Source organism: Xenopus laevis, chromosome 2L, assembly GCF_017654675.1.
Source record: "Xenopus laevis strain J_2021 chromosome 2L, Xenopus_laevis_v10.1, whole genome shotgun sequence".
Taxonomy (NCBI): domain Eukaryota; kingdom Metazoa; phylum Chordata; class Amphibia; order Anura; family Pipidae; genus Xenopus; species Xenopus laevis.
The window spans coordinates 106590040-106662128 of record NC_054373.1 but is presented as its reverse complement, the minus strand read 5'-3'; the positions used below and the strand labels follow the sequence as shown (position 1 = coordinate 106662128).

The 72089-nt window shown below is 36.3% G+C and overlaps 1 protein-coding gene across 3 annotated transcripts; it reads right to left on the bottom strand.

Moving 5' to 3' along the window:
- Nucleotides 1-22358: 22358 nt before the first annotated feature.
- On the bottom strand, nucleotides 22359-61492 carry alcam.L (activated leukocyte cell adhesion molecule L homeolog). Of its 3 annotated transcripts, none has more exon segments than NM_001092527.1 (16): nucleotides 22359-24603; nucleotides 26488-26603; nucleotides 29291-29396; nucleotides 30003-30041; nucleotides 32798-32930; nucleotides 34233-34366; nucleotides 34652-34781; nucleotides 35167-35279; nucleotides 36248-36377; nucleotides 36724-36851; nucleotides 37774-37956; nucleotides 39226-39313; nucleotides 39404-39468; nucleotides 43061-43280; nucleotides 44159-44259; nucleotides 60430-60848. In NM_001092527.1, coding segments are annotated over 15 exon segments (1722 nt in total). In that variant the 5' UTR covers nucleotides 60494-60848; the 3' UTR covers nucleotides 22359-24603; nucleotides 26488-26515.
- Nucleotides 61493-72089: the final 10597 nt, after the last annotated feature.

Here is a 72089-nt window from a genome sequence, read left to right as displayed (position 1 = left end):
CCTTTTGTCCTATCTGGTAATTTATCTTGTATAAGAGACTCTCGATCCAGCCCCTGCACTCGTGCCACCTCTTGCGTTAACATCTGCCGTGGGTACCCTCTTTGCTTAAATTTTGTGGACATCTCTGTTAAGCGTGTAGAGAGACGTTCCTCCTCCATGACTATGCGTGTAACGCGTAACATCTGTGATCTAGGGAGAGAGGAAATGTTAGCCCTTGGATGTGCACTATCAAACCTCAATAAATTATTGCGGTCGGTGGATTTGACAAACAAATCTGTGTACAGGGATCTGTCCCTGCGATACACAGTAGTGTCCAGAAACGTGACTGATTCCTCACTGTGTGTAAGTGTAAACCCAATAGTGGGAATACAGGAGTCTAAATACACTTTAAACTCCAATAGGGATCCAACGTCACCCCTCCATATAACCAACAAATCATCGATATAACGCCACCATTTCAGGCAATTTTGTTTGTATAGTGCATGGCCATACACATACGTGTTCTCGAAAAAATTCATAAAAATGTTGGCATAGGTAGGGGCGACGTTGGATCCCATGGCAGTCCCCTTGTACCTGGAGAAAGAATTTATCCTGAAATAAGAAATAATTCTTATGCAGAATCAGGTATAGTAATTCCATGAAAAATGGAACTGCATGGATGTACTTTGGCTGAGTATTACCGTCTAAAACGTATACCGAGGGGCCTGAGAGTGCATCTACAGCCTACATTATTCTCTGATAATTTGGAGTATTGTAAGAAATTTGAGGGCATCCTTAACAAATGCTCTTTGGACATTATCACTTTAACTATTGAATATATACAAAAGGAATTACTCACTGTGGCTGAACAGGTGAGCAATTTGGAGACGCAGTTAGCACAGACTGCAAACCAGGAGGAGCTATCGAATACTAAAGCTCGTTTGGAGGAATCCATATTAAGGTTCCGTTTGGAAACAGAAACACGCAAGAGGGAGAAGTTTCTGAGGGACGCCGAGGACTATACGAGTGGACGCATATACAGGTGGACGCCGGGCCGCCCACACGTGACCACACCTTACTTCCGGGGACGGAGGACCCAGGCACAAGCACCGCGTGGTATACGCCGCGCCGGACAGCAGGCGGCCATCAGGAGCAGTTCGGGAGAAACAGCTTCACAGCCAGCCACGGACTCCACCGGATCGTCTTTTTTAGGGGAAGACAGCGCTCCTTCCAGCAGCGGGGAGCGCGAGGCCAACGCTCCAGAGGCAAGCGGCGCAACAGCCGTCCAGACACGACAGATCCGCAACAACAGCAAGACGGCACCGAGAAAGGCACATCGTCAGTGATTAACATCTCCAAAAAGGTACTGTCACCCTCGGAACTTAGTGTTTTACAGAAGGGTCTATCCTTCTGCCCGTCTGCCAAACTAGATACGTTCTCATTGGATATTGACTTGCAGCGTTTTTACAGATTGCTGCGCCTTAAAGTACAGTTTAAAGATAAGGATAAAGATATTGCTGACATGCAGTCACAGGTGGGTGGGTTAACCCCTCAACGCTTTAATTTACATAAAAAAAGCAGATATCTTCCTCCTACCTCTTTTCATCCTGTGGAAACTGTAATAAATTTCATTTCTAGAGACATTAACCAATTCGTACATGATTCTAAAGGACTTAAACATATGCGTTATAATAATAACATGTCTAAAATAGAACGGGAATCTCTCAATGTCTTAATGGGTGATAGAAGTGTAATTTACAAACCTGCTGACAAAGGGGGAGCTTTAGTAATCCTTGATAAGGATTACTATGTCCAAGAGATTTTGGGTCAATTATACAACAGTAGCACATATGTTCCACTAGACAAGGACCCTACAGGTGATATTACAAACCTTATACTTGGAGTCTTAACTCAATACCATGAACAGGGGATTATCGCTGATGGGCTGAAAGAGTATCTAGTGCAGGAATTTCCATGTATACCTGTGTTCTACACACTGCCCAAGGTGCATAAAAATCTCCAATTTCCCCCAGGGCGGCCTATTGTAGCAGGGGTTAACTCTGTACTATCTCCTTTGTCAATTTTTCTGGATAAAGTACTAGCCCCCTTTGTATCGTCAGGAACTTCATATATAAAAGACACCTCACACTTTCTACGATGTATTCAAGGTCTTGATTTAGGCCATGACAGGGTATTATTAGCAGCATTTGATGTCAACAGCTTATATACCTCTATACCCCACGATTTGGGAATGGCAGCAGTCAGACTGACCCTGGAAGAATCAAACTACGACCAGACACAAATTGAATTTTTCATGGAATTACTATACCTGATTCTGCATAAGAATTATTTCTTATTTCAGGATAAATTCTTTCTCCAGGTACAGGGGACTGCCATGGGATCCAACGTCGCCCCTACCTATGCCAACATTTTTATGAATTTTTTCGAGAACACGTATGTGTATGGCCATGCACTATACAAACAAAATTGCCTGAAATGGTGGCGTTATATCGATGATTTGTTGGTTATATGGAGGGGTGACGTTGGATCCCTATTGGAGTTTAAAGTGTATTTAGACTCCTGTATTCCCACTATTGGGTTTACACTTACACACAGTGAGGAATCAGTCACGTTTCTGGACACTACTGTGTATCGCAGGGACAGATCCCTGTACACAGATTTGTTTGTCAAATCCACCGACCGCAATAATTTATTGAGGTTTGATAGTGCACATCCAAGGGCTAACATTTCCTCTCTCCCTAGATCACAGATGTTACGCGTTACACGCATAGTCATGGAGGAGGAACGTCTCTCTACACGCTTAACAGAGATGTCCACAAAATTTAAGCAAAGAGGGTACCCACGGCAGATGTTAACGCAAGAGGTGGCACGAGTGCAGGGGCTGGATCGAGAGTCTCTTATACAAGATAAATTACCAGATAGGACAAAAGGTTCCCGCATACCATTTGTACATTCATACCATCCCTGTAATAGGAAGATACACCATGTGATCTATAAACATTGGCCCTATTGCGTGCAGCATATCCTGATATCCCAGAATTTCAGGAACCTCCATTGCTGTCCTACAAACGACCACGTAACCTCAGAGATAGGCTTGTAAAAGCAGACCTGGGTACCCAAAGGGTTAACACACAAAGAGTCTTAGCACCACTGACTAATGGTATGTACCCATGTGGTAGGTGCAACCAATGTTCAAGTGTTATACGCACTAATGCTTTTACCCATCCACACTCAGGAAAAAAGTTTGAGTTACGTGGCCACTTCACATGTGACACGGATTTTGTAGTCTACATGCTTAAGTGCCCTTGCGGGCTTGCATACATTGGGGAGACGGTCCAACCAATACGGGATCGCATTAGTCAGCATAAATCTACGATCAGAAAGGAGGTATTGAAACTGCCAGTGCCAGCCCATTTCCATTCTGCACGACACTCTGTGGCAACCCTCAGATTTCTTGTATTGGAGTCTATTGCCCCCCCACGTCGGGGGGGCAATAGACTCCTGCAACTCCAAAAAAGAGAAAAATTTTGGATACATACATTGCAAACAATGTCCCCTAAAGGTCTTAACAGAGAATATGACCTGTATGCTTTCATGTGATTAAAAGATATGTTTGTAACACTTTACTAGTGGATTGTTGGGACTAATTGAATATGACATCATGATTACTTATAACTTATTGTACGTAGCTGCATATTGTTACTTTAATCTTTGCATGCTATCATTGCCTTAATAGACACTGTTAGAATACCGAAATTATATGTATACCTATTGGTCGTTTGGTAACACATGACAAACCACATCCCACTTGATGGGTGTGGTCTATACACATGGCTTTAAAAGGATATGATGTCATTGTAATCTGTATTGCTTGATAAAGAAGCGGGAGCTTCGAAACGTTGTACTTAAACGCTTGCTTGATAAAAGTTTTTTCTTGATCACAAAGCAAGTTGTCTGGACTTTTTTGATTGATATATAATTTGTCCTTTGGACTAGGTCACAGACCAGGGTTAATCTCCACTCCATTTTGTTGGATTATATATATATATATATATATATATATATATATATATATATATATATATATAATTCGGACAAAGAAAACTAGCACCAAGGGACTTGAAGTGAGCAAAACTGTATTAAAGCATATGTATCACCGACGTTTCGGTCCCCATTGGGACCTTTCTCAAGGTACAAATACATATAAAAAAGTGCATTAAATAGAAAACACACCTCCCCCATGTGATCGAATCTGTGACATCATGTGCATTGTTAACTCCTTATAGAGCTGTGTAACAGCAGTGCAATATAATCCTGCTAAAAATCTTCTGTAAAAATCAGTAAAAATATTATAAGGTGTAAGGTTTCTAAATTTGGAATAAACCCCATTTAAAACCATGTGTTAACAATTTTAAAACATTAAAAGAGCACTGATGAATATTTTAGACCATTATTATCTCTAATCTATTCTGTAACCACATAAATATAGCCATATTAACTTTAGTTGCAATCTATACATCGTAAACAACGTTGTAACAAATTTTTAAAAAGTTTCTAGAGATAATGTTGTAACACTGTTTCCTCAGTCTTTCAATATGAGGCGTTATCTTTTGTTCAAAAAGCCATTTAGCTGTAGCGTAGAATTCAGTCCTTTAGGGGAAACACATCCTAACTCGAAAGTCCAAAATGCCTCCCTCTGTAGCAGCAATTGGTCTACATCACCTCCCCTGCGCGGTGTTTTCACGCAGTCTATGGGCATACACTTAAATGAAGCAATGGGATGATGTGCATTTAGCCAATGTTGTGCCAAAGGTTGCTTGGAGATATCCTGCTTCATCTTTTTGTTGGCATAGTTGGGATCTAATGCTGCCCGTATAGTAGAACGGTGCATGCTGATTCTATCCTTCAATTTTCTTGTGGTTTTCCCACAGTACAGCATCCCGCATGGACATTTTATAATGTACACCACATTTTGAGATTGACACGTTAGCCTCTGCCGAATAGTATAAGACTTTCCATTATGCGGATGATAAAATTTGTCTCCTACAATAAGTGTATTACACATTACACAATTGCTGCATTTGTACACACCTGGTTTGAGCGGATTGACTCCAGTTGACTGTGTGTATTTACTTGCTGGATCAGCAGGAGACAATAGTTCTTTCAAATTTCTGTTTCTTTTGTGCCCAAAACGTAGTTTCTTATTCACTAGTTTGGACATCTCCGGGTCTGTAGTGATCAAAGGCCAAAACTGTGTGAGAGATTTTTTAATAGATGAGGTACTAGGACCATATGTACACATATAAAACAACTCATTTTTAGCTTCACCCCTAACTTTACCATCTTTCTGGAATAGGGTCGCCCTATCCAAAGAGAGGGCCCATTCCTTGGTCTGGGTTACGAGCTGTTCTGGATAGCCACGTTCTAGGAATCGTTTGGACATTGCTTCAAGTTCATTCCTCCGTTCCCCCATCTCACTAGTTATCCTTACTACCCGTAGCATTTGTGACCTAGGGAGTGAGTGGATTAAATGCCTAGGATGGCTGCTGTTGTATTGAAGTAGTGTATTTCTGTCCGTCAGTTTCTGATAGATTTTAGTTTTTTTTATCCTTTTATCCTTGTACACAGTCACGTCCAGATAATTAATCATTGCTTTGTCGAAATGTACAGTTCATTTAACAGGATTGGGTAACAGATTTAAGTCATTGGTGAACTTAATTAATTCCTCTGAGGACCCATACCAAACGAAGAACAGGTCGTCGATGTAGCGCCTGTAGTATGCGCCATATCGACGAAACATGGGATGACTTAAAATATTATCAGATTCATATTTGTACATGTAACTGTTAGCATACATGGGTGCTACATTCGATCCCATCGCGGTGCCAGTTAATTGAATGTAATATCTATTTTCAAATTTAAAGTAATTATTGTAGAGGATAAATTCCAGTAGGGAAATTAGAAATTCTATCGGTGAACCTTTATGTAACGCAAAATCACTTAAAAGTTGTCTCACTATCTCCAATCCTTGTGTGTGGGGAATGCAGGTATAAAGACTTTTTACGTCCATAGTCACAAAGTAAAAATCCATTTGCTCACAGGATATACTCTCCACCAATTTTAGAAAATCATTTGTATCCCTCAGGTAAGTACTTAGTTCCTGAACCATAGGTTGAAGCCATTCATTTACATACACCGCTATGTATTCTCCCAGCGACCCTCTCGCAGCTATAATCGGTTTACCTGGCGGGTGTGTCAAGTTCCTATGAACTTTAGGTAAAGTATAAAATACTGGCCTTACCGGCTGTTCCACGTATAGATAATCTCTTTCTTGTTCCGTGATCCAGTGATGTAACACAGCCTGGTCCAAAATTCCCTTTAGTTGTAGCTGGAATTTAGAGGTAGGGTCAAACATTAGTAGTTGGTAACAAGACACATCTGAAAGCTGGTGCAAAATTTCCTGGCGATAGTACTTATAATCAAGCACAACCACCGCTCCTCCCTTGTCGGCTGGCTTGATTATGATATCATGATTATTAATTAGATCCTTAAGTACTTCCCTGTCTTCACCAGACAAATTATCCATATATTTTTGCGCAGTTTGTGTTGATTGATCATTAATAATCCTAGTAAAGGTTTTAAGTGAGGCATTATTTGTGACCGGATCAAATGTACTCCTCAATTTAAATTTACTCCTCACTGAGCCAGCGGCCTCTTGTGCCTTTGCATCAGTGGTAGAGAAATGTTCCTTTAGCCGTAATCGGCGTGTAAATACATAATTGTCAACTATGGTGTCAAAGGTCCGACTCTTCGCCATAGGGACGAAGGTGAGCCCTTTAGAGAGAAGTCTTACCTCCCTTGCTGACAGTTCATGTTCCAAAATGTTAATGACTACTTGGTCCTGGCCATCCGCCCCCCCCGGCGAGGAGGCTTGCTTGCCGATACTCCGGTTTTTGTGTTTTCTGCCGCCGCGTCGGTGCCGTGCCCTCCGGGTTCCAACGGCCCGGCATTCTCCTGTTCTAAAAAATTACTCGGCTGTCGCGTCTGCATTAGAGCTCCCTCTGCATCTCCCTCTGAGTCTCCACTGCTCGATTGGTAACCCGCAGGTTTACGTGGTTTCCGGAACGCCGGTCTGCGTCTAGGTGCACCCTGGGTTCCCCCATGTCTCCACCGATATACATTGTTCTCCTTATAATCCTGTTGGACCCGCAGTCGCTTGGATCGTTTGAACGCAAGTATCTCACTTCTATATTGGGAAACCTGGTCATGCAGACGTTTAAGCCAGTCTGTTTCTTTATCGCAGGCTATAGTCGCTTGATTAGTCGTTTTAAAATTGTTAACACATGGTTTTAAATGGGGTTTATTCCAAATTTAGAAACCTTACACCTTATAATATTTTTACTGATTTTTACAGAAGATTTTTAGCAGGATTATATTGCACTGCTGTTACACAGCTCTATAAGGAGTTAACAATGCACATGATGTCACAGATTCGATCACATGGGGGAGGTGTGTTTTTTATTTAATGCACTTTTTTATATGTATTTGTACCTTGAGAAAGGTCCCAATGGGGACCGAAACGTCGGTGATACATATGCTTTAATACAGTTTTGCTCACTTCAAGTCCCTTGGTGCTGGTTTTCTTTGTCCGAATTGTATACTAATTTATTCCGTGCACAGGGGCAGCCATCAAGAGGCTTACCTGACATGTGGTGCTGTCTACCAGGAAAATTTATATATATATATATATATATATATATATATATATATATATATATATATATATATATATATATATATACCATAGAAATGAATGAAGCAGCACTCAATTAATGCAAAAAGTGTATTAAAATTCAGTACATCACAAAGCGACGTTTCGGACAGACAGTGTGCCCTTTCTCAAGCCAAATGAAATGTGATGTACTGAATTTTAATACACTTTTTGCATTAATCGAGTGCTGCTTCATTCATTTCTATGGTGTATAATACGAGGGGATGAGACGGCGTCTCCTAAGGAGCGAGCACCGAGATTTCTACTGACACACTGAAGAGAGTGCTGGGGCATACCTTACTATTGCATATATATATATATATATCTATATATATATATATATATATCTATATATATATATATATATATATTCATTTATAGTAAATAAAGTACCCCCTCTTGTAAAATATAAGGATATAAGTTACCGAGGAGTTTCATGACCATATAAAAACACGAGGCCTTAGGAACTGGAACTCCGAGGAACTTCTAATATCCTCATATTTTGCAACAGGGGGTACTTTATTTATTATAATACACAAATACAGTGAGTCATGTGACAGAAATGACATCAGAACTCACCGTTTATAACTCACCGTTAATAAGGATATAATTTACAAGATATTCATGGATTTTGTGTAACACACGCACACGCACACGCAAACAGACACACACACACACACACACTGTGGACCAAAAATTAATCAATAAATCCACAGAGTGATCTTCATACTTCTCAAATCCCCTTTAAACCACTGATTAGGAAAGTGCATCCTTTTGATTCTGCAAGTTCGAGTTGCGAAACCCAAAAGCCCGAATGTATTCGAGTTTTCAGGTGAAACGCTCCAAAAAAAAAACCTTGAACTTCATGAAGGCTATAAACATCTTCAAATGGTACAAGGGACCACTGCCACTGACTCCTACATGACCTCGACAGGTTTAAGATGGTGTATTTTGAGATTCCAGCTATTATCAGGGTTGGGGTATTATAAATCTTGAAAAATTCTAGTTTTTTTTTTACACGAAAATGTGATTTTTGACCAAAAATTACCTCGAAAAATCAAATTTTTGTGGAAAGCAAAACTCGGACCTTAATAAATAACCCAATTAGTGTATGCTGATTTTAGCGGCAGTGCTTTGAAAATTCCCAATCTCTACTTCTGTTGATCTTTGCTTTATAGAAGTCAGAAATTCCATAAAACTATACATTTTTGGTGTTGGCACTAAATCTGCTAAATCATTCATAATATTTTAATAATATATGAATAATATATGTATGTCTATTATGAAAAATATTTTGTTTTTATTTTTTTCATTCTGCAGTGTCATGTCTCGTAATTCTTACTTAAGTGGAATTACAGAAAAACAATTGACTTTGAAAGCTTAGATATCAAAAAAAAAAATAGAAACCAACCAACAAATAAATCAATATATAGTTTCCTAGGTAAACTAAAACTTCCTTCCGCAAAATTGTCCCAAAATGAAGGAGCACAAAATGTTAAAAAATTCACTCTTATTCTTGCAAATGATGTGTGAACATCAGCTGGTAAAATCAATCATTTACATGCGAGACAACACTTTTTTAAGGCTCATTAAATTAGTAGTGATGGGCGAATTTGCGCCGTTTCGATTCGCCGAAAAATTCGCGAATTTCGCGCGAAATTCGTGAAACGGCGAAAAATTTGCGAAACGGCGCCGGCGTCTCGTTTTTGACGCCGGCGCCCGTTTTTTCGACGCCGGCGCCCGTTTTTTTACGCCGGCGCCCGTTTTTGACGCCGGCGTCTTTTTTCTGCGAATTTTCGCGGGCGTTTCGCGAATTTATTCGCTGGACGCAAATCGCGCAAATTCGGCGCGAATTCGCGCCTGGCGAATAAACTCGCCCATCACTAATTACCACATATATAATTATAACATGTACGATTTGAGCCTGTCCTCTATTTAAAGGTCTTCAAGTATAAAGTTTTCTTTAATGCTGCTCCAAATTTGTTAATATGAATAGCTGCCTGAACACATCCATATATTGATCTATTTTTATCCTTCATTAACTGCAGGTTATTCAAGTCTATCCAAGGGAAATTGGTGTAATAATGCAGACGTCTGCTGCTAATGCTGGAGTCAGCTATTGTCATCAGTTCTCCTCACTGGCATCCTAGTGCCAATTTCTTATCCACTAGACCACGGTGGGAACTGACCTGTTTCAACAAGTAATGAACAACCCATAATAAAACTCACAGCTGTTCAAGCTCATGTAAGAACCTCAGTAAAGAACTAAGCATCAGTAAAGCTGAAGGAGTTACACATATTTCTCATGCTCATGGGTTTGTATAAAAAATAAACTTCTCCCTATTTTTGCTCTACTGGATTTAATAGATGGATAGACTTCATTTACCTGGATTTTCATAAAGATAAGGATCTACTAAATGTTTTAAATCTTTTCAAGAATGCCACAAGAAAACGTATCTCTATTCACTGGTTTAGGAAGGAGGTTCCTACTTTAAAGGAGGTTCTGTCCTCTTTGAGCCAGTTATGTTTGCAAGAAGCTTTACGATTTGACTATAGAGATGATGAACCCTCTCATTCTTTTTATCATCTCTGGTCTAAATATTTAGAATTATTTGATAAGTCAAAGAGGCGTTTATTGTTCAATTTAGGGTTACTTAACATCTGAATATGTATGGTCTAATGGATCTAATTCCAGGATTATTTATATTTCTACTTTTATTTTTATTTCTATTTTTTGTGTGCTCTGAGTGTTATTTTATGTTATTTTAAGTTATTTTAAATTTTGGAATATATAACTTGTGTCTGAAGTTTGAAACAATTTACTGTTTACTCTGAATGATGTAACTGATGCCATTTGGATTTTTACACTTGTATTGAATCATACTTGTTAATGAAACTAATTAACATGTTGAAAGAGAAAAACAAACTTCTGCGATATACATATATGGCTGTGTGCAATATTAATGTGTATATTCTCTTGTTGCTTTTTAGTGTAGCAGTTCAAGAGTTAATTTTGTTTCTGATATGATATGCCAGCTTTTATTTATTAGTAAACGAATGCAATTAATGTCCGTGGGATTGTGTGGTCTTGCCTTTATTTGAACGGCACTGAATGAAAGGTTGTAAATATCAACTGCACCAAGGAATATATTGTTATATTTAAATAATATTAAATGTTTGTCTTGTAGTTTAAACTTGTCTTTTGGGTTATTCAACAAGAATTTTATTGAAGAAACATTGAAAAATGTACAAACAGTGCTTCATCACTTGTGTTTCTAAAAGTCTCTTCTGATTTCATTTAACTACACAACTGGAATTTTGGCTAGTGATGAAATGATCAATAATGACTTGTTTTCTTGCACTTGGTGGTGCCAAATGTTAGTGATTGTATTGATTTAGCTGAAACCCCAGGCCATGCTCCTAGCAGCAGAAAACTGCACTGGCCCTGGGGTTATACCAGTGAGCACCACGGATTGATCCTATTCCATCTTCCTCCTTCTTCGCACGGCTGCGCATGCACAGTAGAACGAAAAGCCGAACTTTAACAAAAAAGTTGGCTATTTCATTCAACTGTGCATGCATTTGTCCTGGGAAATTTGAAGAAAGAAGAAGACGGAAGAGGATCGCTCCGTGGTGCTCACTGGTATAACCCAGGGCCGGTGCAATTTTCTTACTCCTCACAAGACGTCTTGATAAGCTCAGTATTTATTATTCTTACTATTTCTCTAGCATACCAATATTAAAAGTTCCTATCCCTAAAGCTCAAGGAGAACGATCACCACTGGCCATTTCAGCTGGACCAGTGGCTAGGGGTGCAGCCTACAGGTCAGTTAAGGCTACATTTGTTCATTTTCTCTCCTGGAAGCCCAGATTGGAGGTAAATTAATTAAAGATTTACGGAGAAAATTAATTTTCTGTCCTAATGATTACTATATCTATTGTTAAAACATTAACAAAACAATATTTTCATATATCTGAACCATTGTGATGAATTGACGGAGCCCTAAGCAGATTTTGTACTTCAAAAGGTGTCCACCACTGGGCAAGAGGAACTCCAAACTTAAATTATATCTAAATTTACAGGAAATAACTCCATAAGGTTAAAAAAATTGCTTCATGTTTAGACTGTCTTGGCCCCCGGTCATATTCCTGGCTTGAAACACAGGCTCACTATTTAAAACTCACATGAAAACTCACTGAGATTTGTGTGCTAAAAATTGCTGATGTGATGTTAACTGTCAAATTCAAGTAAATATAATTAAAGTATTGAAAATGCTGCTGTATGTCTGTCACCTGCATTATTTGAAAACAATTACAGATTAGCAAACACGATTGCATAGATGAGACTACAGGTATGGGATCTGTTATCCAGAAACCCGTTATTCAGAAAGCTCGAATTACGGAAGGGATATCTCCCATAGACTCCATTTTATCCAAATAAACCAAATGTTTAAAAATGATTTCCTTTTTCTCTGTAATATTGTAATATTAACACAGTACCTTGTGCTTGATCCCCACTAAGATATAATTAATCCTTATTGGAATCGAAACCAGTCTATTGGGTTTACTTAGTGTTTACATGATTTTCTTGTAGATTTAAGGCATGATGATCCAAATTATGGAAAGATCCCTTATCCGGAAAACCCCAGGTCCCGAGCATTCTGGAGAATAGGTCTCAAACCTGTACTAACAGAAAATATTGCTAAATAGTTAAGAAGTATATTTCCCTGCTCCACTAACTATATACATTCAAATCAGTTGCTTCTTATCTTTTTTCTGCAATCCAACTCCAAGCATGCTAGGAATGGAATTTCCACCTAGACAGGCCTGCAGCTTGGAAATCATAATACCAGATTATAAACTAATATTTAATACATATGAGGATTCAAAACAAATATTGTGGTTATGGAAAAAGAATATTTGAGTCATTAATCAAATCATTACAAAGATTAATATATCATTTGGGTTCAGAGATCTGCATAATGGCAGGATATTGCTGATAATGGCAAGCAGGTAGGGACTATCAGGTTATAGTTTAACTGGACAAGACTTGGAGCCAGACAGACAATCCCTTGGATCCTCAGTGTGAAACCAGTGGTGCATTAATCTATGTATAGATCTTCTGCTGACAACCCTGGCAGGAATGTTTAATCAGTAACTGCTAACAAGTGCAGTTCCAGTCTACTGGAGTGCAAATGTGGTCATATTTCCCAAAAGTACAAGCATAACATCAGGAAACGACCTCAGCATATATGACATTAGTAATATGGAAGAATATTTCAGCACAGTAAATGGAATGATTTACTATCTAACTGTAATAAATTATGACAATTACACACCCACAATCCATTAGAAGGAGTAGTAGCATGGAGAATATTAATTATACATACATACGCCTTCAAAGGAAATAAATGGAAGCTCATGTTTTTTTCATTATAAGAGAAACCTTTTGCAAGTAAAATTATATTCTCTGAGAATAGATTACAGAGAGTGGTGGTAAATTGAACTTTTTCTAATTGGACCAGTGTTGTTAAGAGGTGATTGGATGATTTCTTGAACAAGCATAATAACCAAGGCTATAGTGATACTAGAATCTACAATTAATATAAATATAGGTTTATATAGTTTCAGTGAGGGAATGGAGGAGTTGGTATGGGTGTGTGTAAGTATGTGTGCTGGGTTTCATTTGGAGGGGTTGAATTTGATGGTCTTTGGTCCTTTTTCAAGCCAACTTAACTATGTTAATATGATATTTGGTGAAATGTTAGTTGTTGAAGTACAGTGATTATAATGCCACATTTCCAAACCCCCTCCCACTTAAATAAGTACTTCATATGTCTCAATGCTTCCTTTCACAACCCACAAGCATACAGAAAGGTTAATTGGCTCCTAATGAAATTGACCCTAATGTATGTGAATGTGATAGGGACCTTGGATTGTAAGCTCCACTGGAGCAAGCAATGTTGTGATTGATAATCCCCATAAAGCTCTGCATAAACATGCCAGCTCTTTAGAATCATTTCCTTTGGTGTCACATAGCAGCTTCTCCAAGAGCTACACTAGTTCATTAGTTCTGACCCAGTCTTTAGTATGACCATGGGACGGGAAATTGTAATCAAAAAACAAATACAATAATATCCTTTCCCCAAAGACAGAGATAAAACATAACGATAAAAAATTCATTGATTGCATCGTTTTCTATCCAAAGACTGCAGCAAAGCATTACACCTATAAAGCTTCTTTCTATAAAGCTAAGTGTGGGCAATTACGAGATGCAGCTTTTATTTTTATTGGAATATTTAATGATAGTCAGAATGCTGATTGCTTGTTCTGAATGATACATTGGCCATTAACAGCTGGGTGCCATTGTCTGTGCTAGCACAGTCTTTCTTTATTTTAACTGTTATGAGCATATATATATATATACAGTATATTTCTTCCATTTAAAGTAGGAAATTCTCCTAGGCTATTATCTTCCACCCAGTCACTTATTTAAGGAAATATCAAAATGTTTGAAGACTTCAATGATAGACATGACAATTAAGTACTGTTGTGAGTGTAGTGGCTTCAGTCAGTTCTGATCTTCCAACAAGAACATTTCTTATATTTGCATGCAAAGAAACAGACCAAAAATGGCTGCTAGTGGGATGCAGGCACCTGACAGGTTGCCTGACAAGGGCAGTTTATATGCACTACACAATGACATGTACAAGTCACAACTTGTGTTCAAGAGTTCACAGCTTAGCGGTCACATTGCACATCATTATGCCTAAGGTCCAGCTACATACTTATTATTATAAGTAATTTGCATTGGCATAGGATATTTTTGAAGAGATACTAGATAGTGTATATTACTAGTTTTAAGTGCTAAAAAGCAAATATTCACTTCCACAGCCAGATATTTGTGAACAGGATAAAGAAATCTTCAGGAACATCATATCATTCAAAATTTCAGTTTTTAATACAAAGATTTCTTTTCACTTGTATTATTTCATGTGTTTTATGCATAATCTTACAAATACCTATTGCTGTTAGTGTTTTTTAAATCTCTTGCATATCATGAACTCCATGAATCATGAAAAAATGTAAAAAAGCAGAACAGGCTTGGAAGCTAATAATAGTCATACTGTCCCCTAAATAAGGCAATGCTTTTTTATATTTATATGTAGATTAAGATTTTTAGAAAGAAAATAATTACTTTAGCCACTAAGATGTCATAACAAAAGAATCAATGTACAGTGAAACCTCGATTTAAAGTCCCCTGGTTTTAAGTTTTCCCGCTTTAGTGATAAAAAGTAGCAATAACAATAAATGTGTAGCTTTAGAGAGGATTTGTTTTTAGAGGGGGTCAGTGACCCCCTTTTGAAAGCTAGAAAGAGTCAGGAGAAGAAGGTAAATAATTCATAAACTAAAAAAAATAAAAAAATAATAAAGACCAATTGAAAAGTTGCATAGAATTGGCCATTCTATAACATACTAAAAGTTAATCTGAATATGAACCACCCCTTTAAGGGGCAGATTTATTAAGGTTTGAGTTGTGTTTTCCACGAAAATTCGATTTGTTTTGATCACAATTCACATTTTCAAGTTAAAAAAAAACTTGATTTTTTTTCCAGATTTATTATACCCTGACCCTGGAAATATCTCGAATCCGAAAATACACCATCTTAAACCTGTCGAGGTCATGTAGAAGTCAATGGCAGAGGTCCCTTGAACAATTTGAACATGTTAATAGCCTTCATGATGTTTGAGTTTTTTTCAGAAGGTTTTGCTCGAAAACTCAATCAATTCGAGTGATTAGAGTTTTTCCCCACCGAAATCTCGATCAGTTGGAGTTTTCTGGTTGTTAACCCCGAACTCGCTGATCCGAGTTTCTTTTTTAAATTAGAAACCATTCGAGTTGTGAGTTGTTTGAGGTATATAAAACTCTAAAATTCGACCTTTGATAAAAATGTATCTCCAATGTTAGTGAACATGTCCCGTACTAATGTAAATGACAAAAGGGCTGAATTCAATGATTACAACATCATGGGGTGGTAGATGTCATTTGTTTTATATTCATGTATTGAATGCTATTTGGTAATTAATCCCGTTTCGATGAATATTAAAATTGTACCCGCTTTAACGTCACTGTCTTTTGGGCATTTAAATTAACTATTGTTTAGCCATCCACACGAACTAAAAGCAATACTGTGGGATTGTAGAAATCTCATTCACATGGCTGAGAAATACTGACAGAAAAAGAGATGGCAAAAGAGGTAAAAGTGATTTATTGCTCCCCTGTGATCAGATATGTGATTACACATTCCGTTTGCATCAGTGGAATCCACTCAGTCAGTCTGTATATAAAAAATCCTCACATTTTCCCCAGGAAGTAAAAGTATATATTTTGCTGCAAGTTAAATTATTCCTATTACATGACTAAACTGCAAGTGTATAAACTAGTGTACCTCAAGATAACATCCCCGCTGGCTGAAAGGTGCTGGGCTAGAAAAACTACCATTTAGCAACATTCTGCTGAACTGTCAAGAGTAAACCTTAAAAGCTGAAGAAATATGCAAGAGTGTATGGAGTCCGAGATCAGTAATGCTCTTGCTAGAATGAAAGCTAATAACTTTTTATAGTTTCGTGCACAGCACCTACCCGGGGGAACCAGAGTGCTGAAAAGAAGTGAAAAGTGGCAACATTTCAGATTGCCAAGTAGTCAATTCTAATCTTGCATTACTGAGATTTTGCAGCCTGTCTAATGCATCCAGCTGGAAACTAGTAAATGTTACAGCAAGCTATTAACCTCACTAGTCAACCACAACCTTCAGTTTCCTGTGGTACTCTGCTTATTCTTTTTTAATATACGGTCTGTTCCAGTATTTTTCCCTTGGCAGCAGTTTAGGAGATGAGCAAAGAAGCTTTAGGGATTTTAAGGGTTTACTGAAAAAAAAAGTAATTTCTCAATTTCTTAAATTCTGGAAAGCTGTAAACATATTTGAATGCAATAACTACTTGACGTTTTTGGCACTGTTGTTTGAACTTTAAATATTTTATAGATCTATTAAGCAGAAACACAGGGGCAATGGAGATTTACAAATGAATGCACGCTTTTTAAAAACAGCTGATCTTAAATTCTAAATTCTACTGATTATTGATATTGTCTTGTATATATTAAAAAAGAGGATATTAAAAGGGATATCCACCCAAATAAAATTTATTCTGCACAATGAAAGAATATGCAATGCTAAGCAACTTTCCAATATACATTAATTAAAAATGTTCCGATATTTCAGCTATTATTTAATTGTAATTTAAAAGAGATGCTATCTGCCCTCTGCTATTCTCTTCTCAGTATGCCAAACTACAGAAACAATTCCAACAATTTCTTGCATGCTTCTGAGATTCTGCTTCTTCTCTGGCATGTTAATGAACTGAAGGCTTGGTTGGAAGAGAGCTGAATTCTGATCCATTTTTTTAATAGTATGAGTGGCCAGGGAAAAGAAGAGAGAAGCAAATTGTACGAGATAATCAATTACTGCTTTCAATAGCAATTACATTTACATAGAAATCTTTGTAAAAATATTAAATACATATTTGAAAGTTGCTTAGAATTACAATTGCTTTCATAATTGCACTTCATATTTGTGTTCAGTACTCCCTATACTTTGTCTACCTTCTCTGAATTTCTAGGTATTTAAGTACCTAAATATATACAGGTATGGAACCTGTTAACCAGAATGCTCAGTACTTGGGGTTTTCCAGATAATGGATCTTTCCATAATTTGGATCTTCATAGATTAAGTCTACTAGAAAATCATATAAACATTAAATAAACCCAATAAGCTGGTTTTGCTACCAATAAGGATTAATTATATCTTATTTGGGATCAAGTACAGGCTACTGTTTTATTATTAAAGTGAAAAAGGAAATAATTTTTAAAAATTTGGATTATTTGATTATAATAGAGTCTATGGGAGATGGCCATTCCTTAATTCAGAGTTTTCTGGATAACGGGTTTCCGGATAGCGATCCCTTATAGGATCCCTATATACACAGGAAAGGGATCTGTTATCCGGAAACCCATTATCCAGAAAGCTCAGAATTAACGAATTTATAAAATTATTACATTTTCCCGAAAATTTGCCTTGCAGGAAAAAATCAGATTTTCACGATTTTTTGGGATTTTTCCATTCGATTTTCAAGATTTTTTCTGACTTTTTACCCCAAAACTCAGGGTATTCTATGAAACCCAGCGCACATCAAAAAATTGTTGGGACTTCTCCCATTGACTTGTATGCAACCTCGACAGTTCTGAGATGTCAGATTTTCAGATTCTGACTTTTCCATTCTCAGGGTTTAATAAATTCCAAAAAAATTTTGATTTTTCACAAGTCTGATTTTGTAAAAAAAAAAAAAAAATCACAAATTTTTCGTGATTTTTTTATTCGGAGTTTAAGGTTAAATAACAGACTGAATTATAAAAACAAATTTTAAAAATGAAGTTAAAGTATTAATTATTATTATAATTAACTGCATTGTTATTTGATGACACATACGGTGCACCAATCACTTTGATGCTATTTTTTGAATGTGTGGATACTTGTTTATTGTAATTACCTGATTAGCTATATATAACACATTATTTGGAGGATGTGGTTGCCTTGAGAAAGGTCCCAATTTGGACTGAAATGTCACGTTGGCTATACATGCTTTACTAAATACACATTTTTGATTTTCAATAATACCCTGTGATTGCTGGTTCTTTCTCACAAGTATGTATATATATATATCCCACACAATCAAGTAGAAAACTCACTACAGACACTAGAGAAGTTCAAACGAAACCCTTGCACCATATAAATAGACACATCAAGGCAGTTAAACGAGATTTAAATATTTTACAAATGGAGAAAGTAGATAACGAAGGACGAACTTGAACTACTATAAACATTTCAACAAACCAGACACATTATTAGCTAACCTACTGAGAGTCAAATCGCAGATCAATGAGATACCTCGCATTAAGACACCACAAGGCACTATTACCTCCAACCGTGAAGGGATAAGAGATACATTCTTGGACTTCTACAGGAAATTATACATCAAACACATAAGCCAAATAGCCATAATATACAGAAATTCCTGTCTCAGTACCCTTTACCTCCACTATCTAAATTAGCGATAGACAAACTAAATGAGGCTATAACAGTGGAGAATATTGCTTACACAATAAAACATCTTAAAGCACAGGCCCAGATGGCCTCTCAGCTAAATAATAAAAAGTTTTTGCAGAAATTCGAATACCACACCTAAGATCTCTATTTGACTACATAGCTGAGGGTAAACCTAAGAGTTACTATCTGCACATATCACTTTAATGCCTAAATTAAACAAGGGCCCCTTACAACCAAAGCACTATCGCCCTAGCACGGAGGTTGTCCTCACTCTTACCAGATATAACTCATAAGGATCAGGTAGGGTTTATACCATTTAGAAAAGCAGGCGATAATGTAAGGAAAGTCCTTAACATTATACATCAGTCCACCAAAATGCAACTGGGAATCCTAGACTTAGAAATAGAAAAGGCATTCAACTCCCTTGATTGGGAGAATCTCAAAGCAATATTGAGTGTATTGGGTTTAGGGGAACCCTTTTCTACAATAATCTCAACCTACTTTTCGACTCCTTCAACTATCCTGAAACTCCCTACGTCCACACACCAAACTATAGAGATACAAAAAGTCTTGAGACAGGGGTGCCCATTGTCCCCAGAACTCTTCACCTTTGAAAAGTTGCCCTTGGCTATAGCAATTAGGAACAATCAGAACATTAAGGGCTATGCCATTGCAAACATAGAACATAAAGTTTCGCATTTCGTTGATGATTACTTACTGTCACACAACCTTTAACCATGCTACCCAATCTACTTAAAGTGATCCAAGAGTTCACAAAGGTGTCAGGATTAAAGTTAAATTAGGATAAGGGTGAATGTATGCCACATGGAATCCCTAGAAATGTTACTAACTTAATTGCAAATTTCAAATGAGGGAGCATTACATGACATATTTAGGTATATGCCTCACCCCTACATTAGAAACAATGTATAAATGCAATTATCCCCAACTCTATAAGGGACTAACACAGGAACTACAGGAGTGGAGGTTGAAACAGATCTCGTGGATAGGGAGAATAAACTTTAATAAAATGATGATCCTGCCCTGGCTGTTGTACTATTTCAGAAGTCTGCCCATTGCCATCCTACGAAAGCACCTAGTGAGCTTAAAACAAAAAGTCATGACCTTTGTGTGGGGCAGTAAGACCAAGGATCAATAAAAAAAAAATCACGTTCCTCCATAAGACAAGAGGTTGCTTAGGAGTACCGAATTTATACCACCACTATAGAGCGGCAAGATGTGCCCAGATCCCCGATACACGGAGGAGCTCAAGCACCCTTATAGGTGAGTATAGAGACAAGCCTCGTAAATCCGACCTCGCTAGTAAGTCAATTGTGGAATTCATTAACAGATACAAAAAGTTGTAAATCTGCATCTCCTCTAACTTACTATATGTTGCAGTTATGAGACTCATTAAAATCCAAACATCGATTAGCATCAAAGCTGTCTGGGTTGACTCCAATACATTGTAATACATTAACACGCTAGCTCTTAAGAGACAGAGAGAAAAACTTGCACGCACAACATAATATGGTACATTGAGTTCTTAAAGCACCATAGAGTGAGGAACCACATTTATATATACCACACACAAATTAGTGCTAGCTTGCTTGACATGTAATCACACACACATACAACACCTATTGAATTCTCATTTGTAAGCTTAAAGATGGATAATGGTGTAGAAATCCAACTACAAATATACATTACAATATGATCGCACTTACCTAAAAAAAAAAGCAAAACAGCACAGTTACTGAAGAAGCTTTTTGTCCTGTGATCAAACCCTTCCTCTCCGACTAGCCAAAAAGTATTTTTACCCCCTGTATCTAATGCAGGGAACATGGCCTCTGATAACATACATTCAAGATCAAATATCTCACTTTTACCACATCTCTGGGTTCTGGGTCTCAAATGGCATACACCATCAGATAAGTCCCTGGATTGGCACATATTTACCCTTCACTTACAAGTCATCTACCATAGATCCATAAAACACAAGCCTCTAATCAACCAGTATTCGCTTATTAGACACCTATTTCAAACAAAGGATGCTTCTTAATACAAGCTAGAGAACAGTGATAACAAAAACAAAGTCCAATTAACAGACACATCTACACACACACAGACAAACGTATTTATATCATTCCATATATGTGTGTGTGTGTTTATATATATAGACACACACCTCAACAAGTGCTATTTAATATTTATAAATCATAAACTGCTAGAAATATGTAAACATAAAGTCCTATGAAAATAAAATATTTCTCAAGTCAAATTTTTTTTTACCCAAAATAACACCAACATTCATTCATTTACACTTTCTGGAAGATTCTCAAAGACAATGAGTTTTTGTAGTAAATAGTTTTTTTAATTACATTCTCGGAAAACAGACTTACAGATGACTTCATAAACCTTGTGATGATTACTGCATTTGTCCACATTACAGTTGCCATCCATTAACAATATAACAGATTGTGAATAGTTCTTAATAGTTATAAAAGAAAAATAACAAAATACTTAGGTATTTTTATTGTATGGACAAGGTTTCATAAATTATGTACCAGTTAACATAAATATGTATAAAGGTGCATTCATAACCTGTAGAAGTTGAAACAAAAAGTAAAAACAAAATAACTTGACCCCTTTCAGCGTGCGAATCAGTAACATAAAGCAAGAAAATAAAGAAATGTGTCTCATCAGCAGGTTACAATGAATTGCAAGCATACTGGATGGGCAATTTTACTTATCACTGAATGAAATGAAGATCCACAAATGTTCTTGATGATTTTCCCAGTACTTCTTATTACTTGTGTTTTTGGTGCATCAGATTTTTATAGATGTGAAACCAAAGTTAATTTTAGAGGCACATTTATCAAAGCGCAAAGTCAAAGATTTATGTGTATTAACTCATATAAAGCTTCACGATAATTTATGAATGATTTGCCAACCAATGCCATGTGATTCAAGTTTTCTGATCGTAATATCCCATTATTCAACAGTTATGCTATAACAAATGCAATCTGAAGTCCATTGCTCTAGCTCCGACCTACAAAGATACAATTAAAATGGCTTTAAATTGGATATTCAATTTTTTATTTCTCCAAAGCTCAAATACATGGGACCTGTCACCCAGAATGCTCGGGACTTGGAGTTTTGCAGATAATGGATTTTAACGTAATTTGGATCTTCATACCTTAAGTTATAAAATTATGTAAATGTTAAATAAACCCAATAGGCTTGTTTTGCCTCCAATAATTCATTATATTTAGTTGGGATCAAGTACAAGGTACTGTTTAATCCTTACAGAGAAAAAGGAATTATTTTTTCAAGACATACTGTCATGTTTTTTTTCGAAAAGCTTCAGTTACGTGTGCTGCTCCAGCAGACATTTGCACTGAAATCTGATTTTTTATATTTAATTTTTAAATCTGATATGAGGCTATACATATTGTCAGTTTCCCAGGTACCTCAGTCATGTGACTTGTGCTCTGATAAAATTCAGTCACTCTTTACTGCTGCCCTGCAAGTTGAAGTGATATAACCCTCCTCCCTCCCCCCCAGAAGCCCATCACAGAACAATGGGAAGGTAACCAGATAACAGCTCCCTGGTAGATATATGAACAGCACTCAATAGTAAATATCCAAGTCCCACTGCAACTTCTCCAGTTACATTGAGTAGGAGGAACAATAGCCTGTCAGAAAGCAGGTCCATAGTGCAGGACTGGCTCTTTCTGAAAGCACATCACCAGGCATAATAACCTGAGATGGCTGCCTACACACCAATATTACAGCTAATTTACACTTATTGGGTTAGGAATGAAACTTTATAAGCTAGAGTGAATTACATACGGTGTATACAGTTTAATTTAGAAATAAAAACTACACAATAAAAATCATGACAGAATCCCTTTAAATACTTGGATTATTTGGATATAATGTAGTTTATGGAAGACAGCTATCACATAATTCTGAGTTTTCTGGATAATGGGTTTCTGGATCCCATACCTGTATTATTATTTTTTGTGGTGTCAATTGACTCCTTAAATGGCTGGAAACTGCCAGCCCATACTATAATAAGACCATAATTTCTTAGGTAAGACTCAAGATTAACTTATTTGAGAATTTGCAAGAATTAAAATACAATAATTCAAGATTAGTTTATCAGTCACCACAAGGGAAATTACTCCAGAAACATAACAACATGATTCCTGATAAAATGTGTGTCTAGGTACTGGCAGCTGTAATAAAGCAGAAGATGTTTTTCTGATTATGTGGTGCCAACTATCCATCTGAATCTTTAGTAGGTGTCACTGACACTTAAATTAAGCTCATGCACAACTGGTACATAAAACAGCACCCAATGGATGCAAGAGCAAGCACAAGTGAATATGAGCCATTTGAGAAGTATATACTGAAATGCATGGCTGTGAAACAAAAGTGCTTCACAACATAAAAGCATCCCATTTAAAGACTCCTGGTTGTGGCAATCTCTGGATTAAAGAACAAAAGTAACCCAACCTTCCAGACCAAAGGTGCTTACATATGCCATATCCCAACCATTAGACAAGAGCACACAGGAATACATGTAAACCTAGCCTGCAAGTCCAGGGCCAATAATGGTGATTGTTAAGAAAAAATATGGCAAAAACTATTTACTGCAATTTAACAATTTCCACCCATTTTTTCTAAAACCCCATTTGTACCATTCCATTTTATTATCAGGGGATGAGGTAAGTAGATGCAAATAGTTGCAATTGTTAGTTTACCAAAAACAGGAAATACACAAAAAGACCAAAGACAGAAGGAATGAAGAATGAAATCTTACTAATTTTAACCATATTCTGTGCTAATGTAAAATAGACAGAAACTTCCAATTAAATACATAATGTATTGAAGAATATAAAAATTTATAAATTATTTGGGATTCTTTCTTTAAATAATCCCTTGGATCTGCCCCTTGTTGGGCGCATTTTTTTAGTGTTTTGTTTCCTTTGATGATGTAAGGCAGTAAAGAACCATGTGAATTCCAGTCATTCATAAATTATGGAAAATAAGAAACCAGTTCTATCTGAAATGCTATCAGTAACATCATTCTGATTAATGTAGCGAAGTTTGTCAATGATGCCGTTGCAAGCAGAATTGCACAATGGTGGTGGCAAACGTTTTTCATTTATTTTAGCATTGAAATGGCCATTAATTGTAATAACATTGGCAAAACATAATTTGTGCAATGGCAAAATTTCCTAACTGATAATTATAGTTACTGATAGCAATCAGAACTTCATGTTTACCTGTGCAGTCAACAGTGTAAAATATACAAAAAAAATATATATATAACATTATGCTTTACATCCGAGAACAGCAACTCCAGAACAAAGCCTTACAGTGTATAAAAATAGCTACGTAAAAAAATTTACATAAAAGGCAAAACAAATTTTCAGTGCAGACATTTACATAAAAATAACAAAACACAACATGGTAAGCTATCATCATGGCTGTTTGAACAGTTTTTGTTTATCCGGTACTGAGATATTATTCCTTATAATCCTGGGACAACTTGGTACAAATGTTAATACTTCAACCATGACTAGTTGCAGCTTCTCCTTTTATCTCCATAATTACAATCCACTTTGATTCTTCTTTAGAAAGATCTTTACAACATTCCTATTAATATAAATGACATCAGTTAATTTATGAACAATTAAAGAATAAGGTTACTTTACAGTTTAGTTTTATTGGATACAAGAGAAACTGACACCGCAATGTAAACATATTTGCCTTATGCTTTTGAATTATCTGTCTGATCCCCCTTATTTCATTATGAGGGAGCTGCCATATTTGTGCATTAGTATTCTGTTAATGTTAGAAACTCTAACAGTCAGGCTCAGAAACTTCAAGTGACAATACAACATACAAAAGCAGCCCTATCAGGGAAAAATTATCAACATCATTTCAGACCTGTCATGGTTGTATATATACAGTAAGTCAATGAGAAAAGTTCTAAAGATATCCTGATCTGCACTGGGTTTTGTGCAAAAATCCAAAGATTTTGTGGTTTTCAGGCAAAAATCAGAAGAAATCAGATTTTTGCGAAAATATTAAATTCAGATTTTGATAAATAACCCCCAAAATGTACTTTTATATGTTGAAAAGTAATTTCTTATTGTCAGTATCACTTTGAAAGTGTGAAGCAGGACAGTTAGATTGTGTGCCACATCAGATATAAGAACATGTGGGTCATGTTCTAAAAAAAGGAACTGGTAAGAAATGAAATTCACTTTATTATTATATACACGCATGGGACCTGTTTTCCAGAATGTTTGGGACATGGGACATTCTGTAATTTGGATCCCCATACCTCAAGTCTACTAAAAATCACTTACACATTAATTAAACCCAAAAGGATTGTTTTGTCTCCAATAAGGATTAGTTAAATCTTAGTTGGGATCGAAAACAAGTTATTGTTTTATTATTACAGAGAAAAAGGAAATTTATTTTAAAAATTGAATTTTTTTATTAAAATTAAGTCTATGGGAGATGGCCTTCCTATAATTCAGAGTTTTCTAAACTGTATATCTTTCAAATACAAAACAAACATACATGTTAATTGATCTTTTAGGAGGAAGTGAGAATGTATTAATTGCTTTTACTTAACAACAGCACAACACAAATGAGTAACAACGTAGAAGTATTCTCAGAAATGATGTCCTTCCATAATATGCATAAATATGGTAACATAAAATTGTATATTCTGATTTTTTTTAAATCAATAAGCTATTAATAAAAGTGAAGCTCTTCGTGCACTGTGCTGCAGTATTTTGCTTTTCATACATAATATATACATATATAGAATTTATAGTAAATATATGCTATAGGCCTAATACAAAAAGTATTGCTTGGTACAATCATTTTGGTAAGACAACAAAGAAAAAAAGTGTTAACTGTACATTATTTTTTTATCATTTCTAGGTTATGTAATAACAGGAACTACGTTTTCTCCAGTTTAGGTAACAAAGCAAATCGAAGGTAGCATTAATTTGTCCACTGTTTAAAGATTTATATCCAATTAATTTCTATGGCCAATTTGCATCTCTTTTTGTATCTTAGAATTTAGCAGAATTAAATCTGAATCCTAAGCAGGTAATATAATAAAGGTGACATTTAATAAATCATATTAACATTCAGATGCTGGCTTTAAACCTGTCTAGTAATAGTACCTGCTGATTGGCATTATACAAAAGCTGTCATTAGATAATATAAAGAGCAAGGACACACACACACACACACACACACACACACCAATACATTGCATCCTGGAACAGAGCCTACCATAAAAACGTTAGAAAAAGAATTACAAGGAGTACAAAATAGACAGTTTGATATAATTTGCATAGCTAAGAATACAATAAGATTTCCCAGTTGGGATTTGAATAAATCTTCCTCTTTTCCCCTGAGTAGAGCAAAAAAGTATTTCACTAAAAGCTGGTAAGTCAATAACAGAGTTTGCCTATAAAGGCCTATAAAGAAATTTCTACAGCACATTCCTACCTTGAGTTATTTGTAATTTATACAATTCTTAGGCTTCTGACTTGTGGTTATTTTCCTCAAGCTTCTTGTTTTCTTCTTTGTTTCCAAGTTCTTTTCCTACATGTTTCGTTCCTGCGCTACAAGACCGAATTGTAAAGGTTACTGGTTTATCAAGAAAGGATATATATAATTATTTATCTAAACGAGTATTGGACTGCTATTATTAATAACCTCTGACTCTCCACAGCATAGGGTATAGGCAAAAAGAAAATACTTCCAGTTAGAAAATATTTTGGCAAAATACAGTATACACTATAATCAGCCATTAATTCATCAAGGGTTATATTCATGAAAACCAGCAACACCCCTTGCATGTTTGTAAAATGCAGATTCTGGTGGCACTGACATCTAGAATAGACATTTACTTTTAACTGAGAAATATGCCTGCTCTAACTTACATATAACAATACAAAGACAGTATATTAAATACAAGTAATTTGATCTGCCCCATATTTTCTTTAAATTATCCATTATAATTTTGGATTATGGGAATGAGCTCTTTTTCTAAGACGTGGAAAGGGAATGGTGCAGTTTTATGGAAAAACCCTACTATGAGTAAAACATTGACAGTGACCTGCTTGGAGTTATATTGGGTATCAATGTCTCTTTCTATAAAAACTGTATTGATACTTCTGCTATTTCAGTTAACCCCAGTAACCAGTTTTGATGTAAACTTAGCAACATGTACTACATCACATCATGGGCTGTTTTTATTAATATTGGAGACAAACATCACCAGTGATGTCGCCCATAGCAATTAAACATGAACAGTCACCTACAAATTAGAAAACAAAAGCAAAGATCTAATTGGTTACTATAAGGCAACATCACTGGTGATGTTTGTCTCCAATGTTAATAAATATTTCCCTTAAAGGAAATACCTGGCTCCAGGTTAGGACATTCAATATTTTTATTATTTAACCCTGCTCTGGTGATATTTAGTCTTGTCCAGACTTTCTTAGAGTGACACTTTATTTCTTACATTTAAATTTTAACATTTAAACATTTTACTTTATTTGCTTCACCTAAGAAAATCTCTCCCCTGTAGTATTACCTTAGGAGTATCAGGTATAGCTTATGGAAGATAGAACAAAGTTAAAGTTAATGAATATTTTAGAAGGCTTAAATAGAAAGATATCTGGAAAAGCCATATAAATGCCCAAGAATAGACCCAATTTTGCATTCTCTGATTCTAGAGAACTTTATTGGAAGCAGGTTATTAATAGTAAAAAAGCACTTGAGTTCAATCCACCAAGTCTGGTGGATGCTTTTCTGCTACAATATGATTATTTTCATACTATAAATGAGAGCTGGGAGTTATTTAAGCTTTAGCAGCAGACAGGAACTTAAAAGATGACTCACGAGTGGCCTCAATTGAAAAATCCTCATTATTTCAATATTTTCTGTACATTTCTGTCTGTATGACCAACACCTGAAAATTAAAGGTTTCTTAACAGGAAAAGGTATTTTTCATATGAGAAAGATTTTTATCTAATAGGTGTGTGAAAAGTCATGAACAACATGGGGTCACTGTTAATTAACCCTCGATATTCGACTAGGAATTAAAATCCTTTCGACTTCGAATATCGAAGTCGAAGGATTTAGCGCAGATAGTTTGATCGAAGGATAATTCCTTCGATCGAACTATAAAATCCTTCGAATCGAACGATTCAAAGGATTTTAATCCAACGATCGAAGGAATATCCTTCGATAAAAAAAAGTTAGGCAAGCCTATGGGGACCTTCCCCATAGGCTAACATTGACTTCGGTAGCTTTTAGATGGCGAACTAGGGGGTCAAAGTTTTTTTAAAGAGACAGTACTTCGACTATCGAATGGTCCAATAGTCGAACGATTTTTAGTTTGAATCCTTCGATTCGAAGTCGTAGTCGAAGTAGCCCATTCGATGGTCGAAGTAGCCCAAAAAAAATTATTTAAAAGTTTGGTAAAAATTACATTTGCTTCAGAAACATTACTGCAGTTTATATGAATAAGAAGATATGTACCCATAGGGGCAGCCATTCCATCTGAATAAGGCAGACATTTACATAGCAGATCAAAAATAAGCAGTGTAAAATGTAACAGCTTTAGTTTTTACAGAGGACGTTCACTCTCAAATAAAATAGGACAATTATTGCCCAGAAAAAGTTTATTTGTAGGTGCTGGGTCAATAGAGGCAAACTTTATGAGGATGATTTACTAATGCTGAAGCCTTTCAGTTCTTGCAATCGTAAAGATGATACTGCGTGAGTTAAGGAACTCACCTGGGGTTTCAGGGGAAAAAACGAATTTGTTGAGCTATTTACTCCAAGCTAAAAAGCTTGAGGTTTGAAAATAGTAAATTGCCCCCATGTAAATGCAATATTTTCAATTTATGACATTACTGGTCCTCTAAGGCTGCTTGAAATAATTTAAACGTTAGTGATGTAAACGTAGGATCAATTACAAGGTCCTGAATTCTTATTACACATAAAAATCAGTCATACATTATTTCTATTTTATTAATTATTTGTTTAAAAATGGCACTGACATATGTCAGAGCTTCTTGGATTATTAGTTGCTGCAAAACAGTTCCATACCTGTATTTAAATGCTTACAATACACATTTTTCAATACTGAGTAATACAACTTCTTTAAAACCTGCATTGTTCAGTAATACAGTTTTAAGAACTATGTAGTTATGCCATGTATATTTAATGTTATAAAAGCATGGTTAGAAACACTAATGTAACAAACTCAAAGAGATACAAATGGGTCACAGCTTACCCAGATTTCCTGATGTATAAACAATAGGCTATTCCAGCGACAAGTGCGGCCAGGAGAAGGCCAACGACAATTCCCACAATGAGTTTTGCATGATCACTACTGTCATCTAGAAAATAAGTTCCTGCAGTATTAAGAAACACATCCTAGAACAAATACACATTTGCCAAACATATATAAATCAGATTACATTATAAAGACGAGTAAGCATTTACTGCCTGCTCTTCTGGCACCAAACTGAAAGTCAGGAAGCAATGCTTTACCATCTTTGTAAATGAAACCAACAGCCTTTCCATTAACGAATGAAATACAAGGATGACTTTGAAACTGGCTCTGATGCACCAATCATACTTAAAACATAAAAAATGGTAGCTTTTAAATGATTTGTGTGCTTGAAAACATTGCCACAAAGACAAAAGCAGATACCGCAACAGCACAAATCATCCTTATGATTCACACATTTATTTTACCTTCCCAAACAGATTACTTTAATTCATGATAACAAAAAAAAAAAAAAAAACAATATGCGTATTAGAAAGACAAGGCTTTAGGAGTTAAAATGCAACAGAAAGAAATTCTCCAAAATCAAAGAGGTTACCACTGCAATCTTGTTATGATCAGACTGATAGAAATATTAGTGGAAATTTCTAAGAAGGATACTAATTAGAAAGTTGGATATTCAGGGAAGAAAGAAGTGCCTTACACTACAACTTACCACTGCTATCATTACGCTCATCTTTCTCTGGGATGCTGACTGAAATGAAAAATTGAGAGGTTAAATTAAAAAAACACATTTTGATGACGTATGAAAGTCACCTTCACCATCATAATGTGCTGTAATTTTCAACAGTAATTTATTCATTCCCCAGTGAAAGTAAAACAAATGGAAATGTTTTACTTCACTGAAGTAATTTAATGGATAATATCCTTCTCAGTGTCCCTATTTAAATACACTAGGGATGCACCAAATCCACTTTTTTTGATTCGGCCAAACCCTGAATCCTTTGTGAAGGATTCAGCCGAATACTAAACCGAATCCGAACCCTAATTTGCATATGCAAATTAGGGGTGGGAAGGGGAAAACTTTTTTACTTCCTTGTTTTGTGAAAAACCCTACGTGATTTCTCTCCTTGACCCTAATTTACATATGCAAATTAGGATTTGGATTCGGTTCGGACGGGCAGAAGGATTAGGCCGAATCCGAATCCTGCTTAAAAAGGCAGAATCCCGAACCGAATCCTGGATTCAGTGCATCCCTAAAATACACTGACTAGGTTCATACTAAAAATGAAGAATCACACAAAAATAATTCACATATGGATTAAAATCAATCCTTTAGGCCAGGGCACTCCTTTTTTGAGTGGGAAGTTTAGAAGCCTTGTAACTTTCTGCGGCAGTTTAACTCTCTTCTTATGCCATCTTCCATAGTCTTTAGGAAAGCTTAAAGAAATTTTGATTACATACATGACACTATTACATGCACACATGTATGGAGACACACGGATTTCACACAGTACTGAGTGACCAAACACTTTAATCTGTATTTTTATCTAATTAAAATTTGCAATGCAATAACAGTTTAAGGAACAATATTATATTGCGAGATGTGGATTTTTATTCTTATTGGTGCAAATTGTTTTTCTTTTTGTGACTTTAATTACATTCCCCCCATAATCTGTTACAAATTCCCTGAAATAATCAAGGTACTCTTCACTATCTCCGTCTCCACTCTCTCACATTAAGGCTTTTTTGTTTGAAGTTGTGATTTTCAAAGACAGTTGGCTTGACATTGTCTTGGCAAAGGAAAGAAACACCATTTAACCTAACTGCCCATCAAAATCTGACTCCTGCATGAAGAGACAGTTTACTGAGAGTGGGATACTACTCTGCTGTTTTCAGCCATGTTTTGACCTGTGTCCTAACAAAGTCTCACCCAGTCTACTCTGTTAAGTAGAGCCTTAGAACAAAACAAATTCATGAACTCCCCAGAAATCCTATCCACAAAATGTTATGCATCTTCAAGAACAAACATCACGTTTTCTAGAACTGGTTTGAAAGAATAAGGGGCAGATTTATCAAAGTGTAAAACTAGAGCTCTCCGCAGTAAAATTCCACCATTAAATTTATTTCTATGGGATCTTTAAATGCACATATATCAAATAGCAAACTCTAACAAGACTATCTATTCTCAGATATCCCTATTGCTGACTGACATTAATGAATTAGAAAATCCCCAAATTTTACTTTGCTGTGCATATGCAAGCTGAAGCCCAAACTACGGATTCCTGAAGGTAATTAAAATGGCGGCACAGAGTTCTGTTAGTTTGGTCCTCAGGTCGGTGCATTTTTGGAACCCCATTGATTATCCTTTTGACTTTAGTTTTATAGGGAGTGACAAAAGTCATTTAAACTCAGTTATCAGCATTAAATAACTAAAAGCATTGAAGAGTTATGGGATCTATTACTGGTAAACCTGGTATCCATAAAGCTCCTAAATATGGCAACGTTATTTCATATTTAGTATTTAAAAGAAAAAATTTGTACTTCAGTTGTTGACTGATTTACTTTGTCTTTGTATAAAAGTACATTGTACATGATGGTAAACCTATCATGTACAATGTACATTACAACCTATATTACAAATATTTTTATTAATAATATAATGATGATGACAATGATAATATCCCTTTTTTAAGTTAATATTTCTTTATTAGTGTTAAGATGTGTGGCTCTAAATATAGAGATCCCTTATCCACAATCCTAGGTCCCAAGCATTCCATATAAAAGATCCCTACTGTATTTTAATTAACAAGTATGTTACACTAAAGCTATTAAAGGAAAACTATACTCCCAAAATGAATACTTAAGCAACAGATAGTTTATCTCAAATTGAATGACATATTAAAAAATCTTACCAAACTGGAATATATATTTACATAAATATTGCCCTTTTACATCTCTTGCCTTGAACCACCATTTCGTGACTCTATCTGTGCTGCCTCAGAGATCACCTGACCAGAAATACTACAACACTAACTGTAACAGGAAGAAGTGAGGAAGCAAAAGACACACCTCTGTCTGTTAATTGGCTCATGTGACCTTACATGTGGTTTGTATGTGTGCACAGTGAATCTTACGATCCCAGGGGGCGGCCCTTATTTTTTAAAATGGCAATTTTCTATTTATGATTACCCAATGGCACATACTACTAGAAAAGTATATTATTATGATAATGGTTCATTTACATGAAGCAGGGTTTTACACATGAGCTGTTTTACTCAGTATCTTTTAATAGAGACCTACATTGTTTGGGGGGTATAGTTTTCCTTTAACTGAGGTCAACTAGAAAACAAAATGAAATACACAATGGTGCAATGGTTTCATGAAAAAATTAACAAAAGCGAGTCATGAACATCTTTTGCCTTGTTACTAAACAAAGTAACAGTTGTGAAGGCAGTCACAGTTACAATAATATTATGACAAAAAGTGAAATACTTATAATTCACTTACTTGCTGAAACATTTAGTGATCGAACTTCTCTTCCCAGCCTGTTTTCAGCTACACAACTTATAGTAGTATTTTCTTCTGGTGAGATAATGATTTTGGCAGAATACCTAATATTACTTATCACCGTCTCTTCTGTCTATAGAGATGGAGAGAGAGAGTATGTGTGTTAGGGACACCAGAAGAGAACACTTCAAAAGATAAAAAAAAGAAGGTGGCTACGATGATTTTAGTGCTTTCGACTTGCATAAAATTTTTTTGCCCATGGTGTGATCTTACCACTACACAAAACTTGTGTTTTAGTAATTTACAATTTTATGTGTGTAGAGAGGATATGGCACACACCTACTGGAACGAGGACCCAGGACCCAGAAAAAAAAATATATCCATGTAGAAAGGTGAAGCACACTGAGAGTTAAAACTTATTTTATTAGATCAACGTTTCGGTCCTCACAGGGACCTTTATCAAGATATTATATAAATGAGGGATGCACCGAATCAACTATTTTGGATTTTGGATTCGGTCGAACCCCCGAATCCTTTGTGAAAGTTTCGCCGAATACCGAACCAAATCCTAATTTGCATATGCAAATTAGGGGTGGGATGGGGAAAACATTTTTTACTTCCTTGTTTTGTGACAAAAAGTAATGTGATTTACCTCCCCACCCCTAATTTGCATATGCAAATTAGGATTCGGTTCAGATGGGCAGAAGGATTCGGCCTAATCCGAATCCATCTGAAAAAGGCAGAATCCTGGCCAAATCCCGAACCGAATACTGGAATCGGTGAACCCCCTTTTATATATATATATATATATATATATATATATATATATATATATATATATATATATATATATATATATATATATATAATACACAAGAGCCATGAATATCCCGTAAATGATATCCTTATAAACGCTGCTTAGTGATGTCATCAGTTATAATCAAAGCTTAGTGATGTCATTTTTGTACTACTCTGTAACTCAATAGTTTATACTACTCTTATACTTCACTAAATATATATATATATATATATATTCTGTAAAAACGTAACGTACGTAAACGTAAAAACTAATTTTGGATCAAGCTTTTATAGGTAGTAGAGCCTGTAAAACGTATAAGTTTGTGCTTGATGAACCATCTCTTTTGTTAATAACCAAACTGGCTTTTTTGTTCTTAGTAATATTTTATCAGTTTGCCCATGACATGATTAATTATGACACATACTCCCATATGTAATAAAAGGCACAAAGTTTACCCAAGAGCAGTAACCAATAGCAACAAATAAGATGTTTGCTTTTAAACAGGTAACCGGTAAATTCTGACTGCTGATTGTTGATATGGGTTACTGCACCTGGGCAAACTTATTGCCTTTCAATACATAACCCCAATAGTATTTCCCAGCACATGCATTTTGTAAGCATAAAAGGATAACTTACTTTGTTTAGGTGGACCAATTGTCCTGCACTGGAGCAGTACACTTCTGGTCTTGGAAAGCCTTCAACTTCATAACTGATTGTTTTAGTCTTTCCATCAGAGAACGGATTTTTTATTAGTTTAAGTTTTGGTTTTCCTTAAAAAAAAAATTTGAATAAAATCAACACAGCACGAGTTGAATTTGTGAAACATTTATTGAAACATGTTTTGTACTGGCACTTGATGTTATAATGATGCTTGTGTGGAAGTGCAAGCAGAATGTTTGGACATAACTACATTGATGTAGCTAATCCATATGGGTGTCAATTTTTTTTGATTGATAGTAAGGAGAAAGAACACCTGTGTTTAAGTTGCAAATCATTAAATAAAATAATGACATGGCTTACAGAATGGACCTCTTTAAAAATAATTTTCTGCCCACCTTCTACGGTAAGCTTAAATGTTTTTCGACTTTGTAAACCTTCCTCTTCCAGGTTAGCCAAGCATTCGTAAACACCTGAATCACGATACTGTAAGTTCTTAGAAGGGATTGCTGTCAATATTTTGCTGTCCTGTTAAGATAAAGGTAAAAAGCTCTTGGAACACAAGCGTAATGGTGGCTTAATGCTTTGACACAAACACACACACACAGAAAATACACGTTTAACACAAATAACTTCTTAAGGCAAATGAAAAGCCATGTAGCTTGAATATTATGCATTATTATTTTCAAGAGTCAATGCTCTGCAAAGTGTACATTTTGAGCAGGTCAACAACTCAAATATCACCACTTCCAACACAAAGTTACTACACAGTCGAATTAAGTAATGGTAACAGTATACTGACAATAATTGATAGGGTTTTATATTTTAAGAGAATTATCAGACATATTAAACACAACAGGACCTTACAAAGAGCCAGTGCATCTAAATAATTTTAATTTAGAAAAAAACTTACTTTCATAAAAAGGACTGATACATTTTTACTTGCAAATGGAACACACAACACAGAAAAGGAATCTCCAATTTGTTTAGTAATCTCTCCACTTGGTGTTAAAGACAGGTCTAGATCTGGAAGACACAATACATACACAGAAATATATCAGGTTCTGTGCTTCTGTATGTCAGAAACACAATGATACAAATGTGAGAAATCTAGAAAGATATGTCACTTAAAACAACATAGACTTGTAAAAATGTGAGGTATGTGCTGAAAATACACACACAATATCCTTTATTTCTATATACTTTGGTAAAATATGAACAATACTTTCCCGCTTCTGAATAGTCTGGAGCCTAATGGTGTGCAACTAATGAAACGTCTGTACTAATGCCTATATAGGCTTATTATAACCAGCTCATTACAAAATAGAAAGTAGCCACCATTTTAATGTTAACATCACCAAGCAGGCATCTGTTTGTGCATGTTTCTCAGATAACAATCTTTTAATGAATACAGCTTCTGTACTGCTTGGTTAAGCCCTGCAAACCCAGTTGAAGCACTTGAGCAGTAGAGTTACAGAATGAGTAATAAGGTTACCGAACTAGGAGAGCACCCTAAGGTATACTAGTCAGTGCATTGCACTGTGATGTTCCGTTCCTTATTGAAATCACGTGTGCAAGGAATTGTGGGGGTTGGAGGATGCAGGCTGATGACAGATGGCTGCTGAGACAAAGTAACAGTAGTCAGCCAGCTCAGCAAAGTAGTCAGAGAGATCAGCAAGTGAGCAGAGGGGTAGACGTACGGAACTAATCCAAACCATTAAAAATCATGAAAAGTCTGCATATTTTTTAATTGATGTATATTGCAAAGCTTGCTTGAACTATGTTTACTTTTCAAAAAGCTTAAGTTATGTTTGTGTGGAGTTCCCCTTTAAGACTTTATATTTGGCCATAGATTATGTAGCCTAAATTTTCTCAGATATAAATTATTTTATATCATTAAATCATCAGCTGAATTTTTGGCAATACACCAATGTAAATCCAGAGGGTATATTGTCTCCTTTGTTGTTGAATAATTTAAGATTGTATTTACTTACAATGCACAGTGACTGTTGTAGATGCCATCATGTTTTTATCTGATAGAGAACATTTATAATCCCCAGTTGCATTTCGTTTTATGTCGGTTATGTGGTAGGCACTTGAACTGACGATACCTTGTTCTTGACCCTTTAGTGTGCAAACAAAAAAAATGCAAAATGCATTTAAATACAGTGAATGATACAGGGATTATTTACATTCAAAAACCCTTATACCACTTAAACAAGGAGGCTGTAATTCCTGTGGCACAGCAATGCCTGTTTATAAACAGACAACCTAATATGAATGCCATTTTCTTTATACAATAAACATTTCATTCCATGTCTTTTTATTGTCTCAGTATTCTCAGCTCATTTGGAGATGCTGATAATACAGTTTTGGACAGTAGGCATTTATACAAGATATACTAAAACATCTGAATTAACACTGTTCCTCAGTTCAAAGTGCGCAATGCAACAAAGCTTTACAAACTTACTGGAAGGTAATACAAAAATTCTTGCGGAGGCGGATTACCATTTCCTCTACATTGGAGAGTGATGTTATCACCTTCCTTTATGTACTTTTTTGATGGCTGTATCTGAATTGTTACCTTCTCTGTCGGGTCTATAAAAAAAAGAATAGAAATGTTAAGACAATTGTATCAGAGTACACAATAATTATTGACAGACGAGGCCACTTTGGTTCATGTGTTTAACAAAGAATATCTAAACACATTTAACCTACTTATCCCATTTAACACAGAAAATTGGGTCACAACATCCCATCTAATTAAAGTGTTCACCATTGTTAACAATGGTGCTTTGGTATGCTAATGAAAAGGTTAAATGCATCAATTAAGTTTCTTCAATTAATCCTGAGTCTTCATCTGTACATACCTTACAATTCAAAAGTATAACTAAACTAAAACAAAACCACTAAACTACAGTGGTTTTCTTGTTTTGGCTAAGCTGTCTTATCTGTCCAATACTATCACTAAATCAGGAACAGACCTTTCCAGGCAGTGGAACATTAAGGCTAGCCAAACACAGGCTCATAAAAATTTTCTGACCATGAGTTCAAGTCTAGAATCCCTACCATAAAGCATTGCAGAGCTTTTTTTTTGTCTGAGGAGATAAATAAGTGAGCTCAAGAAAATTCAACTGTACATGCAAACACAAATACTGTATATTATGTGCAAATCATATTTGTTCAGAGCTGTCAACCTCTCCCAAAGCTGAAGACCCGGAAGTGTAGTCACGGCAACGACCAGCCCCCGAGGTGACATCATGCAAAATACATCCTGGATACTAACTGCACATGCACAGCTGGATTTTAAAGAGAACATGGATGAAAGTTGGGGGAATGCTTAAAATTTGGGTGAACGTGGTAGGATGACTGGAGACCGGGGGGAGAGGGACAAATTTCGGAAAAATAAGGGGGGCTGACAGCTGTGTTTGTTTTCAGGCAAAAGTAAACATGTATTATTCTGAGACTAGTTTTAAACATTCAGGTTGTTCCAAAGAGAGAGATGGATTGCAAAACTTACAATAAATATCAAAGCTAGCAGTGTCAGATTCAGCCGATACTTGTCCATTTGGCATAAAGTAGGTAACTGTACAGCTGAAAAAAGCTCTTATGTCCTCCTTTGTTGTCAAGTACTGAAGTGATGAGTGCGTGCTATAAAGGCCACTAGAAGAATTTTTTTCTTTATGCCACACTATAATCACAGCTAAAAAAGAAAAAAAACACAATGCATACCAATCAAGAACACAAAAAAACAGCTATTTCAGTACTCCCTTTCACAAATTTTTCAACATTTTCCTAACTTTATGCTGTGAAGGCAGAGTTACTGCATAGTGTTAATTTTTCCTACGCATTCTGCTTTTATACTGTACTGATAGATTATCTGATTCCAGTAAACAGATGTCATATTAAGGGGCAGATTTATCAAGGGTCGAAGTGAAAATTCAAATTTTGAATTTCGAAATTCAAATTTTCGAGTTTATTTTAGTGAAATTCAACTAGGGAACACTTAAAATTCGAACCGAGTTTTAAAAAAATGTGAATTTATAAATTTATCATGTACTGTCCTTTTAAGAATTCAAATTTGACTATTCGCCACTTTAAACCTGCCAAATTGCTGTTTTAGACTATGGGGGATCAATTTGGAGTTGTTTGCAGCCTTCCTGAAAATCGAGTTTTTTTCTGAGAAAAAACTTGAATCAAATTCGTTTCAAACTCGATTCAAATTTGTTTCAAGTTTGAGGGTCAATAACGTTCACCTGAGTTTGAAAAATTCGAATTTTTCTAAAATTTTCAGAATACTTGGTTGTTTTTTATCCAAATGTTTTTTTACAAACTCCCATGAACTTTAAATTCGACCCTTGATAAATCTGCCCCTAAGCCTGGAGAGATTTACCATACACAGACAAAAAATAAAATGCAGTTTAGAATGACAAAGATGTTTTACTTCTGTTTACAAGACACATTTTTTTACCTTGAATTCTAATACATGACAGTTTATGATAGTGCCACTGATGCCTTCCCCATGGCACCAGAAGGGCAAAGTGGGGGGCAGGGTAGTGCACCCACATGTTGTACTTTACACCCTGCCCTGAACTTTATGAACGAGGCCCCCAGAAATTTCTTAAAGGAGAAATATAGGATAAATAAAAAAAAACTAATTTTGTAGGCAATTTGAAGTAATTATATGTAAGTAAGCTCCATATAGATGTTCTCAGGTCCCTGTCTGTTTCAAATGAGGGGTGGTGTGTCCTAACGGTCCCTGCCAAAAGCACAGTAGGAGGGGGACAGCCAATCACAGTCCTGACAATAAATACTGTACATAATTTCTTCTATGAAAAGTATATAAATACAAAATAAATAAGAAAAATAGTTGTAACATGTGAGCCTTACATAATGATTCTTTACTTCACAACAGAATTTTCTATTGGGCAACAGCATATGTATAATAAACATACTATTTAATAATACATACCTCTATCAACTGGCAAAAGCATCTTGCCATTTCTGAACCACGTAATGTTTCCATCTGGGTAGCTATCTTTAGCAACACAGACTCCAACCTGCAAAAGATTAAATAAATGAGTATAGTAATGAGTTTTCTGCTAAACTCCAATTATCCCATGAATATAATCTGACAGTAAAACAATTACCCTATTTATCTTTCCTGTTTCCATGATTTTTGGCTGCTCTAGAATTTCTGGTTTTGATGGAGGCTCTGCAATGAAGTATAAAAAGATGATTAACATTTCATGGTTCTTCTTTGTTGTCATAGTTCACTTTTACCTGATGCACTTTTTTCTGCTACAGAAAAACTCTATTAAGAAGTAGGGATGCACCAAATCCAGGATTCGGTTCGGGATTCAGCCTTTTTCAGCAGGATTCGGATTTGGGCCGAATCCTGCTGTCCTGCCGAACCAAATCTGAATTTGCATATGCAAATTAGGGGAGGAGAGGGTAATAGCGTGACTTTTTGTCACGCAACAAGGAAGTAAAAAGTTTTTTTCCTTCCCACCCCTAATTTGCATATGCAAATTAGGATTTGGATTCGGTTCGGTATTCGGCTGAATCCGTCGTGAAGGATTCGGGGGTTCGGCCGAATACAAAATAGTGGATTCAGTGCATCCCTATTAAGAAGACAGTTCACTGCAGTGGCCAATTACGAAAATGGTGAACAGAGCAAAGGAATCCCCCTTAGTGCTCTGTGTCAGGGGTCTGCCCGTGCTCTGCAACTAACATTGGAATTTTCAGAGCCGCAAACATTGTCGGGCTGCATGTCTCTGTGCTACAAAATGGGGGGCAGAGATATGCAGAAATGCCAGGTTGCACCAGTTTATTGCACTTTGTCCCCTGTCTTCCACTTTGTAAATCACTGCCCGAATGGACCTTATTTATCATTAAAAAAGTCAGAAAAAACACGGGGGCTTAGGCCTTCCTAACTGGGAAAACTACCACAAAGCTGTCATCCTAAATAGATGTTTAGATTGGTCCTTTCACAGACAGACTAAATTGTGGACTAGGATCGAACAAGAATCCATGGTAACCCCGCTCTGGGCAAGCCTTTGGCTATCACACACAAATAGAATATACAGGGATAAAACAGACAATAAGCTTAGATATACCTTAGAAATCTGGGATGGACTGGTTAAATCGGGCAAATGGGCAAATGCCCCCCCTCCACACACCCCAGTATTCGGCAACCATGCTTTTACCCCTGGACTGAACCTAGAGAACTACAAAGGTTGGCAGAGACAACTACATTCTATTCTGGGAACCAACTAAAACCAATAGAAGAGATATTACCGACCAAGAAATCTCAGACCTAGATAGTTTTAAATACCTTCAGATCAGACACTTTATCACCTCAATATTCCCTGCACAAACACAGAGACAAGAGACTACAGAAATTTAACAGATATGGTCTGCAGATAAGGCACCAATGGAAGCAATCTCCCTTTTGTATCGAAACATTACAGAGCTGTCCACACACCCAGCTGACCATATTAAAGCTAAATGGGAAAACGAACTAACCACCACTATACACCCAGACACATGGGAGAAAATCACATAACTAATTCACAGCTCATCTCCATGTACAAAACTACAAGAATTAAACTATAAACTTTATACACAATGGTATAACTACCCCACCAAGCTAGCAAATATTTACAAGACGGTCTCGCCTCTATGCTGGTGATGCAAAGCTAGCCAAGGAACTTTATCACACATTTTCTGGAGCTGCCCTATCATAACACCATTCTGGGATACAGTACGAGAAATTATTTTAGAAATAACAGGGATTGATGTTAAAGATGACCCCCTGGCAGCCTTGCTACACAATACATAACTTTCCAGTTCTGCATACAAAAAATCACTGACACCGGTCTTACTGGGCACTGCTAAAGCACTAATCGCACTAAGACGGAAACAAACAAATCCTTCGTTAATCAAGGACTGGTTTAATAAGGTGTTGAAAGTCTATAGATTTGAGCAGTTGAAGCCTATAACAGGGAAGGAAACTAGCAATTTTACCAAAAAATGGTTTTATTGGACCCAGTATATGGGCTCCGATCACTACCTGCAGCTCAGCCAAACCTATTGTCAGAACTGGCAAAGGTGAACATCCCAAGATGCAACCCCCAGAAAGCCAAAATATTGACGCAATGAGATCCAAACACTTCAGACACACCTGCCAGCTTTTTCTCCCAGACTCCGGCGGTCCTACCACAGGAAAAAAGCAGCGCTTCTATAATGGTGAATGGGCGACCTAAATGTGTAGACTCCTAGACGGTACTCCTACATCCCTATCCCGGTACTCCTACATCCCTATCCCCCTCTCTTCCCCTTCTAATCTCCTTCTGCGCTTCATGCTTTTCTTTCCTCTCTGTTACCGTTATAATGGTTGTTGTTTATTAAGCCTACGGTACTTTTTGGTTTTGTTGTTAACAACTCAAGTCAGCACAATTCAAGACACTTCCCGGCATGACTAGACTGAAATGTTCCATGCGGAAGGACACTAGTTACACCAGTAGATCCTTTTGGATAAAGCGGCAGAAGAGGCCACAGCCAATGAACCCAGATCGCTTTGTGGATGTTGACATAAGGTTGTGTCTCAAACAGGGAAATGCACTTGAACCTACAGCATTGATATGTTTAATTTCCAATTGTACTGATGTGTTTCTTGATATGGAATGTATAAAACCAATAAAATATCTTAATTTAAAAAAAGAAGTCAGAAAAAATAGGTTCAGGCAAAAATCTGACAACTTTGGGTTTTTTTTAAACTTTTTCCGGATATTCGGATTGTGATAAAAAAAAACCCTTAGTTTGTTGTTTTACATACCCTTGAGACATGATATAAAAATGACAATAATAACAATATATTTCATGAACTGGAAATGAACATGAACAAAGGTTATTGGGGGCTCCAAGGAAACAAGTAGTCCAAAATCCTCTCCTTATGTGAGACAAAGGCTTTGGAATATTTTTCACTTCTCTCCAAATCTTCTTACTTACTTACTTCATTCACTCTTTTCTCATTCCACATACTTCCAATTAAATTTTTCTTTTACCTATCTTATTCTCTATCATCCCAATTGTTTTATTTTGCATTTATCTTTTTTTCTTTGTTCTTTTTAATTTTCTCTATTAAGGTCACACTATGATAGCCCAATGTTACTGCAGTAAAATAAACCACTGCAAGCTAAGAAAAGGAGCTGAGCGCTTAAGTGCAATGTGAAATCTGTCCTTATTAGGGACACCTCTGGCCCAAATTGTGTCCAAGGAGGCTGACTCAGCACCACCTCTCCTCCAGTAGAATGACCAGTGTAGCAAGCAAGCTTGGACTCTCCGCACAAGAAGAGAAACAACTTTTTAGTTAAAGAGAAAAAAGTAAATTAGCTGATTAAATTTATCACGAAGGCTTTTAGCCATCCTTAGTAAAGTGTAATCCGAGGCAAGGTTCTTAATTTACCAATAGGGCAGAAATGACGCCCATAGACTTGTATGACGTTGTGCGACAAAAAAAAAAGATGTGCACCAAAAAAAATGTTGGCACGCGACAAAAATGTTTTGACGCCCATAGACTTTAATGGGCGTTGGCTACATTTCTGCGTCGGCGAATTTTTGGCGAAACGAAACGGGTCAAATTCGCCATCCCTATTTACCAATATCAGGGACAGCACTTGTCTTAATGACAAGTGATGATTCAGAGTCAGATGTTCCTTCATTTAATTAGGCTAGATACAAATAAATATTTTGCATAAAGAACCATATACACAATTACTGAGTTTACAATAGGTTATACTTACTGAACACTTTGACTACTGCTGGTTCTTCAAAAACATTGTCTACTGTAACAAGCATGCACACAAATCGCTTCTCATCATCTATTACTGCATTTGCAATGGATAATGTATAGTTTTCTGACAGTTCCAAACGATTTTTGTATTCTGGAGCATCACCATAGTTGATTTTGTTTTTCACTGCAGACCGGGAAGCTAGAAATACTGCAATTCCATCAGGTGTTTCCTAGAAAAGTGATCCAGTAGAATTTTTAACAACATCTGTCAATACACAGATTACCAAATAAAAGGTACTGAACCACTGATAGATTGCTAGTGAACACAAAAACAAAGACTACTGATTTAGTACCAGACAAACTAAAGGAACCATTCCTACACGGTAATCCATCTGTAATAGTGAAAAAGACAACAGCTCTGTTTGGCAGTACACATGGTTTTTTTGCAACTAAAGCTTAAAATTGAAATCAACTGATTTATCAGACCTTTGATTTTGTTTTCTAACTTATAGTTAGCTGTTTAAATCTAATTGCTATTTTTCCCAACCCCTTAGGCTGGCAGAGTTATTAAACCACCCCCTCGCCTTTTTGTTCCATGTTGAAGTGATGGAGTATTTGCAAAGCAGAGAAACTACGTCCCAGAATCCATTACTTCAACATGGAACAAGAGGAGGGTGGATGAGTCTGGTAAAATGCCCTGACATGTAATATGGATGTGGGTGTCTTTGTGCCTGGGTACAGTTAGTTATCCATGCTGCTGAATTGTGGTATATTTAAAATGTTGCAAATGGGTTGCTCCCATATTTACTAAGAAGCGAAAGACATTATTTATTACAAGTGGGAATATTTTAGTCCTGCATTAACTGACTAGTAATAGAGGTTTTAAACAGATGCAGTTGAATATCACCTTAAAAGAATCCCCATATCTGAATTCAATTATTTCTAAAGATGTCATATTGTCATAGTGCTATGTAAATAACAGAAAATAATTATATCTACTAAAAACTATATCTTATATATATATATATATATATATATACTGTATATATCTTTAAAAACTAAAATGTACAAAAAATATACATTCAGCAATGCATTAAAGAATACTTACATATTTCCAGCTTGCAAACAGTAGATCTTCCACTATTTCACGACCACATGGTATTATAATCGTTTCTCCAAAAACTGCATTGACTGTTTGTAGCCCATAGCCTAAAAATTAAGAAGGGGTTTAGCATTTAATTTGCTGAGAGGAAAGGGTAATTTTAAAGATCAACTAAAGCCATCCAAAATTAGCGTTAGAAACAAAGTGCCTAATTCATCTGTGGACAAATTATAGTCTCCCCTCTCCCCAGAAAAAACATATACAATACAAGAGTATTTTTTTTTCTAGCACCTATTTTCTGTTAGCATGCAATATTCCACTGAGCTTAGTCAAATCAGACACTAACTCACATGACTCTTAACATATTAAGCCAGTAACAGAGCACTAAACACTAAAGCAGATACTGCCTCAAAACAGGGAAGCCCACATACACAATATTTTAAAACTTTTTCCAATCCATTTTCCCAGGAATATTGGGAAGGTTGTGTAGTGGAACAGCAGGCCAACATTAAAACATAAAAATTTAATTACATTTGCAGTGAATAATTACAATGCACTCCCAGAATGTAGAATAGTGTACTTTGTTAGCCATAGCTTTACATGTGTTGGCCAATGACAGTATTGCAAGCCTGCAAACAGCCTTCCAGACAAATAAATATAAACAACAGCAGTATCATATATAATCTCAAATGATACTGTAATAGCTCTTATGATATCACAATCCATTTTCTGTTTTCCTTTGTCAGATTGCTACAGACATATTAGTATCTGTTTGCTTAAAGAATAAATGGATACATTTTAAGATGATAAACTGCAGAAGCAAAAATGTTTTTTTGATTGACCATCAGACAAGGTGCAAGTATTAAAGCAAACACTAAATTCAAAGTTTTCTTTACCTAACCATTTCTAACCATTTGTGTGTCAGCTCATTGGCAACATGATGCGTGGCACAAACCAAAGAGAAACGTAGAAAAGTGCTACTTGGGTGATTAGTAAACCACAGATAGCAGTTTTAATTAACATTAGTAGGTACAGAACAAAAACAATTGCAAACATGGCAAGCTTTTAAATAGATGTTCTTGTGATAAGGAACATGGATTCTTAAAACAGTTTTTTTAAATGATTGCTCTACTGTCCTTCCACTAAAATAAATCAGGCCCTTAGAGTCTGTGTTGGTATCAAAGTGCTATGGCAGTGCCATAGTTTCTAAACAGTACAGGGCTTGAATAGAGAAATAAGCTAGAAAAGATATGAATAACTATGAAATCAAAGCTTTTAAGTGTAGCGCTTACTTATAATTATAAAAATCTAAATATACATATATAGCTGTAGCAACCAATCAGATCTTTGCTTTTGTTTTCTAACTGTTGATTGGTTGCTCTGAGCAATAGTACTCTAAAGTGCTTTGTGGTCCACAATCTGCCACATGTACAGAGTGAAAACCACTTATTCACACACATAGCCAGATTAATTTAGAGTGTGGTAGCTGAAACTTTGGCATTTGACCACTTATTTACACTTGCATGTGCATTCCATGCGAAGCCTATAATAGCATAAAAAATGTTTTTGTTTGAAATGTAGCTGACAGTAACATAGTGTCCTCTATGTCCTTGCAAACACCACAATAACAATGCTCCAACTGAGACATAAGCCAAATTCCAGTGCATTTGCAGCACACAGTAGTAGTGAAAGCACTAACATCAATGTATTGCCTTCTTTATTTATCAAGTGCTATATGGGATAGTGTAAGATACAGTTCAAAGTCATAAGCACAACGCAAGTTGCAGAAATAGCCACTAAACATGGATTATTTGAAAGGCTTCCAAAAAAAAATTCTATAAATCATACTGGTCATTTATAACAAAGGATCATTTTTTTCATTAAAAGACTGTCAAAAGCTGTTACACTTCACATCTAAAAAAATAAAAACCACATTAGGTGTATGTTATTTATGAAGCACCCACATATCTTTGCATAAGATGCATCATCAGATGCCAATGATGAGAAAAAAAAATCATTGTATCTATATCCTGAGACTTTTCTCTGACTAGCATTGAGCAGACTAGGGAAAATGCTTCACTGTTAGTTCTAACTGAACCATCATTGTATCCAAACTTGGCTTAGTTCAAGTAGATCTTTTATGTGCTGCAAATGCCCCTTAAACTAAAAATATAATGAACAGAAGAAACTTGCATCATATTCTCAACAAACCAGGATGGCTATGGATGAAATACTGTATATTAATTAATAATAAAAACAACCAGAAAATTAATTTTACCCATTTTACAAAAAACATCCAAAGTAATATTTCAGGAAGCTTGAAGCTCAGCACAAGGATGCAGGCCGTCATTCTGCAGTGACACGCTTTATTACATATATTGGTCAATTAAATATACTTTTATAATGTAGCTGTACTCAACTGAAATTGATTTATCACAAGTAATCAAGTGTTTTTGGGCTATTATAGCATTTTGTTCACAAAAGAATCTGTTTCTCCCAATATAAATAGATGCTCCACATGTGAACAATTACTGCTGATTTTGCAACACAAGCTTTCTAAATCTGCCTGAATGTTTATGTAATTCTACTTCTATAATAAGATACAGGACTATCTATAAATACCTACAAAATGAATTTTCCTAATGCAGAGGAACATTTCAAAAATATTATTTATTAAATTTGGAAAGCCCCATATACAGTATCTTGAGTTAAACCAAAATAAGAATAGCTTCATGGTATATATATATATATATATATATATATATATATATATATATATATATATATATATATATATATATATATATATATATATATATATATATATATATATATATATATATACACACACACACCAGTTTGGTAAGATTCATTAATATGCCACTTAATTTGATATACACGTTTCCTTTAACAAGCAATTATACCTATAACTGACTCTCACTGAAGGAGATTAAGTGTTGGTGACAAAACATACCATGTGCGAGAGAGAGAAAGAAAAAGAGAAATAGAGAGAATGAGGGAGAGAGAGAGAGAGAGAGAGAGAGAGAGAGAGAGAGAGAGAGAGAGAGAGAGAGAGAGAGAGAGAGAGAGAGAGAGAGAGGAAAAGGAGGTGGGATGATGGAGAGAAAGTTAAAAGGAACCTTAAAGCCACAAAACCCTTCAAAATCAAGGTCAAGTAAGATCAAGTAAGTAAGTCAAGTAAAATTATAGGACAGGCAGCTTACAACCTCTTTATTGCAATACTGACAACTGTTAAGAACTTTACAAAAATTAGAATAAAGAGACGTCTTAGTAGCAACCCATTGATTTTGCACCATCCCATTTGGTTACTCAGTTGCTCCCTTTTAAAAATAAAATTTGGAGCATCAAGCGAAACACGTGTCAGATTAAATTTTAGTTCAGAATTATATAATAAAAACAATTAAAAGGGACAGCACTGTAAGGTTAACCACAAAACTAGTTGATTTGGAGTGGGGAGGTGGGCATTAATAAGTCTTTAGAACCTGATGTAAACAGTCTGGCTTATTAGTAATATTTGCACTTCAAATCATAGCCAAGATTAGTTACAAGCTTGGCATTCCAATGGAAAACAATTCTATCATATTTGCTTCAACATATACCTCCATAGAAAGACATGTAATGAGTAGCTTGGATAAATACTATATGTTGAATCAGTACAATCTATATCTGCAATTTCTCAAATCTCTCTTGAACTAACTGCTTTCTGTGATAAATGTTTTCTTTTCAGACAAAGGGACCATTTTGAATTGCACTCTGAATCTGTAGGCCCTTATATCATAGTGTTATAGAGACACACACCAGTACCATGTGCTGCCATTTTGATTCTCCTGAAAAATTATGTTTTATAGACCTATTTCAGTCATGTTCTGGCAACTGAATGGGAGTGTGCAATATCAACGGGTTGCCGCAAAGAATTATTCTTATATTTGTTGTGTACATTTTTAACCCTGCATACCATTCAATATTGTTTTACTTGCCTTGCTTCTAAACTTTACGATTTGTTTGTTTTGAATTTTTTTCTTGTTTTTGTTGTTAAGAACTTATTTTATTTATTAAAGAAATTAAACTAAAAGACTAATCTTGAGAAAACTTTAGTTTATTTGAAAACTTTGATGGTTTCTAGGGAATGTACAGTACCTTCCCTTCACCTAACAATCTTCCAGCTAAATAAATTGATTATATACATACATAGCTGTACACTGCTGAATTATAAAAGCACCGCACCAAAAAAACAGAATCCTTTAAATTAGAAGTCGAAATTGTATGGAATTTCTGGAAATCGACTGAATACTTCTACTACACTGCGTCTCCCATATGTCCGTAGTTATGCATAGGATTGTCATACATATTTTATGTATGAAAACAGTGCATATGATTTGTCATGGCTGTCACTTCAGCTACTGTGTGAACTTCATATTTGATAAAAGACCAAGGAGTAATATTGATCCCAGAAAATTGAGTATTATTTAATAATACACATTCTGATGAATGCAAAATGTTTTCATGTGTCTTTTTTCCTCCAAACTACAAAAGTGCAAAGCTTTACTAAAATCTTCTCAATGCTTTCTTATGGGACTAAAAAAACATTTAAATATGAATGCCATGCATGAATGAACAGTCTGATGCTAAAATACACAGGATTAGCAAAGTATGTGGTATTCTTATCATGCAAATTTTCATATCAGACACTACAAAGCCAACAAGCTCTCAGAAATATTTATTTATATAACATCTCTGAAACTCACCTCAGAGCCCAAGCTTCCTACCTCTCCCTCATTCTTAGGTACAAACATAAACATCATAAAACATATGGCACCTAATGAAAATTTGGCTTAAAATGGATAGTTATCTTTGCAAATCAGTTATCAAAGTTCCCAATTAATCTTCTCTGGTCTGTCTTACAACAAATGAGCAGTGGGAGGATTCTAACATTGCTTCCCTAGAAAAGTACAAAAGTAGTTGTGGGTAGCCAATTAAAGCTCTCCACTCACATAGGGAACTATAAACTGCAGTGACCTATCAGTTCTATTGAGCTGCTGGCTGTCCACCAGATGGGAATTAGCTTTCCAGAACAGCCTAGCAAGTGGAACTGCTAACAGGTGCTAGCAAAGGTTTTGAGAAATTTTAAAAGTCACATTCCATCTGTTGGTAGAAACATTGACATTATGGGACATATTGATCAAGGTGTGAAAATAAAGCTTACTGTAGTTTGTCAGAGCAGTTATATATAATGCCCCTATATGTCCATTATGTGATACTAACAATTATACATACAATAAACACATCAAGTGTTTATATCATTTTTTTCTGGTCCCCTGAAAAATTTAAAATGGGGGTTCTACTGTAATTGGTAAAATAAACATACCTTACAGCAAGGGTTTTAAAAAGAGAGAGCAGCTGAAGATTCCTTTATTTAAAAAGTACTATATTACTGGAGAGTTATTCATTTTGTTTTCTTGGCGTAGCAAGGCTCTTGCTACACCAAGAGGTCTAGAGGTTTTAGTGTAATTATGATTCTGATCAATCTGAATTTTGATTTACTATAGATTATTCACAAACTGAAAATACATATGCATGGAAAATCCGATAGGTATTAGTTTCAGAGGCAGGGGGCAGATTTTTATCATTCAATCCTTGGGTTAGCACAATTAGAAATGGTATAGACTAAATCAGCCTGAATGGTAATTGTTAGTCTATATAGATTAATGTCCTTCAACTGTGGATTGTATTGTGAGAAAATAATGTACACATACACAGATATGGAAATTACCCGTCTGGTTTTGAACCAGAGTCTGGTTTTCACACAGGCTGTCCAGTTTAAAATGGATGTTCCTATTTCAGCTATTTTAAATCTGGACCAAACCGCAGCACAGTAGTTCTGACATCTGCCCAGAAATGTCATAAACCAACCCTCTGGCACCACCTAGCCTGCCCCTATGATGTCACTGTGTAGATTCACCAGTCAGAAGGTGGCAAGTACCAGATACTTGTAAAAAAGATAGTGTACTGAAGTGCAGGACAGAGGAAAAAAAATCACCTAATCAGGAACATAAAGCAAAATCTTATTCTGCTCACTTCTAGGTTTTATTCTAGAATCAGTCTCCAGGTCTGGTATACTGTTTCCTTTTGTTCTTCATTATTCACCACTGAGCAATACACCCTCTTTCCTTAAATGGGTGGTTCACCTTTAAGTTAACTTCTAGTATGTTATAGAATGGCTGGTTCTAAGCAACTTTTCAATTGGTCTTCATAATTTATTTTGTTATAGTTTTTAATGATTTGCCTTCTTCTTTTTCTTCTGACTCTTTCCAGCTTTCAAATGGGGGGGGGGGGTCTTAACCTTGGCAATGATGCCTGTATTTTTGCAAATAAGATTGGTCTGCATTATATAAATGATCTGCTTGTGTCAATTATCTTTAATTTATTCCTAAATAATTTTCTAAATGATTTTAATGATAGGCTGGCATTAACCAAAGTGGTTAAAAAAGTGTTTTCACAGCAATAATAACTAGTAGAAAGAAGAAAAATATTAAAGATATCCAAAATAAATAAATACACTAAACTTTGTGCTGCAATATGCACAATATAGTCAGTGTTTAAAAGCACAGGAACACTACACAAAACAAGTTCCAATGATCTTCCATTATATTCATAAGTGTATCCCCATGAGATTTCAAAGTAGCTCTTAAAGATTTCAGCCATGAAAAACAAAACCACTCTGAATAACTCTCTGTAACTATAAAAGCAAGCTGGGTGGTCTTTGAAAAATAATTTACTGAGCCAAAAAGAAGAAAATGCTTGTGTCTAACCCCTCTCTGCATTCATTCATTAGGTGCTGTGACATGGAGATACAATCATGTTTAATAAAGAACTGAAACAGTAGCAATGTGTTGGTTTACCATAATTATTAGATTTCATCATGTCTACATGCTGTTCTGTTGCACCCCCTTTACACACATTAACATTAAAAGTAAAAATCCTTTGTAAAAATTTGAATTATTTGCTTAAAATGGCCTTCCCAAAATGCATAGCATTGGGTTTCCATATAAGGAATCCTATACCTGTGCAGAAAAAGTAAAGTAACATTTTACTGGAAGGTACCAATAAGCACCCCCTAGTGCAGTGTTTTTCAACCTTTTTTGAGCCAAGGCACATTTCTTTCATTGAAAAAATCCCGCGGCACACCACCAGCTGAAAATGTGAAAAAAAGCTTATATTAACAATATAAGTGCTATTGTTAATGTAAGCTTTTTTTTAAACATTGATGCATGAGGCAGAAAGTTGTCAGTAAGAAAGTAGAAGGAAACATATATGAAAAGGCCAATTGAACTTTATTATATCATCTGCAGTCTTTTTACCTGATAAGATTTTCCAAAGCAGGGTAGCGCTGCCCTCTATTTAAGCTGGTTGGGGCAGTAGTTCTCTCACGAACACAGAGATTAAATTATTTTGTTATTGTGTTTTTTTGTAATAACACTCCCCCAAATATTTTATAATTGCTGCCAAGACCGTTGGGGTTTTATAAATAAACAATACTGATAATCAAATCTCAAATCTAACTAACTAGATCTGGTGCTTCAGCTAGCAACTGTGCAAAGGGAGAAGCAGGTCACTTATTATTATTTTGTTATTACAAAAAAACACAATAACAAAATAATTTAATCTCTGTGTTCGTGAGAGAATTCTCACATTCATCATTCAAGGCCAGGGTAAGCTTGCTATGCCGGGTACCCACGCTATTGCCCCTACCAGCTTAAATAGAGGGCAGCGCTACCCTGCTTTGGAAAATCTTATCAGGTAAAAGTTCAATTGGCCTTTTCATATATGTTTCCTTCTACTTTCTTACTGACAACCTTCTGCCTCATGCATTGCAGCCAGACAGCTAGAAATATGGTTCTCCTTATTACAGCATGGCTAAGCCGCAGGGTCTGCTTCCTTAATATTTTGATAACAGCACTAGCCGTTCACCTGTCAGTCCGTGCACTTCTGCCTTCTGCCTTCACATCGAAGCTGCGCCAGCGACCTCCCTGATCAGCCAACCCAGGCACGGCTCTTCTGCCCGCTCAGGTCACGTGACGTCACGTGAAAGGTCCGCGCACTTCGGCCTTCAAATTGATAGCGGCACACCTAACATTAGTTTGCGGCACACAGGTTGAAACACACTACCCTAGTGAATAAAAGCATGTACTTTTTACCCCAGTTTGGCTGCCCTCTTCTGTTAAAGGACCAGTAACATAAAAAAAATTTTTTTTAAAAAAATCGTTAGCATACTACAAAAAAAACCACCAACAAATATTAAACTTAAATCGCGAAGTCTGTATTTATAAATGGCTTACAGAAACTGTGCTTGCTCCTCTTCTGAAAAGGTGACAGGGCAACAATCCATCGAGAAATCGAGCGCCACACGATGGATCACCCAATCGCCTTTTCTGAAGAGGAGCGCAAGCGGAGTTTCGGTAAGTTATTTCTTAATAAAGAATTTGTGAATTTAAAGTTAATATGTGTTTTTTTTGTAGTATACTAACGATTTTATGTTACTGGTCCTTTAAAAAATACACACTGCATCGGCTGGACCATGAGCAGTACAGCAGTTTTACCAAGTTTACTATATTGTGCACAGCAAGGGATGCTTGGAAAAAGGACAAACTGACAGTGGCGCGCTATGACTGAATGCCGCCTAAGGTAAATCGTTCAATCAGTGAAACTGACTTTCCTTCAGTGTGCAATTATACAAGTAAACTGTTTTACCAGTGGCAGTTCAGATTGACATCAATACAAAGGTTCTGAAGTTCGTTAGCATACTACAAAAAAAACCACCAACAATATTAAACTTAAATCGCGAAGTCTGTATTTATAAATTGCTTACAGAAACTGTGCTTGCTCCTCTTCTGAAAAGGTGACAGGGCAACAATCCATCGAGAAATCGAGCGCCACACGATGGATCACCCAATCGCCTTTTCTGAAGAGGAGCGCAAGCGGAGTTTCGGTAAGTTATTTCTTAATAAAGAATTTGTGAATTTAAAGTTAATATGTGTTTTTTTTGTAGTATACTAACGATTTTATGTTACTGGTCCTTTAAAAAATACACACTGCATCGGCTGGACCATGAGCAGTACAGCAGTTTTACCAAGTTTACTATATTGTGCACAGCAAGGGATGCTTGGAAAAAGGACAAACTGACAGTGGCGCGCTATGACTGAATGCCGCCTAAGGTAAATCGTTCAATCAGTGAAACTGACTTTCCTTCAGTGTGCAATTATACAAGTAAACTGTTTTACCAGTGGCAGTTCAGATTGACATCAATACAAAGGTTCTGAAGTTTTCTCACCCGTGCTGGAGATAATAAAGAGTGGGCAACATAATGTCACATGTGACCCTTTGCAGCATACGGTGACTCCATATGCAGTAGCATGGACACAATGAACCCAAAAGGTGTGGTCAGTACTGACTTAATGTGGCTATAGACGTTACAATTACGATCTTTCCTGGAAAAGATTGTTCCTTTCAATACACACGTGTAGAGCTGAATCGTCAGATATACAGGTAGAAAGAATAGAATTCTACCTGTACCTGACGATTCAGCACTAACAATGCCTTCAAAGGCTTCCGGTCAACATTTTCCGGCCAGCCCAATTGGCAAGCCGATATCTAACTCTTCTTCCAATATCGGACGGCTTGTCTCCCACCATACACGCACCGAATATTGTACAAAATTGTATTTCGTACAATATTATCGGTGAGTCTATTGCCACCCTTAAAGCTTCACGCACATTCGTTTGTTTTTTTTTTAAAAATGGTGCATGAAAGTTTGTAAACCCTTTAGAATGATTCTGTATAAATATGACCTAACGGTCTGTTTTTCATGCGAGTGAAAAATGAGAACCCTATTTCCTCGCATGAACTGTTCCTTCCCTACTTTAACCATTTTTTGGTAAATTGACTGCTTAATCCACTTTTTCTTGAGATTCAGTTAACAGATGCATTTCTGCATCTCTGGGCAGTACCAATATGTAAGGACTCCCCCAGCAATCAAAAATGCCAGTCTTTTGGTCTTGGCCAGCGTGCCACTTATAACACCAGCTCTGGAAACCTGGATAAAGTGTGCCATTGCCAGCATTCTTTCCAAGAGAGTTTTTGCTCAGTAAGAGTGATGTTAGAGATCACCACAGTCCGCTAGAGTCAAATACCGCCTCTCTCTATTCATTTCTATGGGATTTTTAAAGGCGTATTTATCAGATGGTGAAAGTTCACCATTTGATAAATACGCCTTTAAAAATCCTATAGAAATGAATAGAGAGAAGCGGTATTTCATGGTAGTGGACTGTGGCAATCTCTAACTTCACTCTTTAATAAATATACCCCAATATGTTAAGCCAATTTTCACAAATCACCTTGAGTGCAGTCAGAATAAACCAGTGTTTTTCTTTTACTTTTGTATCAGCCCAACCACCCCTTTGTGTCCAACACTTGGGGCCCTCTTATATTATAATAAGGTTTTAGATGCATGAAAATACTGTAGTCCTAACCCAAGTCTATAACTAACAGTCCCTCCAGCAGATGCTGTTTTGGGCCCCTTAGATGAGGCTGATTCATAATATTGGAACCTATAAATGAGCTTTCAGAAATTAATTAATTCAAACCAAAGTGTTTACAAGAGTTTAAGCTGAAGATGTCACTGAATATATTACAGACATATTATTTATTTGCACCCTCAAATTTGAAGATAAGTGTATTTTGTAATACTGCATGTCATGTGATTAGAACCATAACCTAGAGGAACCCATTCGAACTGCAAAAAATTCCCTTATATTGCGTTGTAAAAATGGGAAGTCATGTTGCCTTAGAAGTATAAAACTTGCAAAAATGTCATGCATGTGGAGTATTATGCCTTAAGGCTTTTAAAAACACTTTAACATTAATAAAACCTATGGGATTGCCATGCCATAGATTTCTGCTACCTTTGAAGGTACTGTTTTACATAAAGAAAAGGCCAATTCGTTGTCATTTTTGCAGAACAGTTTAAATATTATTGAACAGTAATACTGAAGTTTAAAATTTCATTTTTCACCTTCTTATGTCTTTCTGTAGCAGCTCGGGGGGGGGTCACAGACTACTGTATGTTAACTGTTTTAAATTAGACATTAGTTGATACAATTCTTATAGTTGGCATTGCTGAACAAATCCCTGAGTGTCATTACAGCTGTTATAAGTGATACAATAGTTGCTAATATTCCACATATTCTGCTAACAAAAGTATCAATTAGTAGCAAATTGTAACAGTTTAGAATCTGCACCTGGATTACTGAGCTGCCAGACTGAAACATCAGAGACAGCAGCATTTTTAAACTTTAAACATCAATTTTGAAAAAACGGTAAATAATTAAAAAAATAGAAAGCAATTGAAAAAATCTTTATTAATCTTTATTTCTGGTGAAAAAAAATCTAAAAATCTAAATCAACTTAACTGAAAAGAAACCCTTTAATTGTTCTGTCAGACCAGGAAATACCAACTTGAAAGAAAAAATGTAAATGTTTAAATAGCATAGGTTGCAAAACATTAAAGGGATTCTGTCATGATTTTTATGGTATAGTTTTTATTACTAAATTATACTGTATACAGTTCAAGTAATGCATTCAACACATTTAAAATTTTATTGAACCGATAAATTTAAATAATAAATAAAATCAATTTTGCCAGGTCATATGCTTTTGGAAAAAGCCAGCACTTCACAATGGAACTGCTTTCAGATAAGCTATTGGTTTTCCTACTCAATGTGTTGTGACTTGGGTTAGCCAGATTTTTACTAGTGAGTGGTGTTCTTCTATCTAGGTGGGGAATGGTGTCAGGGGGCTGTTATCTGGTAAAGAGTGACTGAAGTGTAACAGAGCACATCACATGACTGAGGACACCTGGGAAATGAATGTCTGATGTCAGATTTCAAATTTAAATATAAAAAAAAAATCTGTTTTTGAAAAACAGATTTCAATGCAGGATTCTGCTGAAGGAGCATTACTAACTGATCCATTTTGTAAAAGAAAAAACATGTTTTCCCATGACAGAATCCATTAATGATGATGCAAAGCACACATTGTTTGTGAATGATCTTTGCAAACTAGGAATCAGTCCGGCTATGACAAAAAAGGCATTTGAGCTAATTCTGTAACTGGAGACCAAACAAAGAAAGGGTATGATGATGTAGTATAGTAAGGTTTGGCAAATTTGTTTCAAAATACAAGTTGTGAAATCAATTTATTTAAGTGTAAAATAATTTTAATAACGTAAAGCTGTTCATCCATAAAGCTCTCATATTCAGCGTGTTTAACTGTCCCCAATTTCATCATATGCTCAATAAGATGACAAACAGTAATGTTGCTGCCAAAATACTGAGAGCTACATCAGCAATTGTATTTCTGAATAACTCTCCTCATATTTATGCATTGTGCAATTTTTAATAATTTTCTCTCACTTTCAAAGACAAGCTAAATTAAAGGAAAACTATACCCCCAAAATGAATACTTAAGCAACAGATAGTTTATATCAAATTGAATGACATATTAAAGAATCTTACCAAACTGGAATATATATTTACATAAATATTGCCCTTTTACATCTCTTGCCTTGAACCACCATTTAGTGACTCTATCTGTGCTGCCTCAGAGATCACCTGACCAGAAATACTACAACTCTAACTGTAACAGGAAGAAGTGAGGAAGCAAAAGGCAGAACTCTGTCTGTTAATTGGCTCATGTGACCTTACATGTGGTTTGTATGTGTGCACAGTGAATCGTACGATCTCAGGGGGCGGCCCTTATTTTTTAAAATGGCAATTTTCTATTTATGATTACCCAATGGCACATACTACTAAAAAAGTATAATATTATGATAATGGTTCACTTACATGAAGCAGGGTTTTACACATGAGCTGTTTTACTCAGTATCTTTTAATAGAGACCTACATTGTTTGGGGGGTATAGTTTTCCTTTAATGTTCTTGTCCATCTACTTATGTTTTAGTTACAAATGCCACATTACTACAGAGAAGTGGATTTAATCTTTACATTCCCAAGAAGCTGTATTGGCATTTTTGTCACAGTTAATTACGACAGCATTATAATAGAAAACATTTCAACTGCCAGAGCTTGACTATTTCACACTTATATTCTCCCCTGCTAAGGCAGAGGAAGAGTAAAGTAAAGAAGGGAGCTGTTCACACATCAGTGAGCCATAAAAAAGTCATATTCAAAATTTTAAGTCATAAGATAGCTAGGAGGCATTAATCTAGTCAGCTCCTTTCCTTAAAGGGGTTGTCCACCTTAAAACTATCTTTTAGTGTGGTGTAGACAGCAGAAATGTAATTTGCTTTTGGTCTTCATTTACTATTCCTTATTTTGTTTTAATTATCCATATTTTATTTCCTGTAGTTCTCAGGTTGGTAGGCATTACACTGCAGCAAATAGAGAGCAGCTCTGACATCAGTGCAGAACACAAATAAAGTGCAAGAAAAAAAGATAAGCAAAGCCTCACATTTAGTAATATGGTTAGTTGGATTAAACAGGAAGGCTCATAAATTAAAAATATACAAAACAAATTTCCTTTTTCAAATAATGAAAACCTACTGAAAACGTTGTTTAGATTGCTACAGAGTTGCCAGCATTTTTTCAATGATTTTTTCACTAGGAAATCCAAATGTAATACAACTAATCTCCACAAGTTGGCACTGTTATTACGGCCTAGAGATCAGACCTTACCAAATGCAAAATGCAAAATCACAGCATTCCAAAATTCTTAATTATATACACTTTCATTTTTCCCACCAGGCCTTTCCACCGGGTGCATTTTGGGTACAAAACAAACATTTGTAATGGATAATTGCTTTTAATAATAATATACCAATGTTTGTAAACAATGAAAACTCAAGTGCCATAATTCCCCCAAACTGCCCTTTTATTTTTAGAAGGCAATGATTATACCCCATGAAATAACATAAACCTTTCAGCAGATTGGATGGCATTACATGACTTGGAGGATAGGAGCTGTTGTTATACGCTAAAAAAATTGCTTTATTGCCCACTAGTGAAGACTGTAGGTAATGTGAAAGAGGATTGTAAGCTCTAGTAGCAGACACATGACCACAAACCTACAAGGAGGCCTTTAAAAAAACAAAACAAAAAATATTTTAATTAAATAAAAAGAAAGCTGAAAGAAGACAATGGGGGTCATTTATCAATGCTGGGCAAATTTGCCCATGGGCAGTAACCTATGGCAACCAATCAAAATGCTGCATTCCTTGTTCTACGTACAGCTGGCTTTAAAAAGCTAATCACTGATTGGTTGCTATAGGTAACTGCCCATGGGCAAATTTGCCCAGTGATGATAAATGAGCCCCACTGTGTTGATACTTAAAAAGGACTGCAAGTCTCTCAAATGCCATGTTCAAACCAAGCAGGGCTGTTCAGACAACAAAGTAAAATAAAACATTAAAAAATGAGCAGAGGGCTAATAAAAATAATCCTAAAACCATAATCATCTAACTGTATAACTTTTTATACTGTTTTTCTAACAGACTACTTGCACTCTGCCTTAGATCCATTCAATTAAATCAAAACCTGAAAAACAACTTTAGATATCAGTTTTTTTAAGGCTTTCATTTGTGTTTTGTTTGACCAGTTTCACAACAGTTTCAAAGCACCAGTAACGAGAGCAAACAACCTGCTTAATAGTGTTCAAAGCAAACATTTGCCATTAGAAACCAACAAATGCACAACCTGATATTTGTATCAAAATGTGCCCTCTCACAAGATGCAACCATTCAACTATAAATCAATAAAATGAATACATATGGCAACACTTTCACTATAAGAACTGGTGCTAAAATCAAATTGATATGTTAAGTCTCTTGATCCATCACAACTGTCCCCATAAATTGTCAGGAGCGGTCAGGGCCACATAGCTTCTATGAGCGCAATAGTATTCATGCACTGCGTTTAAAAACATCTAACACAACAGAAGAGCACACATGATCATTCACTGCCCGTTTACGTGAAGAACAAATAACAACAAAACTCTGGGATTATAAAGTGGCACCCAATGTTTATTCTACATAAAAACTGATGTTCCACTCTTAGGCAGGAACATGAGTTCTTAGATGCATATGTAAAGATGTTCAGGATATGGAAGACATCAGAAGGATGCAAACAATATAGTAAAATGAATGGGGGGGGGTTTGATCACTGACCTATGAAACAACTAAAGAGATCTCAGTCACTGACTAATATGTAAAAATATACTAGAACTGTAATAATAATTACTCAAGGGGTGAAGTCTGCTTGTATTCTCTTATAATTCTGCATCAAATCACATCCAAGACAGCAAGATGACAGATTGTTGATGCCATTTGGTAAAATAGAGAAAATGGATAGGAAACGTCTGGATAATCTGATAATGGGGAAACCACAATCGTATAATATCTGGCAGTATTATTCAGGGTAGTTATGCTGCACATTTCTAAAATGAAAGAGTTAACGGACACCTTTGTAGTGAGCAAATTAGCCAGCCTGAGTTGAAGTGTGGACACACACCAACTCTGAATTCAGATATTTCACTGGCATGTGTTGGACGTTGAAGCCATAGCCAAATCTGCCATTCAGTAGGTTAATTATGGGAGCACATCACATGACAAATGTGCTAGATCTTTTACAGTTGTTCAGCAACTAATTGAGGTGGAGGATAAAAAAGAATACTAAATACATACTAACTGGCTATAGGGAGACATTTGATGCTATGGGATGAATGGATGAGAGACAGGGCGAGCAAAATGCTAGAAAATACAAATAATGGTGCAGGGAAATTATTATTATCACTGATGTTTTCTTTAAGTTGATGCAGTAGCAAGAAAGGAATCTTCAAGTCCAACCTGCAGCCCTCCATTTATCAGTTGCTAGGTGGGGGCTGGGAGTTGATGTTCTACAACAGCCGGAGGGCCCCAAAGCTGACACATATGATGGCTACCAAGATATATTTAGTCATAAACACATCAAGGCTGGGTTATTGGTGCATGGAACATCAGCAATAGTTCACAGCGTGCAATAGAAATTCAGCCTGCTGATATAGATAAAGGGCACACAATGTGAGCCAAGCAGAGTTGATCTATCATTGTATCATCCCAAGTGTTGTGTAGAGAGCAGATGCTGCCAGCATTACTACTACAAGCCATAAGTAACAGACATAGGCTGGCATGTACATGTGCTGTATATTACCTGTCCTTAGGGTGGCTGCACACAGCACACACACGACCAGGGAAATCCTTGCACTTGCTTCCATAGCCCACGATCCGATCCCAACGACGGAGGAGCTGCCCAACCAAGCCTGGGCCACCTACACCTGGAATGGCCCGGATATCAACTGGCAGCTCCCGGCAATGAAGTGACAGTCAGTAAGACTCCCCAAACAGGCACGTAGTCTGCCCTTCCCAGCAGGGCTGCTCCTGATAACGATTCACAAAGAAAGGAGAAATGGATAGAAGAAGAACAACCAATGTTGAGAGATCCCTGAAGGTGCGCAACCAACTTCCACTGAGGAGATAAGTTCTCACACAGCAGATAGGAATGGTAGGTCCGGGCAGGTGAGAGTGCAGGGGGGATGCACAAGGGCGGGATGTTTGCTCTGGAGCACTCAGTTCCTCAGCCGCTGGTCCCTGTGACTGACTGTCTGTCTCCTCTGACGGCTGCTTCCCCTACTCCCACTCACTCCCTCCTCTCTAGCCAAGCTAACCGGTTCGGGCGCGACCCCGTGTGAGCGCGCGCACGCGACGGAACCCACTTGCTAGAATGTGCGGGGCACAAGGCGCGTGCTCGGGGGCAACAACTTTAGCGGTTGCAGTCCGACCCGGCAGCTAGTAATGCGTAGATACTTCCTAACAGCTTGTTTGTCCTTTAACTAATACGAGATTAATACACGATGAATGGCGCTATCCCATAAAGTGTCATTACAATATTGTAGAAATAATGGAAAGGGGGAATCAATCATTCATTTTTGGAACAATGATCGTCGGTTACGTATCAATGGGAATCTCAGTCTGAAGTTGAAATTCTGCCTTCGTTTAAAATCGTACATACGTTTCTTTGAGGTGCGCACATATTATTACATACAGTCTGCCTCATGAATTAGGGGTATATTACTCTGCATGTTCTTTATTTTCCCTCGTTAGTATTATTAGTAGTATTACATTTATTATCACACATCGAACTGCACCAAAGAGCAGACGAGTCAGCTGGCGGTGTACAGGGCGAGAGCGCGCGCGCACACATAGGCAGCAGCAGCTCCCCCGCGCCGTCCTGCTTGTGGCGCTGTAGGACCTTGGAGTTCTGCTGATAACCTGTTAGGGGGGAGGAGCCTGTTGCGCGCAAGCACAGCGTGGGGTGAGACAAAGTAGCCTCCTGTGTTCCGCCTCTCCCCCTGTAGAATAATGGAAAAGTCCCGTATACATTCATAGGTAGAAAACACAACTACTAAAGCAGTTAGAAAGGGCTAGTCCAACCGTCATAAACGGGGGGCACAATAAAGCCGAATATAGTATATTAGAGTTGATTTGCTCTTCAAAGTAACTAAACTGTGAAGTACATCAGTATCTGCGACATGTTCTCACACTGACCGATTCGCTCTAATGGAGTGTGTGTGCGTAACAATGACGACAATATATTAACCGACTACATTAACCGAATCAAAGTCTCTGACGAGATTTTGAGTCGTTTGTATCAGTGAGTTGCTAGTTCGCACGAGGAGCCGCCGACCCTCGGTTAAAAACCGTAGCACTCGATAAAATGGAGTCCCCCTCGCCCCAATGACAGCTAGTCTACACAGATACGACAGCCGTACTTCCCAGTGGGAAACCCCAAACTGCCTACTACTAAGCAACAGGTGCTTTACGCTCACAAGCCCCTCTCGTTGTATATAGGGCTAGGAGCTGAGGCGTCTGTCACTTCCCTCCCACACTGTGGTGGGCTGCTATGTTTCTCACAGAAGGGATGGGCACATTCCACTAACGCGCTGATAGGCGCGGGCTTTGTTACACTCATCTATCAGGCACCACTGTGGGACTGTTCACTAACAACAAGCTCTAGGCTTCCCATAATACCGCCATAAAAACTGCCTGTTAGTTACAACACTATTTCCAATGCACTTTGAAGTTATTTTTCGATTTGCCTCGTATAAAATATTTCTAACGGTGCCAGCCGTGTCTCCAAGTCCAAGTAGTGTTTAGATGACAATTTATTTCTATGCTTGAATGGAAATGACTTCCCCATGAGTCATGCTCCGTCACATGAATGAGGTGACACTCGAGACAACTGACACTGAGTTTCACTTTCGGGAGGGGTGTGATAAACAGGAGGATGAGGTCACCCAGAGTTCCCCATTGACATAGGGGGCCTTCCCGGGTCAGTGGAGTTTTTGTGAAGCGCTGGAAAGGGGGATGGGGTCGGGCATTTTATTGTGACACATCAAATCTCTGTGGCCTTTGGGAAAAACACGGTTAGGCATGTGATAAGAACTTTTCCTTGAGCAGCAATTGCAAATAATGAAACTGGGGAAACACAAGTCATGGTTGGTACCACTAGGATAACTACAAGTTACGGGGTCCCAAAACAAAAGCATTTGGGACCACCTTTATGTTTTGAATGGGATATATTGGGGTTGCCACCTGTTCGGTTTTGCCCCAACAGTTTGGTTTTTCTGAGGCTTGTTCGGGTCTCAAGTTTCTGTTCGGTTTCCAGCCTTGTGAAAACCGAACAATAATCTGGCCAATAAAGGAATTGTCAAGTGAGGTTCATTTCTTATTACAGAAACCAAAAAAAAAGCAAAGCAATCAAAAATAAGAAATAGTTTTTCTAAATTAGAAATCAGAGCTTTCTGGATAACTGGTTTCTGTATAATAGATCCCCTACCAATAATGAAAGTATTGGGCTTACTCAACAGGCAGAAAATAGAAAAGAGAATGGGTTGCCACCAGTGTGATTTTGAACTGGACATCAAAACTTTCTGTCTAGTTTACAATGTTGAAAGTGATGCGATAACCCACCCTGGTGTCATAACTGCAACCACTTCATTTTGCCTGCCTCTTATGTCATCACTGCTCCACCCCGATGTTATCTGCCCTGCCCCCTGTGTTCTGGTTTAGGTGCTGGCAAAGATGGCAACCCTAGGATATATACATAAAATAATATTAAGACAGAGTATTAGTCAGTGTCCAACTAAATCACCTAAGACTCTGGGCCAGCTAGCAGTTGCAAGGTCTCTTCTATATTTATGCCCCTGGTTGGTGCCTGTGTCTATTGAGTTGTATAACAGATGATAACTTATCTAGTATACACAGAAAACCTTCTTAACCAGTAGTAAAAAGTTGGTTACTCGTTTTATTATAGCAATAAAAGAGATGACGGGATTTCCGTATATATTCTCTGCCTAGAAATAGAAATACAGAAGTGAAAAATATCTACATAATATTCAAGGGAAATCCCATTACCCGTACGTAATCTACGCTGAATTGTATATCATGCTTAAAATAATGATGACTACTGTTTGAAAGCATCCTTAACTGATGATATCAACATTCTTATTTATTTTTTCATTTGGTTATAGTGAAAGGCTGCTACACCTTTATAAGCTGTGTTTAGCAATGACTGCAGTGTTTTAAAGGGGATCAAACCCAAATAGAAAATGATTGTTATTCTTTTTGCTCCTCTGAATTCTTTTGCAATTTACATACATTTTCTGTTTTTAAAAGTTTCTGAGATTTTGGCAGTTTTAGACTGGTAATATAGATGTCGCTCAACAGAATATCAGTGACTCCAACTGACTAGGTATCACCTTCTTTCAATGGCACCCATTGTAGTTAAAATAGAGCTGCTTAGACGAAACCCTTGTTTCAGCAGTCGAAAATTAAGTTTATATTAACTTTCTATTTGGGTTTAGATCATCTTCAAACACAACTTCTTGGAGGCTAGACCAGTGACATGTTCGGCTCACAATCACTGTTAATGTAGGCCATCGTGACAAGGATCGCGTCAACCGTGATCAACATGCAAATGGAGTCTTTGAACAGATGGAAAAAACAAACCTGTCCTATATCTGGCCACAGACCAGTATAGAAGGACCAAATCCTCTGCTTTTATTGGCATGTCCATGGCCCAAAATTTAGAAAATGCTTTACAGAGCTGAGTTATACCATTGGTTAGTATGTTTCTGAATATTTCAGAATCCTATTATTATTATCATTTTTCTTATTTGTAAATATACACACTCTTTTCTGTAGCAATATGATTGTGGTACAAGAGCATTTTGATAATGCCTACTACTTTCAGTATAATGCAGCTCTAAATATAAGAAAATATTTGGCCATCTACATCAGTCCCAGCCCCAGTCAAGCTTAAAATGTGACCTCTCTGTGACATATACACAAACACTGTAGGGTTGGTTTCATTTGTTAACCTAGCAGCAGATTTTTGGACTGTGGTTGGAGAACAACAAAACACTGCTCTGCCTAGAGAAAAGCACACCCATAAATATTTTTGAGTGACTGTCATGGACAGTGTAGTTTTTTACCCAGCCCCATGTGCTGTATTTTTATATTTTAGGACCAGTTCTAACTAGTGATTCCTATTCAAGTTAAAGATAGCGCAGTGATGGTTTTGAGTGTTTCTCTTTGGTTGAAACATTCCCTGTGTGCCATTATTTTAGGAGTAAAGAAATTATGAACATACTGATGCAAAAACTCTTATCTTGTGTGTTTGAATGATGCATAAGTTATGGGACAAATACGGGGGTGCCTATTGCTTCTCCTGCCTGCCCCTCATTCTGGAGCACAACTACCTGCAGTAACAGGGTATGATAAACTTGGTGGCTTGGTTCTCTGTCTTGCATATTGTACCTTGCCCCTCCATCTGTAAATGAGCCCTTAAAACTTGCAATGTTTGTTCTTCAGACAGATACCATCTAGGCATTGCCCTTATATTTATTGGGATGAGCCACACAGTTTTGCCACCACTGTTATTTTGGTCTAAGGGTTTTAAAATATAGGGGCAGATTTGTAAACTGAGGAATCTTAAAGGATTTACAGCAGTTTGAATTTTACAACAGTTATTAAACGCTTCCCTTACTGTCAGGAAAATTTTCAACAAATTGACACATTTATCAATGCAAGTTAATGGGAGATTAACGATTCGGAAAAAGTTATTTTCCGTCTGAAACAAATCGTTGCCGTGCAGAGATGTGCTTGGTAAATCTGACAGTATTGGTAATTTTTTACTGAGCGGTAAGCATTGTTACTGCTCAGCAAAAAATACCAGTCTAATAAATCTGCCCTATAATAAAAGCACATACATGTACCAATGTGCTGTAATCTTTGTTGCTGATTTGTTTTTCTTACTTTAGCTCAATAAACATTTGTGGTTAACTAAGTATGGGAAAATAATTGTCTCCTCAGCTTTCGACAATGACATTTATTGTGAAGCTGTTTGTGGTACCATTTGTTATTGTTTATTTTTATTCTGTATTTTCACCTGCATTTCATCGGTCTTTATTCACTAAAGTATTTACATACACTATGAATGTGATGAATTGTAATGAGTCTACTGTGGGAATCGGAGTCCTTATTTGGATGCAACATTTAAAAATAAACACAAGTGGACTTGAACAGAAAAGAAATAGGGGGCAATATATCAAAAGCCAAATTGGGATTTTTATAATTTTCCTGGTATTTGCCCATATAGTTTATTAACCTTTTACTACCTGTCTGCAAAATTGTAACAGCTTTTCATTAGGATCTTTAAAATTATAAATATTTAATATATATAAATATATTTTATATATATGAAAACTTTTTTTGTCTGAAAATGGCAGTTCAAATTCTGTTGCCCAGGAATTTTACAAGGATTGCGTAGAATTGATTTGCAAATTTGGAGAAAAAAGACCAATAGGACAGAGAGATGCCGAGTTAATGGGTGACAAAATGCTATGCATCCCCCCCAGTGAATTAAATCAGTGCATTTTTTCTCGGGCCACTGCTTTGGCCCAAGAATATTTTTAAGGCTAAGGGCTGTGGTTTGGATTCCTCTTAAATGTGTTTTCTCTTTAAGACCAGAAGACACACGGATATGATTAGTAGTATATAGATTAGTAGCAAATGAAGTGGCTAATTTAAAATGTTTTCTCTGAAGCAGGTCATGAGGGGGAGATGTCGTAGTTACGTTTGTTATGATCTAAAAAGTTATGCCATTGTGTCATATTTGTATTTGTTGTCTATATGAAGCTGCAATTGTCTTTTATCTTTTATAAAGGCCCTCCAATGTACTATAGGCGGTTGAGGTACAGTCATGGATGATTTCACTTACAGTGTGAACAGCTGGCTAGTAGAAAGGAAGATTAACAATAAGACTCTACAAGATCCCAGGCCTTCTCGGGTAACTGAAAAGGTAACACCTCAGTTGATCGTTGTTATAATAGGTAATAACAGAGCCCCTTTGTTATGTATCATCAGTTCCATTGTTTGTGGCACTGACCGGGATAGTTGTGTTCTGAATAGAGATTTGCCTTGGCAATGCTCCTGTAAATGAGAGTTAATGGTTCTGAGCTCCGGGAGGCCGCATATTACTTGATTGTAACTTTCCTTAAATAGCTTCCCTTGCTCTTTCACTTTCACAAGAGAAGGTATTATCTTCAAGAAAAGATACTTGATCATAACAAACGCTCCAGCAGTTTTACAGTTTTCCAGTAGACAATAAAGCAGAGTTTGGAACTGCACTTTGTGCATTTCACATAGGGCTTGTTTATATGGTAAATAGTTAGATTACATTACAAAGCCAAGCCTAGCAAGAGTCTGTTGCATTTACAAAGCTGGAAATACTAGTTTCACGTTCACGTGGGGGAGGGAATGAAGTGAGCTGTAATTTAAAACTGAGCTCATGAGAAACTTGTAGAGCACATTAATTGCCTTGTGGCTGATGATTACATTCTTTAATCTATTTTTGAATTCAGCAGAGTACAACGTTACTGGTCCACTAAACTCGCTGTCACGTTGCACTCAAAAAATAACTTGAAAAAAAATCATGTTCACGTGAAACATTCTTACAAGTTTGTAACATTTAATTTGATATTGTATAATAGTAAATGGCAAGTTTTAGAACAACTTATATAACTGAAAATAGCAAACATCTGTATGTGATTGCAGCTATTCTATCTATCTATCTATCTATCTATCTATCTATCTATCTATCTATCTATCTATCTATCTATCTATCTATCTATCTATCTATCTATCACACACAGACTGCATTATTGCAAGATCAGTTCAGGATGCTATTCTATTTTATTTTATTACTTTTCTTTAGATGTAGTTTTTAGTGCCAGCTCTCTTTTTTATTTTACTTATTACTTACTTGGCCGAGTTTCACCCTTAGGTGTCTTTTTTTAATACAGTTCTTGCAAAAGCAAAAATAAAAAAAAATGCACTAATCAAAATAAGGTAAAAAAGATATATTGTTAGACAGTGAATATAACCTTAGTTAAGGTATGACTCCTTTTCTAAAACTTTTTAGCATTTCTCAGTTTTGCTGAGAATACTTGTGTTAATTTAAAATTTTCACTGGAAGAGTTTAAGGGCTTTACTACATGAATGGCTACTTGTGACGTTACTAATAGGATTTTAAGTTTTCCATGGGTTAAATCTCAGACTACAAATTGTAGCACAGAGTTTTCCCTCTACATATAAACTGATAAGAGAAGTATGTATACCACAAATTATATAGATTACATAAAAGTACAAACAGACAGTAAAGGACTCCCTATTCACTAGTGCTTATATTCAAAAGGCAAAAGACATAGACACAAGGTGTGGGTACAAATATCCATCTGCAAGTCATTCCCCTAATATGGACCCTTGCATTGGACTGAACACATCATGTGTTTCACCCTACAAAGTGAATAGTCAGGAATACTTTGGTGGTTCTAGCTAAAAAACAGGTAACCTGCTTTCACTTTTTTATGACTATGTGAGTAAAAGCTTGAATACCTAAGATTTAATTTGCATACAGACTAGCAGTGGGGTATTCCATTTCTGTTCAACAGGTGCATTATGGCATCACTTACCCATTTAACTGAAGATAATTTCTCATTTGGCTCTGTTATTTGTAGCACTGGTTTTGAAATATATACCTGTATTAGTGTTTCACTTCATTTCATGTGATTCCGTGAGCTACATCCTTGCAGGTGTGCAAATGTCCAGACAGAAATGCCCAGAATGCAAAGTAAAGTTTACTGTGGAACAATGAAGTTGCCTTGTTCACGACATAGCGAATAAATGTTGTATTGAAACAGGACTACATGTACTGTGTGTTTTTAAAATCTACATTCAGAAACAATTGTTTGATGTTTTCTTTTACTCTTCCACCTGCATATTGGTTTTTAATAAGTAATAGGATTAAAGGAAGCAACAACTTCAAAAGATATCTCCTATTGTTTGACCATATGACCTATCAGTAGGTGGTTATATTATTTGGAAACCTAAATCCTGCTTATATAGATTAGTACAGCTGGTGCAGGAATTCTCATTAAAGTGGAAGATACAATTTAGAACTCCTTACAAGCAGCCACTTAATCTACCTTTTTCTGTAAAGCAGATGGCACTTGCAAACCCCAACAAAATATAGGAAATTGATGCATTTATTGATCCTAAGTGGTGCTGTTGTTTGGGAGAGCTCTGAAGGAGGCCTTGTTATATTGTGCAAAATGATAACTATTCAATTTTACTCACAATGGGGCTTATTCCCAGCATAATAGTGGGCACTCACAGTGAGATGTAACCTGTATGCAACTTACCAATGCATTCATATTGCTAAATCATGTAAAAGTGTATCCATGTTTTGATTGCATGTATTACAATGGAAATCACATACTTTCAACTGCCAACATTTCAACAAGGAGCGAAAAAAGCATAAGGTTCAACATGCAAAGGGAGTGCTGGAAGTAATATCTTCTTAACCCTGGTGTTAATTACATTGTTCCCTTACTGTCTCTATCACCTGTACTTTGCCCCTTGTATCTCATTCATAATAGGGTAAGCAACTAGAATTTTGGTGCAAGGCACATGTACATGTATGGGACCTGTTATCCCGAATGCTTTGGACCTGGGGGTTTACAGATAAGGGATCTTTCTGTAATTTGTATCTCCATACCTTAAGTCTAGTAAAAAATCATTTAAACATTAATTAAACCTAATAGTATTGTTTTGCATCCAATTGGGATTTATTATATCCTAGTTAGGATGAAGTACAAGGTACCGCTTCATAGTGCTGCACAATATGTTGGCGCTCTAAAATTATATGTTAATAATAATAATAATAATAACAACTAGGAAATAATTTTTAAACATTTGGATTACATTTGAATTACAGGTATTCAATTCTAATGTATATACTGTATAAAAAGTCTATGGGAAATTATTATTCAGAACTTTCTGGATGAAGGGTTTCCATAGAAGGATGGATGTGTAGACTCAAGTGGAAGTGCCGAGTGTTCTGGCAAGAAACGTGTCAGTCTGAATGCACCCACTGCACAATAATTGTTCCACACAGTATGTTGAAATAAAGCCAATTTTTTGATAACCAACAGTGTCCTCTTTTGGAGCGCTGATGAATGCGGAAGTATCTCTTTTTGTATAGACTCAAGTGCCTGTGTGAATAGCACTTGCGTACTTATTGTGAGCACTTTTTTGCTTTTGTTTATCTTGCACACACAGTTAATTGGCATAGCTTTTTTAAAAAGCAATTTCTACAGTTCTATTCTCAAGGGTAGAGAACCAGTGAATTACAATCATATTGAGGCATGAGGGCCCTGTCTAAAAGGGTTTACAATCTGAGAACCAACAAATACTGTATTAGATCATGCATCCTCTACCAAAGATTGTAAGGATATCAATTGCAACTGCACAGTAAAATACAGAAACACCTGTCTACACACAGTTCTCAGAATATATTTTATCTCTTTTTTTCATGGTAAATGCACAAAACAAACAGAACAATTCCAAATAGAAAATATTGTTTAAAGTTTTCAACCCCTTTTTAATTTAAGGCTATTTTACATTATAAGCTTATCCATTATAAAACCATTCTTTCTGGGATTGCTGTGGGATGAAGTTAAAAAAGGTTACCTGAATAGTTCCCCAAACAATGCACTGCTGGAAGTTTTGGTTTGGGGATTCTAAGCACAATGAGGGAATATGTTTCTACTTCTTTGACTTTTAGTAGCCTTTGACCCTGCTGTCTGGACATTGTGTTACTTCTTTGGAAAACAGATGAAAAGAAGGAAATTACAAGTAAATTTTTATTAAGGACATAAGCTGTGCCCCTCCACAGGAAATTGAATCCAGAGTAATCTTCTCTAAGACATGCTTTCTCTCTATTTCATTTTATTTTGTACACAGCAATCTCTTTCACTCTTTCTACAACTACCTAGGTTTACAAGCATAACAATTACATAAAATATATACTTTAAGTACAATTGGGTGCAGCTATTAACCATTGATGGGGGATTTAAAAATACATGTCAGTTGTTTGAAATCATGGTTTTCCTTTAATTTCAAACATCAAAGTCAATGTTATTTCCTTCAGTTTTGTACGAGGTTGTATTCTGTTATGTGCCAGAGGGTCATGCTTGCTATTTAAAGGCTTGTCTACAGGCAGTAAGTTGTCACAGTAAAGTATGCATCATAAATGTCTATAGGAACTTACAAAAGGTATGTAATTGGAAGTCAGTGACCCACACTGACCTTTTCTCATGTCCTATATACAATCCTGTATCACATTATCTTTTGATAGACTGGTATTGTGGTTTCATGCAATAAAATTATTGTAGGGAAAAATAGACCTACAGTTTTTAATTGAAAACTGACAGCAGACCATTAATTAATTGTCTCTTCTAAGCAATTTGGCCTTCTTTATGTGTCACAGAATATTATTTAGAATATCCTGAAAATCAGTCTATATTTGTCAAGCTTTGATCACAGTATTTTTTATCAGGTATGTGTACATTACAGTATTCCAACAGTTGTCCCTGTAAGTGATGGACACCATGTACCTTTAATACAATTATATCTCAAAAAATGATCATTCTAATAATAATGGAGAATATGGGTTTCATGCTCCATGGATAAATTAAAAACACAGGATATAATGCCCTGGTAAGTAGATAGGTTTGTCATGCCTTAGTGACATGCTTTCTTTCCCTGCTTCTTTTATTACATCCTTTTATAACCAAACATGTATGCTTTCATGTTAAATTCCTAATGATAAATGAATTACGAATATACATTCTTGTCTGAACAGCATCCCAGCTGAAGAAATAAAAAGGTGAGACTGAGGACAGTTGGGACCCTTTGCATTACTGGTAACATGCCATAAAATATAAGATAAAAATGAGTCACTGGCCAGACAGTGCATCTAATTTAATGAGTGGCAGCCATTTGTTGAATCATCTCACTAAGTGAAAGACCATCATTAATCTTGACCCTTTAAAGAGAGTAGAGACCTTTATGACTGCTGACCTGCCCAGAGCATGGAGCTCCCATGAGGAGTGCTATTGAACTAGGGGATACAATAGAAACACATAATAATTCTTTATAACTACGCATTGCTTATCTTTGTTGCTTTCTGTAGAAGAGAAGAAATTCTCCCTAAATATTAGACCCTGTTTGATGCCTCACCAGGCATCTAGGTGGCTATCACACGATCATTTCTTTTTATTTGTTAATGTTTTAATTACAATAAATAAAAATACTTTTTATTTAAACATTTGCCAGAGTGCACTTTTTATCTGGATGTCTATATTGTGTAAAAAGACTTACCTGGATGCAGTTATTCAGTGCTCCCAG

Excerpts from the sequence above, each read along its gene's own strand:
- alcam.L (XM_018245072.2), bottom strand. The coding sequence starts at position 60,493 with ATGGAAGCAAGTGCAAGGATTTCCCTGGTCGTGTGTGTGCTGTGTGCA. Across the intron at positions 43,281-44,158 it reads TGTTTGCAAGCTGGAAATAT|GAAACACCTGATGGAATTGC; the intron begins GTAAGTATTCTT and ends TCACTTTTCTAG. Across the intron at positions 34,782-35,166 it reads TATCAGTCCTTTTTATGAAA|GACAGCAAAATATTGACAGC; the intron begins GTAAGTTTTTTT and ends TTATCTTAACAG.